At 36.6% G+C, this 72,089-nt stretch overlaps 1 protein-coding gene and 1 non-coding gene across 8 annotated transcripts; both read right to left on the bottom strand.

Moving 5' to 3' along the window:
• Window positions 1–4,839: 4,839 nt before the first annotated feature.
• Window positions 4,840–4,963, bottom strand: LOC129011085 (U6atac minor spliceosomal RNA). Its single transcript, XR_008493211.1, has one exon. It is a non-coding gene; the product is annotated as a U6atac minor spliceosomal RNA (small nuclear RNA).
• Window positions 4,964–25,383: 20,420 nt separating this feature from the next.
• LOC129010447 (dol-P-Glc:Glc(2)Man(9)GlcNAc(2)-PP-Dol alpha-1,2-glucosyltransferase-like) lies at window positions 25,384–60,278 on the bottom strand. 7 transcript variants are annotated; one of them, XM_063672624.1, is made up of 3 exons: window positions 59,870–60,155; window positions 58,462–58,659; window positions 25,384–28,532 (listed from the first exon to the last, which is right to left on the bottom strand). In XM_063672624.1, the coding sequence occupies exons 1-3, from the start codon at window positions 60,038–60,040 to the stop codon at window positions 28,521–28,523; spliced, it is 381 nt and encodes a 126-aa protein (XP_063528694.1). In that variant the 5' UTR covers window positions 60,041–60,155; the 3' UTR covers window positions 25,384–28,520. The 7 variants fall into 7 exon arrangements, with proteins under 7 accessions (XP_063528694.1, XP_054300637.1, XP_063528692.1 ...); XM_054444662.2 differs by lacking the exons at window positions 25,384–28,532; window positions 59,870–60,155 and adding exons at window positions 54,333–56,755; window positions 60,165–60,278; XM_063672622.1 differs by lacking the exons at window positions 25,384–28,532; window positions 59,870–60,155 and adding exons at window positions 54,333–56,755; window positions 60,165–60,278 and having other exon boundaries at window positions 58,515–58,659.
• Window positions 60,279–72,089: the final 11,811 nt, after the last annotated feature.

Genomic DNA, 72,089 nt, shown 5'->3' with positions numbered 1-72,089 from the left:
ATACAATTGTATTCTCACCTTGTACAAACTTTTTTTTAAGTTTCATTGTTTTCTTCAACATTGAAAGTCATGATAAATTTCCTTGAAATTTCATTTTCTGAAAGAATGTAGAGGGAACACATTTTATTTTATTTATTTATTTATTTATTTTAACTTGCCAAACATTTATTATGGGAAGTGACAATGTTTCAAATTTTTTCTGCACTTTGTTTTATATTTTTTAATTCCGCGTGATTTTGTTTTCCTGTTCTACTTTTTCTACCTTCATTGGAATAATTTTTTACTTATTGTGCTTTTCTCTCTATTTTTTTTTAATTATTATACTTTAAGTTCTAGGGTACATGTGCACAATATGCAGGTTTGTTACATATGTATACATGTGCCATGTTGGTGTGCTGCACCCACTAACTCGTCATTTACATTAGGTATATCTCCTAATGCTATCCCTCCCTGCTTCCCCCACCCCACAACAAGCCCCGGTGTGTGATGTTCCCTTTCCTGTGTCCAAGTGTTCTCACAGTTCAATTCCCACCTATGAGTGAGAACATGCGGTGTTCGGTTTTGTCTTTGCGATAGTTTGCTGAGAATGATGGTTTCCAGCTTCATCCACGTCCCTACAAAGGACATGAACTCATCCTTTTGTATGACTGCATAGTATTCCATGGTGTATATGTGCCACATTTTCTTTATCCAGTCTATCATTGATGGACATTTGGGTTGGTTCCAAGTCTTTGCTATTGTGAATAGTGCCTCAATAAACATACGTGTGCATATGTCTTTATAGCAGCATGATTTATAATCCTTTGAGTATATACCCAGTAATGGGATGGCTGGGTCAAATGGTATTTCTGGTTCTAGATCCTTGAGGAATTGCCACACTGTCTTCCACAATGGTTGAACTAGTTTACAGTACCACCAACAGTGTACAAGTGGAGAGGAACACATTTTATATATGGCAGAATACACAGTTAAATTCAATCATTTGGTCAGAGATAATCACAAGGTTGTTAAGCATAAAGTAGCAGATACTATAATTATAAGGTATCAGGAGAACTTAATTTAAAAGTTTAAAGCAGCAAACAGTTTTTAGGTTATTCTGATTCCATGAAGCTTTAAAATGTTTACTGATCATTCATGATGTGCAAAATTGATTAAGTAAAGCAAGTGGTGAAAAAAACAGTTAAACAAAATTTCTCGCATTGAAGGTTAGAATCAGAAAAGAGAGGATAAGATAAAATAAATAGTACATTGTACTTATGGGAGAAGATAATGCAATCCGTAAAAAGGAGGCAGGCAATAACTGTAAAGCAACTCTTAAAAAAGGGAGAGACCATACTCTGAAACAGGGTGGGAGACAGTGGCCCAGGACAGTCTGATGGAGACTGGGACATTTGAATTGGGACTGGAAGGAAGTACAATTTCAACAGAGTGGTAGAAACTCTTCAAAGAAGAGTAGCGTAAGACTAGAAGTAGACAAAGTCATGTTTAGACTAATAATGAACTGTACTTTTGTTCAGTTTAGGGCAAGATTGGGTGAGAACATTTCTTGGAAGTAAAGTATGGAGGCCTCTAAAGCCATATTAAAAATTTTAACTTAATTTCATGACCAATAAGGAGTTTCATGATTGAGGCTCTGCTTATGAAAATGAATCTGTCAATTGCAATTAGAAGTAATTGTCTTTATAGCAGCATGATTTATAGTCCTTTGGGTATATACCCAGTAATGGGGTGGCTGGGTCAAATGGTATTTCTAGTTCTAGATCCCTGAGGAATCGCCACATTGACTTCTGCAATGGTTGAACTAGTTTACAGTCCCACCAACAGTGTAAAAGTGTTCCTATTTCTCCACATCCTCTCCAGCACCTGTTGTTTCCTGACTTTTTAATGATTGTCATTCTAACTGGTGTGAGATAGTATCTCACTGAGGTTTTGATTTGCATTTCTCTGATGGCCAGTGATGATGAGCATTTTTTGATGTGTCTGTTGGCTGCATAAATGTCTTCTTTTGAGAACTGTCTGTTCATATCCTTTGCCCACTTTTTGATGGGGTTGTTTGTTTTTTTCTTGTAAATTTGTTTGAGTTCATTGTAGATTCTGGATATTAGCCCTTTGTCAGATGAGTAGGTTGTGAAAATTTTCTCCCATTTTGTACGTTGCCTGTTCACTCTGATGGTAGTTTCTTTTGCTGTGCAGAAGCTCTTTAGGTTAATTAGATCCCATTTGTCAATTTTGGCTTTTGTTGCCATTGCTTTTGGTGTTTTAGACATGAAGTCCTTGCCCATGCCTATGTCCTGAATGGTATTGCCTAGGTTTTCTTCTAGGGTTTTTATGGTTTTAGGTCTAACATGTAAGTCTTTAATCCATCTTGAATTAATTTTTGTATAAGGTGTAAGGAAGGGATCCAGTTTCAGCTTTCTCCATATGGCTAGCCAGTTTTCCCAGCACCATTTATTAAATAGGGAATCCTTTCTGCATTGCTTGTTTTTCTCAGGATTTTCAAAGATCAGATAGTTGTAGATATGCAGCGTTATTTCTGAGGGCTCTGTTCTGTTCCATTGATCTATATCTCTGTTTTGGTACCAGTACCATGCTGTTTTGGTTACTGTAGCCTTGCAGTATAGTTTGAAGTCAGGTAGCCTGATGCCTCCAGCTTTGTTCTTTTGGCTTAGGATTGACGTGGTGATGCGGGCTCTTTTTTGGTTCCATATGAACTTTAAGTTAGCTTTTTCCAATTCTGTGAAGAAAGTCATTGGTAGCTTGTTGGGGATGGCATTGAATTTATAAATTACCTTGGGCAGTATGGCCATTTTCTTGATATTGATTCTTCTTACCCATGAGCATGGAATGTTCTTCCATTTGTTTGTATCCTCTGTTATTTCCTTGAGCAGTGGTTTGTAGTTCTCCTTGAAGAGGTCCTTCATGTCCCTTGTAAGTTGGATTCCTAAGTATTTTATTCTCTTTGAAGCAATTGTGAATGGGAGTTCACTCATGATTTGGCTCTCTGTTTGTCTTTTATTGGTGTATAAGAATGCTTGTGATTTTTGTACATTGATTTTGTATCCTGAGACTTTGCTGAAGTTGCTTATCAGCTTAAGGAGATTTTGGGCTGAGACAATGGGGTTTTCTAGGTATACAATCATGTCATCTGCAAACAGGGACAATTTGACTTCCTCTTTTCCTAATTGAATACCCTTTATTTCCTTCTCCTGCCTAATTGCCCTGGCCAGAACTTCCAACACTGTTGAATAGGAGTGGTGAGAGAGGGCATCCCTGAAGACACATGCACACGTATGTTTATTGCGGCACTATTCACAATAGCAAAGACTTGGAACCAACCCAAATGTCCAACAATGATAGACTGGATTAAGAAAATGTGGCATATATACACCATGGAATACTATGCAGCCATAAAAATGATGTGTTCATGTCCTTTGTAGGGACATGGATGAAATTGGAAATCATCATTCTCAGTAAACTATCACAAGGACAAAAAACCAAACACTGCATGTTCTCACTCATAGATGGGAATTGAACAATGAGAATACATGGACACAGGAAGGGGAACATCACACTCTGGGGACTGTTGTGGGGAGGGGGGAGGGATAGCATTAGGAGATATACCTAATGCTAAATGATGAGTTAATGGGCGCAGCACACCAGCATGGCACATGTATACATATGTAACTAACCTGCACATTGTGCACATGTACCCTAAAACTTAAAGTATAATAATAATAAAAATAAAAAAAGAAGTAATTGAAAGGGAGAAAAGTGTGGAAAATTAACAATTGTTTAGCTTAACATAATAAGGGTCTGAGATAAACGTGTACACTGGAGTGTTAAGGAGGTAACAAAGATGAGAACTGTTGAAGAGGCAAAATTTACAGAACTTTCAATAATTCTGAAGTATAATATGCATGCCCCTAAGAGCCCATATCTTAAGTTTATTCTGAAGTATACATAAACTCACTTAATTTTCAAAAACTAATACCCAGATCAAGGAAACGAATATTATTAGTAGCCCCACAAGACTCCTGCTTCTATTACTGCTTCCACCGATTATACTGACTTTTAACAGCATAGACTATTTTCAATTGCTTTGATACCTTATATAAATAAAATTATCCATTACATTCATTTTGTCTGTCTTCTTTCACTCATTATCATCCTTGTGAATATTTATGCACATTTTTGTGTGTTGGCAGTCTTATTGCTATACAGTATTATACTATGTAGGCAAACAATAGTTAATTAACCCATTCCACTGTTTGTGGGCATTAGAATAGTTTCCAGTTTGCAGTAATAACATACAATGCTGCTATGAGGTTTTGTGTTCATGCATTTTGGTGAATATATCTAAAATTTCTGTTGGATATATACCTCAGGATGGAATCAATGGATCATGTACATATGCAGCTTTAGTAAATAATGACAGTTTTCTAAAGTAGTTGTACCAATTAACAATCACATTAGACAAAAATGAGAGTTTCTATTGCTTTGTATCCTCACAAATATTTTGTATTTTCTATTTTTAACATTTTAGTCTTTCTGGCATGTGTATCATAGTTTGTCTGGATGGGTTTCATTTGCACGTCTTTTGAATAATTTGTAAAATTACCATCTTTTTTTTTTTCCTTTTTTCCATTTGTATATCCTCTTTTGAGAAGTTGTAAGAGCTTCTCAAATATTCTGGTTATAATTCCTTTGTCAGATACATATGTGGCAAATAACTTCTTTCACTCTCCAAATTGCCATTTCACTCTTTTTTGTCTTTTGATGAAAACAGGTTTTTAATTTTAATATGGTTTAATGTATCAATTTTATCTTCTCTAATTCATGCAAAGGACATGGTTAGATGCCATAAAGTAAGTACCAACACCTTAACTATGAATCTTTTGTTCAGGTGACTAGAATCTTCTTAACCTTGTTAAGGAGAATGCTAACTTCTTCTTTTATAGGACACACATTTATAGGATTTTACAAGTAAAGGAGAAGATACAAAGGATTACTCTAAATTGCCTATTGTGGGTGAACCGGAGTTACTATTGGCAAAATCAGATAAGTCAGTGAAATTCCTGTTTAGGGGCAATTATGGCTTGGATTTTAGACACACTGAATTTGAGGTATTTATGAAACATCTAAGCAGAAATATCTAGTAGGCCTCAGATTTTAGTAGGAGGGTGATGGTCGGAACTGTGGAATTGTTTGGAATTACTGAGGGGAAGACTGCAGACACAAGAATGTGACTGAGAACAGAACCTTAATATATGCCTCTAGCTAGTGGTTGGATATTACAAATCCATATTTCAAATTGTCTGTTAGCAGTTTTAACTAGAAGCATCCTTGCCTCATACTAAAGGCATGTAAAACAAAACTCATTATCCTTTATCCCCTGCTGCTCCCACTGTTGTTCACATTTTCACTCCCACTGCACTTCACATTTCTGGTATCAGCCCTGATTCTTCCAGCCATTCAGATGCCAAACTTGGGAGCTAACAGTGACTCTTTGTTCGTTTTCATCCCTTTAGTTTGTCATAAATGTCTGTGAGTTCTTCCACTCATTTCTTAATTTTATTCTCATTGTCATTCCCTTGATTATTTTAATGATCTCTGAAATGGGTATTTCAAATTCTGGGCTCTTCTCCACTTGAATCCTTTTGTTGCAAAGCATTTTTATTTTTTTTAGCTTCTGTTTACTGAGCCAGGCACTGCACAAAGTGGTTACATAAATATGTCCCTTAATTTTCATAAAATCCTGTTAAGAAATTGGGACTTAAGAGTTTAACTTTCTGTTGGTCAACACAGAGTCAGGATTCCAACCTAGATATATGGGAGTCTGAAGTCATGTGACTACTGTGCTCTCTTCCTTCACACAATCACCACATCTATTGTCCTAAAACCTTTTCACATGTTGCCTCTTCCACACCGCTTTTTCCCATGCAATAAAGTATGAAAGGCCTCTGGCCTGTATGCAAAGCCCTCCATAATATGATTTCCATCCATTTCCTCAAACTGTTATCAGTCATCTGGCAAAACTGGTATAATCGCTGTCTCCTTAATATAATACACACTCTAGAGTCTCCATGACTTATCTCACATCATAGCCTTGGTTGTTACTCCATCTTATTCCTTGCAGCTTAAAATAAATGTAGTGTACCTCTATAATGTAAACTGTAGTTACCTGAAACATTTATGTGTTTGTGTCTGTATGCATGCTTTTTGAAAGTCTGTCACCCAAATTTTATTTTCTCCCTAAAGAATGAAATTATTTTCATGGCACATCCCATTAGTATTCTCTGCACGCACAATACTAAAAATTTTCAAAATCCCCTTAATACATTTTCATTCTGTAGTGATGATTGTTAAGGCATGCTAACTCTTCAGTGGTATCATTTTCACAATTTTGTATCATTAATGAAGACTGTTAAGGCCTTTGTCCCAGCCTAAATGCCTTTCTAAGTTAGATATATATATAATCTTTGGATATAAACATTTTCCAACTGACTTCAAGTCACTTGACAGTAATTTTATTCACAAGAGAACTTCAATTCTAATTTTGTTTAAAAAATGTTAAATAAACTAATGTCTTATATCTGGTGTCTCTCTTTAGTCACTTACTTTCCAACTCATTGAATACGTTTGTCAAAATATAACTGGCTACACATTTTCTTGGTAAAACATTAGTTTATTGTTCGTGATTTAATAACCTAAATATCGATGGACCTGGTCTCCTAACAGTTGTTCCTTTATTTAAATTACATTACAAAATTTGACACACATTGTTAGAAAACTACATTTTCATTACCTTATTTTTCTTTTCTACTTAATCATTAAACTTCCTAGAACCTGTAAGTTTTTTAAAAACCTTAAAAATCTGGTATTATTTCTTTAGAATTGTGTTTATTTTTTCCACTATCATAAAATCATAGAGTGGAAGGTCCTTTAGTCATCATCTGTTCCAATCTTTCAGCTCATAAATGAGAAAATGAAGACCTATGGTAGTGCTGTGCTTAACTTGTTAGTATAAGCACTGAGGATTTCTAAATTTCTGTCTAATGCTTCTCCATTAAACACACTACTCTATCTTTTTTTGTTTATATTTAATAGGTTTTCTTAGAAATATATAGTTTAAACAGTCAACAACTGCTTTAATACTGAGCCTTGATCCTCAGAAGCAACTGACTTAACTACTCAAACTCTTTCTTCTGCTGTTTATATCTCTAGCTCCAAACAAATATATTACTTTTTCATATTTTTCAATTCAACTGCATTGTTTGTAGAATTTTTCCTCATGCTACATGCTCATTCCTCAACTCCCTATCCTCCCAATATTTTTACATCACAAATTTTGGTAATAATATTTCCTGTCTATATATAATGACTATTTTTTGAAAGCTGGAATTTATAATTGCCTCATTTTAATTTGCTTAATTTAGTACATATCTATTACTAATTCTTCCCCTAGACTACTTTTGGTAGTCAAACAAATCAGGTAAATTCCCCCATGTACCTGTGTGATTCTGGGGTACATAATTTTTAAATAAACTTTTTAGAATAGTTTTATAGAAAAATTATGAAAGTAGTATAAAGAGTTCCCATACACCCATATTCATTTTTTTCCTATTATTAATGTGCTACATTTGTCACAATTAATGGATCAATATTGATCAATTTTTTATTAAGTTCTTACTTCTTTCAGATTTCCTTTTTACATAATATCCTTTTTATTTTCCAGAATCTCACCCAGAATACAAATTACATTTAGTTGTTATAACTCCTTAAACTACTCTTGGATGTGACAGTTTCACAGATATTTCTTGTTTTTGGTGAACTTGATAATTCTGAGAACTGTTGGGGAAATAATTTTAGAATGCCCCTGCTATGGTCTGATGTTTCTCCTCCCGAAATTCAAATGTTGAGACCAAATCCTTAGTGCAATAATATTAAGGGGTGGAGTCTCCTGGGGGTAATTAGGTCATGAGGGCTCCACCCCATAAATGGGATTAGTGTCCTTGTAAAAGTGGCCTGAGGAAGCATGCTTGTGCCTTTGCCATGTGAAGATGAAGCAAGAAGGCTCCATCTGTGAAGCAGAGCAAGCCCACACCAGACACCAGATCTACTGCTGCCTTGGTCTTGGACTTCTTAGCCTCCAACATTGTTTGAAATAAATTTCTATTACATATAAACCACCAAATCTAAGGTATTTTGTGATATCAGTCTGAATGGACTAAAACAGCCCCTCATTTGGGATTTGATACTTTTCTTATGATTAGATTGGGGTTATGGATTTGGGGGAGAAAGACAACAGAACAAAATCCTCATTACAGTGAATCAAGAATACATACCATCAACATGACGAATCACTGTTGCTGATTGCCTCGATCACTTAGCTGAGCTAGTGTTTGTCAAGTTTCTCCACTCAAAGTTTATTCCATTTTCCCCCCTTTCTATACTGTCTCTTTTTAGAAGGGAGCTAATATTGTTCAGCCCACACTTAAGAGGCTGAAAGTTACCTTTCACTTCCCTGAGGGTAGATACCTACATAAATTATTTGGAATTCTTCTGAACAGGAGATTTATCTATTCTTCTCCATTTATGTGTATATTCAGTCATTTATGTCATTATGGATTAATGGATATTTAATTTACATTTTTGTTTGTACTTTAATGTTACTTTATTTTGTTGTTCTAATGATTCTAGCTTTGGTCACTGGGAACTCTTTCTGTTGGCCCCTGTGACTCTTTTACATGGAGACACAATGTCCATCATTGTGAGATTTTTTTCATTTACCATTTTCTTACTTTGTGGCATTAGCATATGCTCCAAGGACATTTTGTATATTTTCCATCCTGGTCTAAAGACCAGCCATTTCTGTAAGCAGTCTTTGTTCCGTTATTGGAGAATGGCATTAGAAATCAAGATTTGGGCATGGGGCATGACTGTTGCTTCTGCAGCATCATTGCTTCCAGGCTTTCTCAGCTGATGGGCAAGGAAATATGTGCATCCTAATCTATTTATGCAAGTTACATTTTATATGTCACATGCGGGTTACATTAAGCTAAACATGAGTTCACATTTGATATCTTCAGTATATTTCCAAGTATAATCCTTTATGACATGTATTATTCTAGCCTCCTTTCTTTGATTATTTCTAACCTTCCATACCAAGAGTGAGAAACATTGCTCCCAATTAAGTAAATACATCCCCTGTGTATTTACTTAATTTCTCAATTCCAGTATACATATTTAGTGGTTTCAGAATTGTTAACCTATAGCTCTGTAAGAAACAACCTTATCTACTAGAGTATAATGCTTATGTTTTGTCTTTTTTCCTAGATCATATTCATATTCAAATTCAGGACCATTTTCCCACACTGTGGTAATACAGTTAGATTCTTTTGTTGTGTTCTGAGTTCCATTCTAAGATTCCTTGACCTCCTAAATGACTTTTAAATATTTTCATACAATAAAGTATTTGTACTGTAAAATTCTATGTGTTTTGACAAATGCATAGTGTCAAGCAGTCACCATTATAGTATCATACAAAATCTTTTTCAACAACGTAAAAGCAATCCCTACATTTCACTATTCAATTCTCCTTCTTCCAAACCCTTGGCAAAGACTGATTGGTTTTCCAAGTCCAAATTTTGCATTTTTCAAAATGTAACATAATTGGCATCCTATAGCACACAGCCTTTTCAGACTGGCTTTTTTCATTTGGCAGCATGCATTTAAGATGCATCTGTATTTGTTTATACTTTGATAGCTCATTCCTGTTTTAGTGCTGAATAGCATTACATTATATGAATGTACTTGAATTTGTCTATTTACCTATGTAAAGACATCTTGGTTGTTTTCAGTTTGAGGCCATTGAATAAAGCTGCTACAAACATTTGTATATAGGTTTTGTATGAACATAAGTTTTCAAAGCACTTGGGCAGATATCTAAGAGTGCAGTTGCTAGATTATATGGCAAGACTATGTTTAGCTTTGCAAGAAACCACCAGTCTTCCAAAATGGCTCCACCATTTTTTATTCCCACCAGAAATTAATGAGAGTTTGAGTTGTTCTGCATACTTGCCATCATTTGGTATTGTCAGCTTTTTTTGTATGCTAAACAGTCTAATAGGTGTATAGTGGTATCTCATTGTTGCTTTAATTTGCATTTTCCTACTGACACACGATGTTAAATGTCTATTTGTATGCTTACTTCCTGTCTGCATATCATCTTTGATGACATGTTTGTTCAGAACTTTTTCTCACTTTTTATTGGGCTTTTTTTTTTGTTGCTGAGTATTAAAAGTTTTTCTGGTATATTTTGGATATAAGTCCTTTATCATATATTTGTGTTGTACATATTTTCTACCAGTCTATGAATTGTGTTATTGTTTTAAGAGTGTCTTTTGCAGAGCAGAAATTTTTAATTTTAATAAGGTTTTTTAGATTTTTATTTCATGAATCATGCTTTGGTGCTGTATCTAAAAACTCATGAACAAACCCAAGGTCAATTAGATTTTCTCCCCTGTTTCATCCTCCAGAAAATTTATTGTTTTGCATTTTAAATTTAGGTCTCTGTCTTAGTCCATCTGCGCTGCTATAACAAAATACTTGAGGCAGGGTAATTTAGAAAGAAGACAAATTTATTTGTCACAGTTCTGGAGGAGAAGTCCAGGATCAAGGCATCAGAAGGTTTGATGTCTTGTAAGGGCTCCATCTTGGCTTCTAAGAAGTTGCCTTACTGCTGCATCCTCTGGAGGGGTGAAATGCTGTGTCCTCAACAGGTGGCATGAATGGCAGGGCTAGAAAGGAGCAAACTCCTTCTGTCAAGCCCTTTTATAAGGGCTCCTTATCCCATTTATGAGGGCAGGGACTTCATGATTCAGTTACCTCTTAAAGGCCACACTTCTTACTACTGTTGCATTAGGAATTAAGTTTCAACATAAATTTTGACAAAAGCATTCAAACTACAGCAGACTCTGATCCATTTTACATTAATTTTTGTGAAAGGCCTGTACATATCTGTCATAGGAGTGTTTGTTTGTGTGGCTGGCTCATGTGGCAGCATTGAATCCTTCTCAATCTCTTTAAGCAGTGAAAAAGCTCAGATGTAGAGTTCTACTTTCTGTAATTTACTATAATTTAAACTTTAGCACAAAAACATTTTCTTCAGTATAACTCTAGATTTTTTTCAGTGCACATGTCTACACTAAAATTTAGAGACACTGGACATTTAAAAAATTTCTCTATAACTTTACAGAAAGTTTCTGGCTTTCCCAAACTAAGACTAGATACCTTGCAGAAAATGAAACAGAAAATTTGAAATATTCTATATCTTAGTTAGAAATTTTCATTTTCCTTGAGCCATGTAAAATTATAAACCAATGTTTATAATTATTTGGGGTTTAATAAAAAAAGTTCATTGATCACATTTATAGTTAGTATTCCCAATGATAAAGTGAGATCTTTCTAGATTTAAGATTCTATTTTCATTTTTTTTAAGCATTTCCAATTCCGGTTAACTTACACAATTTTTTAAGAAGAAAAAAGTTTTACTGAATACAGTTAAGATAGTTGGAAGCTGGGGTCCTAATTTCCTCCCCAATTTAGAAAATGAAAGAGATATTGGGGATACATTTAAGAGTGAGCCAGGAAAAAAACTCAGACTCTCACTTCTACCATAGCATTTTCAAGTAAGAAATCATACAGAAAACTACTATAATATTGGCAACATGGAGTGAGATTATCAGTGAGGAAGGAAAACAGTATTTTATTTATCAATCAAGAGGAAGTCCCACATGTTCACAAGTAACACTTTTCATCATACTCCTTTTAATAACCAGAGGATGTACCTTTTAGTGCTGTGGTACCAACTCAGCTGTTAGTAAGTGTGGAGCCTACGAATGTCAAGTAAAGAAAGCTGTCAAAATGGAATCAGAATCCTTTGAAAATATTCACCTTTGCAGTGATGTCATTCTAACTGTGCAATGCTTTTAACTTTTTAATGTGTTTCTAAATATTAAGCATGCCAAGCTCTGAATTCTAAGATACAATACCTCAATAGATTCAAATCTTAGTGGATTGGACCTTGACCTGGATATAAGGCTTTCCCTTTTACTAAAACTGAATTTAGACATAAAAGCTTTTTTTTTCTCTTTCACTCTGGAATAGGAAACTTGACTTACTTAGTGTCTAGCATCAACTACGACTTTAAGAAACATTTTCTTGCCAGGATTTTGATACCCTTTATTAGTGTCAGCTGACTGGTAGAGAATATATATGAGAGAGAAATGCTCAGAAGATTCTAGCTTGTGGCAAATCTGATAGGAAACAGGTCAAATATAAACCATAGCATTGACAAGGAAGACAACTCTAATTAGCATTTCTATTTATGCTTAATTTTTCAGCACATTAAGAAAAGGAACATGAAGATGAAACTGTAACTGCTTGGTGGCAAAAAAAATCTGTTTTCTGGCAATGTTTGAAAGCATCAACTAAAATAAGAAATTATTAAATATAGATATAAGTTATTTTAGATCATACTTATGTAAGTATCAAATTTTGATTAAGGTCACCTTTAATCCATAAAAGAAAAAAAACTAATATGAATAGGTCAAGAAGAATAATAAAATGATAGGGGAGACTCAGGAAAACAAAGGATGTTATTATATAATAGTAAGAGAAATCACTGAGTTAGGATTCAGGAGGACTGAATGTTTGTTTTAGCTCTGCTGCTACATGGCTATTTGATTTTAGGAAAAGTGGTCACTTCATTTCTTGGATTCAGTTTCTCCGTCTGTTACATGGTGGTCACAGCATCTGAGATCTTTTCCATCTTTCAGTTTCTCTGAATACATAAGAAGAAATAACACAGGTGAAAACATTTTGAAAAATATAAAACTCTACACAAGAGCAAGGTGTTACTGTCATTGGTGAAACTTCTTACCTAAAGACAACAGGTGCAGATTTCACAGCTGTTACTGACAAGTGGGCAGATTCTACAGGTGGGTCATGTAGACATGCTGCTTCAGGCTGAGTCTTGCAGGAGTGAGGAACTTCACACCCAAATAACTGCTAAGAGGAACAGTGCCAGTGATGGCCTCCAGGCCTGAGAGTCTTTACAGCAATGTACACAGGACTAGGAGGGCAATGTTGCAAAACTTCATAATCTTGTAGCCCCTTCTTGAAAGCAGAAATATAATAGGACAATTTCCATAGCAGAATTTTACTTCTTTTAGCCTCCAAAAAGATCAAGGAATTACCAGGCATCTCTACAGATTGGCCTTCTTCAACTGGCCTTTCTAGCCCTTTAAGAATAAGCATTCTCATGAACATAGGCTTCTTTATTCCTTAAGAAAAAAAGATGAACAAAATGTCATTGGTTATTATTTACTAATGTTTACACGCATACACTTGATCTGAGAAGTCTCAGCTCCAAATGCAGTTGATGAGGGCTAGAAAAGTGACAAAATGAACACTTGTTTCACTTCAAGTTTCCCTAGGCCCTTCTTCCCTACTGTCTCCACCCCCTTGCCCCCACAGCTCTTTAAAAGATGTCATTTTTATTTATTTATGTACTCATTAAATAGGTAATAATTTACATGATCATCAAAATGATATAAAAAATCTATTAAAAAGTTTGCCCCATTGGATGTCCTCTCTCACCACTCCTATTCAACATAATGTTGGAAGTTCTGGCCAGGGGAATCAGGCAGGAGAAGGAAATAAAGGATATTCAGTTAAGAAAAGAGGAAGTCAAATTGTCCCTTTTTGCAGATGACTTGATTGTATATTTAGAAAACCCCATCATCTCAGCCCAAAATCTCCTTAAGCTGATAAGCAACTTCAGCAAAGTCTCAGGATACAAATTCAATGTACAAAAATCACAAGCATTCTTATACACCAATAACAGACAAACAGCCAAATCATGAGTGAACTCTCATTCACAATTGCTTCAAAGAGAATAAAATACCAAGGAATCCAACTTACAAGGGATGTGAAGGACCTCTTCAAGGAGAACTACAAACCACTGCACAACGAAATAAAAGAGGACACAAACAAATGGAAGAACATTCCATGCTCATGGATAGGAAGAATCAATATCGTGAAAATGGCCATACTGCCCAAGGTAATTTATAGATTCAATGCCATCCCTATCAAGCTAGCAATGACGTTCTTCATAGAATTGGAAAAACTACTTTAAAGTTCATATAAAACCAAAAAAGAGCCCACATTGCCAAGACAATCCTAAGCAAAAAGGACAAAGCTGGAGGCATCACGCTACCTGATTTCAAACTATACTACAAAGCTACAGTAACCAAAACAGCATGGTACTGGTACCAAAACAGAGATATAGATCAATGGAACAGAACAGAGCCCTCAGAAATAACACCACACATCTACAACCATCTGATCTTTGACAAATCTGGCAAAAACAAGCAATGGGGAAAGGATTCCCTATTTAATAAATGGTGCTGGGAAAACTGGCTGGCCATATGGAGAAAGCTGAAACTGGATCCTTTCCTTACACCTTATACAAAAATTAATTCAAGATGGATTAAAAACTTAAATGTTAGACCTAAAACCATAAAAACCCTAGAAGAAAACCTAGGCAATACCATTCAGGACATAGGCATGGGCAAGGACTTCATGTCTAAAACAGCAAAAGCAATGGCAACAAAAGCCAAAGTTGACAAATGGGATCTAATTAAACTAAAGAGCTTCTGCACAGCAAAAGAAACTACCATCAGAGTGAACAGGCAACCTACAGAATTGGAGACAATTTTTGCAATCTACTCATCTGACAAAGGGCTAATATCCAGAATCTACAAAGAACTCAAACAAATTTACAAGAAAAAAACAACCTCATCACAAAGTGGGTGAAGGACATGAACAGACACTTCTCAAAAGAAGACATTTATGCAGCCAACAGACACATCAAAAAATGCTCATCATCACTGGCCATCAGAGAAATGCAAATCAAAACCACAATGAGATACCATCTCACACCAGTTAGAATGGCGATCACTAAAAAGTTAGGAAACAACAGGTGCTGGAGAGCATGTGGCAAAATAGGAACAATTTTACACTGTTGGTGGGACTGTAAACTAGTTCAACCATTGTGGAAGACAGTGTGGTGATTCCTCAAGGATCTAGAACTAGAAATACCATTTGACCCAGTCATCCCATTAATGGGTATATACCCAAAGGATTATAAATCATGCTGATATAAAGGCACATGCACACATATGTTTATTGAGGCATTATTCACAATAGCAAAGACTTGGAACCAACCCAAATGTCCAACAATGATAGACTGGATTAAGAAAATGTGACACATATACACCATGGAATACTATACAGCCATAAAAAAGGGATGAGTTCTTGTCCTTTGTAGGGACGTGAATGAAGCTGGAAACCATCATTCTCAGCAAACTATCCCAAGAACAAAAAACCAAACATCACACGTTCTCACTCATAGGTGGGAATTGAACAATGAGAACACTTAGACATAGGAAGGGGAACATCACACACTAGGGCCTGTCATGGGGTTGGGGGAGTGGGGAGGGAAAGCATTAGGAGATATACCTAATGTAAATGATGAGTTAATGGGTGCAGCACACCAACATGGCACATGTGTACAAATGTAACAAACCTGCATGTTGTGCACATATACCCTAGAACTTAAAGTATTAAAAAAAATTGAAAAAAATAAAGTTTGCCCTGTCTATCCAATTTATCTCCTGAGCCTTGCAATCAACCTTTTTAGTTGCTTCTATATCTATTCAGTGTTTCTTTATGTATATCAATAAAACTGTTTGCACATCTTCTTATTTCTCTTCTTTATCACACAAAAAAGTTGTGTGCCAAAAACATTCTTGTGCTCCTTGTCCCCAAACTTTTCTAATATAGCCTGCCATTTACGCACTTTGCAATGTAATGGTCACATAAGCAGAAAAAGCCGAGTCTGATTCATTGCAAGGTTATTGCCCTTCTGAGGAGGAAATTAAAACTATGTAGCAATTTTAATTTTAAAGTAAATTGTGGTGCTGTGGCATAGCTGTGACCCCAAGCAACAATCTCATCTAACAGTCTTAGAACATTCTGTTGGCATTTGATGTCCTTAATAGCCCAAAGAAACCACATAAAAGTGCTTTAAAAAAAGACTTGTTGAATTCAATTAAATTTAGAAGAAACTTGGCTGTTTAGCTTTTGTTTCACTTTTGCTTTAGTTTAAAAACTGTGAGGATGAGGAAAGTAGTTTAGATGTTAAAACTTAAGTAATAAACAGATGGAGAGAAGACATAAGTGTGAAAAACTGTCAGTCTATCCATCCATTCATGCATGCAGTGAGAATTACTGAGCTCCTGCTATACTCCAGAAATGATTCCACACCCTGGGGATACAGTGGTAAAAATGCCAAGCTCATAACAGCTTGATGCCTGTATTCTAGGCTCTAGCATATTCTATTACCCTATACAAAGGCACTATGATCTGCCACCAAAATTACTGCTCTGCCTCCTATCTCATTTCCTCATTTCTATCCATCCAGCCTTTGGTCTACACTCATAACAGCAGCCAGACTTGTTCTGTTAAAAAACAAAGGCCAGATGATGGCATCCCTACTCAAAATCCCCTGATAGTTTCTCATCCCCTTTGAGTAAAAGCCAACGTTCTTATAAGGCCTACACGATCTAGCTCTCTTACTGATCAGTGAAACTACATAATGATACATTTAGATACAAAACATTATAAAGACTATGAAAAATGTAGAGTAATATATAACAGCATTTCTCTTTCCACTGAGCAATATTAAGTACTTAGTGTGTACAGATTACTGATGCTACCTTTTTAGATTCCAGGTATGAGAACGGTTATGACTGAGCACTAAGTGCAGGCATTGGCTTAAGTAACCATAGATTTCCTTTCATAAAAGCCTTGACATATTTAATGGAAGTGGTAGATAAACATTTATTATTTCTGCTGTACCATTGTCCTATCTATCCATTAAGAAAATGTGCAAGAAAGCACAGCAGAAAAAAAAATTGGTTGAAAATAGTAGATTTAGTTGAGGCTGAATTGAAGATCTTTAATTCTTTCCCTTGGAATTTCTCAGAGTTCAGAGACAGGCTCAATAATAAAACAATTCGATGCCTTAAATCAAATATAAATCAATGCCTTAAAAAATACTGTTTTATTTTGCAAATGAATGAAAAGATCCCAAATTTATATTTCCCAAAACACCGAAAAGAGGATTAAAAAGGTGGTTGGCTATATTTCTTTCCAAACAGAGTCAGATATTAAATGTTACAGATAATTTTCAGCCAACTGACAGGAAGACTTTTAAACTATAATAGTTTTATATACTTTCGTGTAACTTTTGGTAAAGTGGATTATACGGCTAGGATTTCCAGACAATATACTAAAAAAAAACCACTCCCAATTCCTTGAAAGAAAATAGTTCATACTATTTACCATGGCTGCATTCTGAACTTTAAATGCAAATAGTATGGTTATGCAATAGACACTCAAAAAATCTATTGAATGAATTAATAAACAAATAGATCCAAATAAGTCTTTCTTGCATATTTATTAGTAGAAAGAAAACAAAGAACCAGGACCATCTAGGAGATTTACCTATGTTTGGGATAGGAACCTCTCTTCCTCTGGAATTCCTTGCAGGGACATGCATTTAAGTTGTGCTTTAGATCCCATGAAGCAGCATGGGGGTGCAGAAAGAGAAGGCTGGTGGTGGTCAAAGACTCCTGAGCTCATATCATGGCATCCTGTTTGCTAGCTGACAAAGTGATCTTATGTGTGTTAGTTCTGTGGTTCCATTTTGCTATTTATAAAATTTGCCTAACACTACCTCCCTTACAGAAACATAGTGAGGATAAAGGAGGTAACATCTGTACAGATCTCATGGTCTTTGCATTTAAGTTCTCTCTCACTGAAATACTCTTTTCTCAACACATTGCTTAGCTGTTTCCTTCTTTTTATATTTTTTCCATAGGTTATTGGGATACAGGTGATATTTGGTTACATGAGCATGTTCTTTAGTGGTGACTTGTGAGATTTTAGTGCACCCATCATCTAAACAGTATACATTGCACCCTATTTGTAGCCTTTTATCCCTCACCACTCTATCACTCTTCCCCCCAAGTCCCCAAAGTCCATTGTATCATTCTTATGCCTTTGCATCCTCATAGCTTAGCTCCCACGCATCAGTGAGAACATACAACGTTTGGTTTTCCATTCCTGAGTCACTTCACTTAGAATAATAATCTCCAGTCTCACCCAGGTTGCTGCAAATGCTGTTAATTCATTCTTCTTTTTCTCTGGGTAGATACCTAGTAGTGGGATTGCTGGATCAAATGGTTGTTCTAATTTTAGTTCTTTAAGGAATCTCCCCACTCTTTTCCATAGTGGCTGTACTAGTTTACATTCCCACCAGCAGTGTAGAAGTGTTCCCTGATCACCCCATCCACACCAACAGCTACTGTTTTTTTGATTTTTCGATTATGTCCATTCTTGCAGGAGTAAGGAGGTATTGCATTGTGGTTTTGATTTGCATTCCCCTGATAATTCGTGATGCGGAGGAGTTTTTCATGTTTTTTGGCCATTTGTATATCTCCTTTGAGAATTGTCTATTCAGGTCCTTAGCCCACTTTTTGATGAGATTGTTTGTTTTTTTCTTACTGACTTGTTTGAGTTCATTGTAGATTCTGGATATTAGTCCTTTGTCAGATGTATAAATTGTGAAGATTTTCTCCCACTTTGTGGATTGCCTGTTTACTCTGCTGACTGTTCCTTTTGCTGTGCAAAAGGCTCTTTAGTTTAATTAAATCCCAGCTATTTATCTTTGTTTTTATTGCATTTGCTTTTGGGTTCTTGCTCATGAAATCCTTGCCTAAGCCAATGTCTAAAAGGGTTTTTCCAATGTTATCTTCTAGAATTTTTAGAGTTTCAGGTCTTAGATTTAAGCCCTTAATCCATCTTGAGTTGCTTTTTGTATAAGGTGAGAGGTGAGGATCCAGTTTCATTCTCCTACTTGTAGCTAGCCAATTATCCCGGTACCATTTGTTGAAAAGGGTGTCCTTTCCCCACTTACTGTTTTGGTTTGGTTTGTTGAAGATCAGCTGGCTGTAAGTATTTGGGTTTATTTCTTGGTTCACTATTCTATTCCATTGGTCTATGTGCCTATTTTTGTACCAGTACCATGCTGTTTTGGTGACTATGGCCTTGTAGTATAGTTTAAAATCAGGTAGTGTGATGCAGCCAGATTTGTTCTTTTTGCTTAGTCTTGCTTTGGCTATGTGGGCTCCTTTTGGTTCCATGTGAATTTTAGAGTTGTTTTTTCTAACTCTGTGAAGAATGATGGTGGTATTTTGATGGGGATAGCATTGAATTTGTAGATTGCTTTTGACAGTATGGTCATTTTCACAATATTGATTCTACCCATCCATGATTATGGGGTGTGTTTTCATTTGTTTGTGTCATCTATGATTTCTTTCAGCAGTGTTTTGTAATTTTCCTTGTAGAGGCCTTTCACCTCCTTTGTTAGGTATATTTCTAAGTATTTTTATTTTTATTTTTGCAGCTATTTTAAAAGGAGTTTTGTTCTTGATTTGATTCCTACTTGGTCACTGATGGTATATAGAAGAGCTACTGATTTGTGTACAATAATCTTGTATCCAGAAACTTTGCTGAATCTTTCATCAGTTCTAGGAGCTTTCTGGAGGAGTCTTTAGGGTTTTCAAGGTAAACAATCATATCATCAGCAAACAGTGACAGTTTGACTTCCTCTTTACTGATTTTGATGCCCCTTATTTCTTTCTCTTTTCTGATTGCTGTGGTTAGGATTTCTAGTACTATGCTGATGAGGAGTGGTCTGAAAGTAGGCATCCTTGTCTTGTTTCATTTCTCAGAGGGAATGTTTTCAACTTTTTTCCATTCAGTATTATGTTAGCTGTTGGTTTCTCATAGATGGCTTTAATTACATTGAGGTATGTCCCTCGTATGCCGATGTTGCTGTGATTTTTAATCATAAAGCAATGCTGCATTTTGTCAAATGCTTTTTCTGCATCTATTGAGATGATCATATGATTTTTGTTTTAAATTCTGTTTATGTGGTGTATCACATTTATTGACTTCAGTATGTTAAACCATCCCTGCATCCCTGCTATGAAATCCACTTGATCATGGTGGATTCTCTTTTTGATATGCTGCTGGATTTGGTTAGCTAGTATTTTGTTAAGGATTTTAGCATCTATCTTCATCAGGGATATTGGTCTGTAGTTTTCTTTTTTGGTTACATCATTTCCTGGTTTTGGTATTAGGGTGATGTTGGCTTCATAGAATGAATTAGGGAAGATTCCCTCTTTATCTTGTGGAATAATGTCAAAAGGATTTTTGCCACTTATTCTTTCAATGTCTGGTAGAATTCTGCTGTGAATCCATCTGGTCCTGGACTTTTTTTTGTTGCTAATTTTTAAATTACCATTTCAATCTCACTGCTTGTTATTGGTCTGTTCAGGGTACCTAATTCTTCCTGACTTAAGCTGGAAGGGTTGTTTTTCCAGGAATTTATCCGTCTTCTAGTTTTTCTAGTTTATGTGCATAAAAGTGTTCATAGCAGCCTTGAATGATCTTTTTTATTCCTGTGGTGTCAGTTGTAATAGTTGTTTCCCTTCCTAATGAGGTTATTTGGATTTTCCCTCTTCTTTTCTTGGTTAATCTTGCTAATGATCTATCAATTTTATTTACCTTTTCAAGGAACCAGCTTTTTGTTTCATTTATCTTTTTATTTTTTTTATGTTTCAATTTCTTCTAGTTCTGCTCTGATCTTTGTTATTCATTGTGCTATTTGTTGCCTGTGTATCTTGGGTGTTTTGTCTTTTGTTTTTGCTTTTTAACTTGTATTTTTGTTTTATAGGTCCTATGTGATTTATGCTTTAAAGAGTTCTCTTTTGATGTGTTTCCAGGATTTGTTTCAAGATTTAGAGCTTCTTGTAGCAGTTCTTGTAGTGGCGGCTTGGTAGTGGCGAATTCTCTCAGCATTTGTTTGTCTGAAAAAGACTGTAACTTTCCTTCATGTGATGCTTAGTTTTGCTGGATGCAAAATTCCTGACTGATAATTGTTTTGTTTGACAAGGCTGAAGATAGGGCCCCAATCCCTTCTAGCTTGTAGTGTTTCTGCTGAAAAATCTGCTGCTAATCTGAAATGTTTTCCTTTATAGGTTACCTGGTGCTTCTGTCTCACAGCTCTTAAGATTCTTTCCCTCATCTTAACTTTGGGTAACCTGATGGCAATGTGCCTCATTGAAGAACTTTTTGTGATGAATTTCCCAGGTGTTCTTTGTGCTTCTTGTATTTGCATGTCTAGGTCTCTAGTAAGGCTGGGGAAGTTTTCCTCAATTATTCCCCCAAATATGTTTTCCAAACTTTTAGATTTCTCTTCTTCCTCAGGAATACTGATTATTTTTAGGTTTGGTCATTTAGCATAATCCCAGACTTCTTGGAGGCTTTGTTCATATTTTCTTATTCTTTTTTTTTGTCTTTTTTGGATGGGTTAATTTGAAGACTTTGTGTTTGAGCTCTGAATTTCTTTCTTCTACTTCTTCACTTCTATTGCTGAGACTTTTCAGAGAGCATTTTGCATTTCTATAAGTGTGTCTGTTTCCTGAAGTTTTGATTTTTTTTCTTTATGCTATTTCCTTGAATATGTCTCCCTTCAACTCTTGTATTGGTATTGGATTTCTTTGTATTGGGCTTCACCTTTCTCTGGTGCCTCCTTGGTTAGCTTCATAACTAACCTCCTGAATTCTTTTTCAGGTATTTCAGGGATTTCTTCTTGGTTTGATCCATTGCTGGTGAGCTAGTGTGATTTTTTGGGGATGTTAAAGAACCTTGTTTTGTCAAATTACCAGAGCTCATTTTCTGGTTCCTTCTCATTTGGGTATGCTCTGTCAGAGGGAAGTTCTAGAGCTGAAGCCTGTTCAGATTATTTTGTCCCACAGAGTTTTTCCTTGATGTAGTACTCTCCCCCTTTTCCAATGGATGTGGCTTCCTGAGAGCCAAGCTACAGTGATTGTTATCTCTCTTCTGGATGTAGCCACCCAGCAAGTCTACCAGGCTCTGGGCTAGTACTAAGGGTTGTCTGCACAGAGCCCTGTGACATGAACCATCTATGGGTCTCTCAGCCATTAATACCAGCACCTGTTCCAGTGGAGGTGGCAGGGGGGTGAAATGGACTCTATGAGGAGTTCTTAGCTTTGGTGGATTAATGATTTATTTTTGTGTTGGTTGGCCTCATGCCAGGAGGTGGCACTTTCCAGAATGCATTAGCTGTGGTAGTATGGAGAGGAACCAGTGGTGGGCAGGGCCCTAGAACTCCCAAGAGTATATGCTTGTTGTCTTTAGCTACCAGGGACGGAAGGGAAGGCCCATCAGGTGGGGGCAGGACTAGGCATATCTGAGCTCAGACTCTCCATGGGTGGGTCTTGCTATGGCTGCTGTAGGGGATGGGGGTGAGGTTCCCAGGTCAAAGCAGTTGTGTATCTAGGATTATGGTTGCCTCTGCTGAGTCATGCAGGTTTTCAGGGAAGTGGGGAGAAGCTGGCAGTCACAGGCCTCACGCAGCTCCCATGCAATCTGAAGGGCTGGTCTCACTCCCACTGTGCCTCCACTTAAGAGCACTGAGTCTGTTTCCATGCAGTGAGCAAGCAGGGCTTGAGAACTTGCCCCAGGCTACCCACCTACTACCTGTGAAAGAAAGGGCTTTGGGTCTTCCCCTGCCTGTGGAGTCTGTATGTCAGATTCATGCTCTCCCCTGTTGTGGTGATCAGACCCAACACCAGGCCGTGGGGGCTACGAAGTCTGGCAGAGTCAAAGGAATGAGACAAGACAAGTTACAAGTACATAGGGTGGGTCCAGGGAGCTAACGATAGTATGGAGGCTGCAAAGCCCCCGAGTTCTGGGAGCCCACACTATTTATTGGTAATCAAACAAAGAAGCAGGTGGTGAGGATGTACAGACATAGAGGTAGGCAGGTGAGGTTATGAGGATGTGGGGGTAGAAAGGTAGTGATACATCAAGTGTAGCTGTGATGGTTTAGCATATGCTCTGCTACTTGAGATAATGGAGAGCAGGTTCTTTTAACTCAAGATACAATTGATCCTGGGAGAGCAAGGAGCAAGGAGCCAGTGAGTCTGGACCCATTCCAGAGGCCATGAGGGGTTTTATGCCTTGAGCCCTGGATTCTCTCCAATCCACCAGGGGTATTATGCCCTGGGCTTAGGTTGTGGTGCAGCAGGGCAGCCTTCCACCCTTTGGCACAGAGTTTGGTGTTCCATAGGCCATGAAGGGTTTTAGAGCCTGGACCAAGGACATGTTCCAAGACTCTTTTACATTATGTCAGACAAGCAAGCCCTGCCTCAGCCCTTCTACCAACATCCCCCAAATTCTGGCCAGAAGGCTTCTCACCTGGTTCAAATTGTTACAAAGTTCAGCTGGAGACTTCCCTGTGGCATTTTCCCTGCACCTCTGGCTGCCCTCCTGAAGGATACCTGTGGTTCCAGGAAGGAATGGCCTGCTTGGGGACCCAGTGAGCTCCCAGGTCCTTTCCTGCTGCTTCCTCTACCCCTATATTTTGCTTAGCTCTCTAAATTGACTCAGCTCCAAGTAAGGTCAGAAACTTCTCCTGCAAACTAGACCTTCAGTTTTCCCATCGGGGTGTATATTTGGGAGTGGAGGATCTCCCTTTCCCACTTCTGCAGTTTGGGCACTCACAGAATTTGGGGTCTCTCCCAGGTTCTGCAGGAACAGTCCTCTTCCTTCAGAGGGTCTGTGGGTCCTCTTGGGATTCCTGCAGTCATTTGTTCTTGCAGTCATTCTGGAGCTAAAATTCCATAAGAGCCTCCACATGCTGCTCCGTCTGAGTCAGAGCTGCAATCTAGTCCTGCCTCCTGCTTGCCATGATGAACTTTGGTCAAGCAGCTCTTTCCTTCAGGTTTTGACACAAATATTTCCTTCTAAGAGATACCTTCACCAGTCTCTCAGGGTCCCCCTCTTGACTTATCTCTATTATATCACCCTTTTAATATTTTCTTCATAGCACTTACTAGTATCTGAAATTACAGTCAGGTGCCACATAATGATGTCGGGGTCATCAATGGGCTTCATGTGTGACAGTGGTCCCATAAGATTATAATACAGTATTTTTACTGTACATTTTCTATGTTTAAATACATAAATACTTACCATTGTGTTACAGTTGCCTACAATATTTGGTACAGTAACATGCTGTAAAGGTTTATAGCCTAGGAGCCATAGGCTATACCATATAGCATAGATGTGTAGTAGGATACACCCTCTAGGTTTGTGTAAGTACACTATGATGTTCACAAACAGATGAAATCACCTAACAAAGTATTTCTCAAAATGTATCCCCATTGTTAAGTGACACATGACTGAATGCTGTTTCCTTGATTATGATCTGTCTCTTTTACTAGAATGTAATCTCTTTGAAACCAGGAACCTTGTCTACCTAGTTCACTGCTTCATTCCCAGCCTTGAAAATAAATGTGCTGTATGAATGAATAACAATTTCTAGCTCACAGGTGTTATTCAATACATGTCAATTTACCCTATTTTCCTACGGCATGACCAATATTTAAAATAGTTCAGAACATACCGCAAGTGATCAATATTTATTGATATTGATCATTGATTATTGAAACTTATTGATAATGAAAAAACATAGGAAAAAATTTTATACTGCAAGAACTTCTAGATTCAGTTCTGAAAACATGTCCTTTAGTATATTTACTTTGATTTTCACAAACCTATACATGTGGCTATTTTTGCTTGCAAAATATGTTTTCATCTGAATGTGAACCCACATGGCACTTCCAACCACCAACTCTATATAAAATTAGATAACAAAGTCTCTGGAAGTTTAGCATAAGTAACATCTTCAGCCAAAAATTCACTTCAGAATGGTTAGTTTTCTTCTTTGTCTTTGTTTATCACATCTTATGAGTGATGACTAGTTTCAAAAAGCCTTTTATTTTACTTTTTGGAACAGGCAGTAGTCAGAAAAAAAGGAATTGATCTTGGACTTGAAGAAACAGCCCCAGAGGTGAGAGAGATAGTCGTTAACCTGCACAGCCTCTTTCCAGCCTCTTCACAGATAACAAGAGCTTTCAGAACAAGAAACTTGTATATTCTGTGCAGCTCAAATAAAATTAAGAAGCTGAACATCAGTTGACAAAGAGTAAAAACTAATTGGGAGTTGACAGGAAAATAAACTCTCATTTATGAAAATGTAGCTTATTCCACAACACCAGATTTCAAAAGATACAGAATCCTGTTGCTCCACAATTCAATTTGTCCTACAGTAAGAAACTTTAATTTATAAATTACTATAAGTCATTTCAATGCATATAAGTGTTTTATTTACATCCAATAGTACAAAGTATTTGTGGTACTTCTTTTAAAAATTACAGTAACATATTCTTTATAAAGTAGATAACTAATGCCCACATAAAGAACAAGAAATAATGCAAACTTCAAACATGGCTAATCATAATGAAGGTGGAATGAATCCAATATAAAATTTTTTGGACAGGTCTTTGGTTTACGTGATCATTTACTCTCCAGCCAAAATTACATTTCGTCCTTTAATTTTTCCAGCTATCCAAATAAACCTGAGGTTGTTTTCCAACTCTGAGTCCTGAATTGCACACTGTCAAAAGTGTACCTATGAATGTATTTCAAATTTACTCTTTTCAAAGAGGATTAGGTTTTAGTTTTTAAAAACTGTTTTAGAACATGAATTGCCACTTCCTGGGAGGGGCCTATGTAGAAACTTAGGAAACCTCCAAACCATGGCAGGTTCACAAGTGCATTGTCCCTGGCGTAGATTTCCTTATACTGAATCCTGGCTCTGCCATTTACTAGCTGTGTGACTGGAAAAGTTATTTCATTATTTAGTTCTTCAATATCTTCATCGGTAAAATGGGTATAATATGGAATTATACCTACTTTATATGATTATCTGTAATAGTTCCTGTGAGGATTAAATTAACTTAATCATGGAAACCTCACAGAACAACATCTGCCATGTAGTAAAATTCAATAGTATTTCACTTGTATTTAATGATGACAAAGGCTTTTTTGGCTCTGCAACCAGAGTAATCAAAGGTAATGAAAGAAAGAAACTCAGTCCTAATCCTTCTTTCCTTAATGACTGCTAAGATGATATGAGCATAGGGATCCTGTTGGTCATTATTTCTGACTGAATGGAAGAATCTGCCTGTAGTAGGAGAGGAAAAGCCAACAGGCAGAGAAATAAAGACAAGGAAAAACATTCTGAGGGCCAGTTCTAGCCCTGAGGTGCTAGGAAGGGCTTAGAACTTTGCAGCTGTTTCTCTGATTCCCCAGTAAATTCCTTTTCATTTTATTTTGTTTGTACTTATGTTGGGGTTATTTTTCTGTTACTTAGAAGTAACAGGTCATCACTGGAACATGGGACTAAGTTACTGACACCTGGATGAAACAGGCAGAAAGATCACACACTTACTTAAGGTTTGTCAGGCTGTTGGACCTCAGTCTAACTCCAGAGTCCATTTCACCAGGCCCTTTCCTCAGGACCTTTGACACGGGGAGGGACAGAAAGATGGCAGAGGATGAACTCAGGAAAGTGAAGTAGGAAGGGAAGAAATCATAGAAAAAGCAACAGGTTGTCTGTGGCTCTGGGATGAATAACTTTTTCCCCAAAGTGGGACTTCAGAATTCTAACAATAATTCCATATAGGAGACTCCACAATATTCAGAACACAGAAAAATCATTTAAATAAAGGTAGACCCACACAGGGACTATTTTGGATTCTTACTTATACATAAAACCAACTATTTACTATGAAGTTCGGCATGTTAATCATTTAAAATGACCTAAGAGGAAAATTTAAGTTTCTGGTGACCGTTGCAATCTACTCTTTTATAACAAAGTTCAAGACTTATGGCTGAGATTATTCTTTTATTCTTGCAGGACTTTGAATCACATAATTTAATGATACATAGCACATCTGAGGCCAATGCCTAAAAGTATCAGAGTTCTCAACTGATGAACCAAAAAAATAGTACATGAACTAATAAGGAAAAGTTGAGAATGAGTAAATTCACATATTATAAAGTATATAACATCATGAAGGTGAACTAAATGTCCAGTTCTCACAATGCGGCAGCATAAGAGAGCAGAAATGCCTGCTGTCTAAGCTACCAACTGCTGTCTAATGTCAATTCTAATTACAATAAATGAATAGTTTTAAAAAAACAGCAAAGTAGGAATCCGTGAATCAGTTTCCCCAAAGTCCATCTGTGGCTGACTTAAAAAGCAGCTACAGATTCTTCCCTCTTCATCCAAGCCCTTTGGTGGTACCCTTCCATGGTGACTGGACTTGGCTATGTGATTTACTTTGTCCAACAAAAGAGTGGCAAACATAAAACAAGCAGCAACTTGAAAACTACTTGTATATTGTGGTTTGCCCTTTCTTGATCCTCTTGGGACCCCTGACAAGGCCACCATGTTAAAATTTCCAGGCTAGCAAGGTGGACACATATAGTCCAGGCTTCCCAACAACCCCAGTCGATAGGTGGTCACACTCTTTTGTTTTGACATGCAAAATGGTTTAGCTGAGCTTGTAGGTGTAACTGAGACCAGTAGAAAATCATGCAGTTCAGCCCAGTCCAAATTTCTGACCAACAGGGCTATGAGCTAAATAAATAGTTGTTGTTTTATTTATTTATACAATATAATATTTGTATAAAAATTGTACTAGTTGTAAATAGTTGTTTAAACTATAATGATTATTGCTATTCGGTTTGTAATTATAAATTTGTTGATATTCACTTTATGTTGTGTTATATAAGAGCAAAAACAAGGTACTGATTTTGAATGTAAAATTCTATAGAATTGCTTAGTAAGGATAAGCAAATGATTTGCTATACCAAATCATATATGAGTAAATCAGTGCAAATTAAGTCATGTTTTTGAGAAGCACAAGAACTATTTCATTATGTATAAGATTTCTCTATTTTTAATTGGCAAGGTAGATAACATAAATGAACACTGTCAGCCACAGATAAGTGAGTTGACTGTATTTGTTTTCAGGGTCAGACAGTACTGTGGGTAGATGGCATCCAATAATGGTCTTGCTTATTTATGTGGATAAAAAAGCATTCCTTCCTTGATATCAGCCAAAAAAAAAAAAAACAGCAAAAAATCACAATCACACCAAGCAATATAATTAATGAAAACAAATGAGAACAAAATAAATGCTAGCTTTTTAATATTACTTGATATGCTAGATTTGGAGAGATCTAGGTAAAAATTTAGGTATGATGGTCCACAATTTAAAAAGCATCAGTATGACATCAAACATTAAATTCAAGCTAAACTTCAGTGACTCAGAGCTCCAACATCTTCAGAGAGCAACTTTGGAACTGACTGCCCGAAGAATTTATCGATATAACTGAAAGACAAAGGATATTGTTTTGAACAGTGTAAATGGCAAAAGAGAAACGAGCCGCAACTACAACTGCTGATGTTGCAAAGAGTAATGCCTTTTTATCTTTAGCCTTGATTTCTTTTAATGTCTTTATTTTTCTATACATATTAATATGTGACAATATTTTAATTTTAAATAGCATCAGACAGACATTCACTGGTGATGTTTGTCAAATGTTTTATATCAAAGCAAATCACCACCACTATAATTCTAATTATCAAAAATACAAAGTAGAGAATTTTCTTTTTACAGCTGGCATAAACACACACATGTACACACATGGGCATGCGCATACAAATATATTTCTAAGAAATGTTTATTTAGAACATTACGTTGTTTATTTAGGACATTACTTATTTTTAAGTGTTAAATGTTTCTAAATAATAAATATATATAAATTTCTAAATAAATATTCTGACATATTTATGTAAAAGGAATATATAATATATTACATATTAAAATCAATAATACAAATATTAATATGTATATTAATAATACAAATAAATAATTGCAAAAAGCATTAATAATACAAAGTATTAATAATACAAATATTGCAAAAATTGAATAAATTGATATGGTTTGGTCATGTTAGTGACTATAGAAAGTCTACACATTGGTGAGCCAAGATTGCACCACAGCACTCCAGCCTGGGAGAGAGAGCGAGACTCCGTCTCAAAAAAAGAAAAAAAAGAAAAGAAAAGAAAGTCATACATTGATTGGTTGATCTAAATCCTGACTCTCTTCTAATCCATAGCCTCCCCGATATTTTTCTTTTAGGAAGGCATTCTAGTGGAAAATATATTGGCCTTTGAGCATTAAGGTAGTTGCATCTTAGATAAAAGAATAGAAAATAAGTACTCCATAGAGTGTTGCTAGATTAAAATTTAGTAGACTTAAATTTAACCAGCGTTTTGTATTTAAATAATATAAAATTATTCTAGTTTGCTCTCCTTGGGCATCTAGTTATTCATATTCATTAAGTCAGTCAAAAGCTCTTTCCTGAACATTTGCTATGTTTATTTGCTGGCTATTTGTGAATGTGACAGACACAGTCTTTGGATTCATGAAGCTTATAGTCTAGTAAGAAATACAGATAAGTTAGCAACTTGAATGGTGTGATGATGGCTATAAGTACAGAAAAACATATTCAGTTATCAGGAGGAGAGCAATGTCATGAAAAGCTTTATATCTTATCTTTTCATTGCATATTGTTATGCATACTGCTACAGCAAACTGCAAATGAAGAGCTTCAGGTACTTGGCAAATAACCATTGACTGGTCCAGTTATTATATTTTTATGGGAGCCATAAGAAAAAAAAAGGGAAAATAAAACCACACATATATACTTGTATTTACTACATTAAAATGTTTCTGGTTGTTATAAAAATGGCATATTGCTATATTGGCTGTATTAATGGATATTGTTCTTGTTCATACCTCCTTATCATGAGAGCAGCTAGAATTGTTTCTAAATAAAGCTGAAACAACATGAGAATTACATTTTTAATGTAACCTATTCTGCTATGCTGGCCATAACTAAGGACCATCAATTGGCATCTGAGTCAAAGGAAAATATTCATGGGTTATATTGAGTGAGTCCTAGTATGGCTCAGATGGAAGCTTATTGTGTGTGTTGTGAGTGGGAACTGGAGTAGACCAATTAGAATCTCTGTGGGTTTCAGTGTGGGGAAGGAGACAGAAGATGAAAAAGAAGGTAGATATTTTGAACTCAAGTTTTATCCCAAGTCTCACTTCTTGATGAGGCTTTGCTATACATTCCAGTGCTAAAAGTTCTGGGGCTCATCAGGGAGAGATTATGTAGATGGAAGCAAAATATCCTTTCCTAACTCATGTTTCTCTACTCTCAACGACTTTCCTTATTTCTTCCTTGCATTAGTAAAATGCCCAACTAATGTAATTCTAAATAATGTACCAAATGTAACATTTATTTTAGAACATCAAACGGAACATTTAGAACATTTTAGAACATCAATGTTTTGGGAAGACAAGGTCATTAAATGTAATAATTAGCAAGTATACAAAAAAGTGACCAAAATCTGTGTCTTTTCAAGTTAGAGAAGGAACTGACATTTTAAATGATGTAAAAAGCCATTTTAAAACATTCCTGAAGATAGCAACAATGAATGATTCAATTATCTAACACTATTTAACATCATACAAAAATTATGATAAAAGTTAATAAAACTATTTGGTGTATTGCCTCAGTCATATTAAATAAATCATGCATAACCCTTACACTGTGTGCAATTAACAGCCATTTAATAATTTTTGTATGTATTTTCCTTTTTCATTTGATCTAATAGGTTCACCTTCCTAGGTTCACACAGCATGTTAATGGCAGAGCCAGGACTTGAATCCAGGTATTCTGACTCTAGCTCAAGTGTTCTGTATTTATAGCTGCCTTACTATTTTAGACAAAGATAGTCTACCAAAATTTAGTGTGTAGCAGAAAGTTGGTTGGATTTTATTTTGTTCAATGTATATCTCCTTTATTTATTAGAGAAAAGTTATTTCAATAATTACAAAATAGTTATCAATTCGAATATTTTAAAAGTTTTGATCTTGTTTAATTTACCCTTATCAAATATTAAGCCTAAATTACAAAACCCTTAAAAAATATGAACGCCAAATTCAATTAGAATTTTTTTCTTAGATGCCTGCTAATTATTTCTCATAATAAGCAGTTTTCTTCCAAAAACTACACCGTTATTTCAGTTTGATGAAAATTTGTTCCTGATGGAGGAAAACTGGATTTGGAAGATAGAAAAATTAAGTTACTCCTCTGACATTGTAATGATAAACATTTAATTCAGAACTTACTGAAAAAAAAAAATTAGAGTATATCTAGAGATTCAGATTACATGCAAACAAATTTACAGTCTTCCAAATTGCATTATTTGTCTTTCGAGACTGAGAAAATCTCATTGGATGATCAATAGTTCACAGAATTTTTCATATGTTAATAAAGAGAAAAAATTAACACAAGGAAAGTTCCAGTATAATACCAAACATTATAAAACAGAAAAGATCCATAGTCTATCAACTTTCTAGCTACACAGAATTCAAACATCAAGCTAGGTGTCAGGTTGCATTATATGTAACTCAAAACCATTTGGAGATTTGGAGAAACTTCCAAATTGCATTCCTTTCAGAAAGCTAAAATCCATGACTATTTAAAACAACTTACCTTCCATGTCACTCACATTACATAACAAATAGAATCACTTTGCTTTCATTCTTTATCAAGTAACCTGCTCTATAGCACAGCTATCAGAGAATGGCAGGCTGCTTTTCTAATGGCCTGATTAAGCGAAACAAGAATTTCCCATACAGAAGCTTTTGGAAGCCTTTTATTACTATATATACATTACTATATTTTTATTACTCTCTATAAATTACTATATATAAAAAACAAATTCCACATTTATTAAAACTATTTATAAATTCCAGGTTTGACTGATATTCCAGTTGGAAAGAAAGAGAAAATATCAAGGTTTCTACACATTCTTTTTTTTTTTTCGAGACGGCGTCTCGCTCTGTCGCCCAGGCTGGAGTGCAGTGGCGCGATCTCCGCTCACTGCAAGCTCCGCCTCCCAGGTTCAAGCCATTCTCCTGCCTCAGTCTCCCTAGTAGCTGGGACTACAGGCGCCCGTCACCACCCCCGGCTAATTTTTTGTATTTTTAGTAGAGACGAGGTTTCACAGTGTTAGCCAGGATGGTCTCGATCTCCTGACCTCGTGATCCGTCGCCTAGGCCTCCCAAAGTGCTGGGATTACAGGCATGAGCCACCGCGCCTGGCCTACATATTCTCTCTTTTTTTTTTTTAAGATGGAGTCTTGCTCTGTTGCCCAGGCTGGAGGGCAATGGCACGATCTCAGCTCACCTCAACCTCCGCCTCCCAGGTTCCAGCGATTCTCTTGTCTCAGGCTCCAGTGTAGCTGGGATTACAGGCATGCACCACCACACCTGGCTAATTTTATATTTTTAGTAGAGACAGGGTTTCTCCATGTTGATCAGGCTGATCTCGAACTCCTGATCTCAGGTGATCCACCCGCCTCAGCCTCCCAAAGTGCTGGGATTACAGGCGTGAGCCACTGCACCAGGCCTTACATATTCGTAATCATGGGGAATAGAATGCAGCTATGATTATCTGCTTCAAGCTTCTAACCATGTTTTCAAAATACTCAAGGACAAAAATAAGCAAATATATTTGTTTAAAGCTAAAAATGTTCAAAGAATGCATTTAAAAAAATGAAAAAATCACTAGCATCTGTGACATTATGAAGATAAGTAAAATTGTACCAAGTTCCTGTCAGACTAATAACTGGAAAAGATGTCCAGGAGTGCCACCTTGAGAGAAAATTTAAGACAATGCATTTTGGAAACAAAATTGGCATAAAGGGTTTCAACGTTGCTCATCACAGTTACCCCAACTAAAGAACATCACTGTAAATATTTATAGTACAAGTGAAGAGATAAGCATGGTCTTTCAACTCCGATCCTATTATATTCTTCTGTCTTTTCATATCAGTACTCCACATGTATTTCATTCCAATGTGCCCCCTGGATACTATTTTAATGGAGAAAGGTATTTAGAGTCATTGTTATGTGAAAAAAGGATTCCTGTCTTTTCTTCTACCCTTTCTGGTGGTTCCTTTCTCTGTCTTCAGTCTTCCTACTTACTCTCTTCCTTCTTTTCCTAGCAATACCCCTAAAGTTCTCATGCTCATGATCCCCAGAAATACTTGGGCTTACATGTGGGCAGGCAGTGTGTGGGTATGTGTGGGGGATATGGTTGGAGAGCTGGAGGGAATAGAATAAGACATTCTCATATGCTTTTATAATATTAAAAACCAATTAGCTTTAATGTGTTACTTTTCCTTGCATTTCCTGCATTTTATGATACATTTCCCTGCATTTCAAAGAACAAAATTTATGACCAAGACAGATTTCTAGATGTGGCTAAATAAAAACTACTGACTTAGATCAAGATCATCCCCTCCCACGGTTCTCCACAGCCCAGGGCCTGTTCATACCTCTGAAACCTTACAATGTATTTGGCCCAAAGATCCAATGTATACATTACACACACACACACACACACACACACACACACACACACAGAGTGAAGATTCTAGGTCAAGCTAGGTTTCTTCATCTAAATTTGATTTCTTCACTAAACATTTAGAGAGTGATAGGGTTGCAAGGAAAATATAAAAATTACAAAGAACAATACTTACTGAGAAAGACTGATAGGGTACCTGTTACAGCTCATGAAACGTTTCTCCTAAGACTGCATCTCTCCTGGCTTCAAACCCTTTCAGGCCAAATATTTTAGGGAGGTCTCCAAAACTTCTCATGTTTCTGATGGAGAGCAACCTTCTCTCTGGCTTCTGCATCACTTACAACATGATCTACAGGAGAGTGGAGGGCCTGTCTCACAGAGCCATTCTTCTGGTGCTAACTGAAACCTGGCTATCGAATCTAAATAACTATTTTTCTCTCCACACCCATTTATCTGTGGGTCTGTGTGTGGGACATATGCTTTCCTTGCTCCTCACTGTATACAGCAGAGCACTGTTCTTACTTTCTTCCTAAAAATAACGTCAGTTCTTTGGATGCACAGGCCATCAGATGATGCAAGTTTAGCAGGAATCAGTATAGCGCCCTGGTTAAGAGGGCATGATCTGGAGCCGCATTTCCTGTTTGTAAACTGTTTCAATTCCCTATGACTTATTTTCCTTGTCAGTAAAAATGGGGATCATAATAGCATTTGCCTTAGGGAATCTCTATGAGGCTTAAATAAATTCATGTTCAATATTTAGACTGGTGCCTGTAACATAGCACTTCATAAGTGTTGGCCACTGTCACCACCTGCTTCTCAGCCATATGGTTTGCATCACATTATTCTGCCTGAAATGCTTTCTGCAGTGTCTCCACAGGTTTCCATACCAATAATCTCCAATGTGAATTTCTCCATGAAGTACGTCTTTGTCCCTTCAGTCAGATGTGATTTCTATTCTCATGTAAACACCTTAGCTCTTATATTCCTCCTCAGTGATAATCATATTGGACTTTGCATTAGTTAGCCCCCATTAGGTGAGTTCATCTTGTCTGGAGTAGGTCACTTTTGTGTTTCTTGATACCGTTTTTTTCACACAAGGTACCCTCAAGTTGTCATTGCATTTAATAACAAATACTATGACAAACTTTGTTAGAGGACCATATTAGAAGTTGATATGGTTTGGCTGTGTCCTCAACCAAATCTCATCTTGAATTTTAGCTCCCATAATTCCCAGGTGTTATGGCAGGGACCCAGTGGGAGGTAACTAAATCATGGGGGTGGGTCTTTCCCATACTGTTCACCTAGTAGTGAGTAAGTCTCACGAGAGCCGATTGTTTTATAAATGGGAGTTGTCCTGCATAAGCATTCTCTTTGCCTGCCACCATGTAAAATGTGACTTTGCTCCTCCTCCAACTTCCGCCATGATTGTGAGGCTTCCCCAGCCATGTGGAACTATGAGTTGATTAAACCTCTTTCCTTTATAAATTACCCAGTCTCGGGTATGTCTTTATTGGCAGCATGAGAATGGGCTAATACAGAAGTCCATATTCCAAAAACTTACTCTTGCCACCTAAACTATTTTCAGGAATTCTCCCTTTCAGTTTCACAAAACCAAAAATAACACCCACAACTTCCTTATCTAATAAATAGAAAGGCTACACAAAACACATGTTAACTACAATCAAGACAAGTTTCCTAGGCAGGTCATGGTAGAGGAGCTTTTATTATATTAGCTTTCCAGTAGATTGACTCACTTAAAAAGGGAAAAAAATCTTTTTAGAAACACTGAAGAGTAAACAAAAGAAGGCAGGAAATGGATGCACTCAGTTGAAAGATCTCACTGGGTGAGATCCATGTTTATATGGCTTTTCCCCCATAGGGCACACCCTAGTTAGAAAGGTGCAATATGATTGGTTTGAGGTGTGAAAGGATGGAACTCAGGACTGCTAGAGTAGCTGTAATTAGGAGAAATCTCAGAAAAGAGGGAGTCACAGAAGAATGGAATCCCAAAATCTGTGTGTAAGTCCTGGGCTGACCTCTGAGCTGCATATGATGGGAGAAACTCGAAGACACCCAATGGAAAGTAAGAGTTGGAAGTCTTGCAAACACAGAGTAGGGACCACTTTCTTTTTTTCACCACAAGACCCAAAGACTGGGGCTTGAACCCTGCCAAGTTAGATGTGTTTGGTAAATACTCTGAGCTTCCTACAGACCTAGCCTAAAAAAGAAACCCAAGCCCCAACAAGTTCAAGGTGATCAGCCAGTAATTTAACTGCTTTATATTATTATGAGAATAAAAGGAAGATTATAGAGACACCCAGGCTAGTTATGAGCACACATTACAGGTATTTAAAAAGATTTGGTTCTATTTTGAAATGACTTAAATTTTAAATGACTTAAAATGGCTTAGCATTAGGTAGGTGGTAGACAGGGGAAAATGGCTAACAGGACAGTGTGAGGGAAATACAAAGCTTCTAATATTTGGTTTAGGATAAGAAAATGTGTTAAATAGACACAATACATTATAAAATATTATCAAACATGAATTTGTTTAGAAACGAAATAAAAACATGCTATTTGAACAAACTTTTTTATAAAGAATAAGTTGACTGAAAAGCAGTTTTAAATAACATCAACTCACAAATGACTTTTAGAAGCCAAATAAACATTTCAATTTTAGACAATAGTATGTAATACGTAACTTAAAAGCATATAGAACACATATTCCTACATTCTTAAAAATAAGAGATTGTGATTCCACAGAGAATTTTTCAAAAATCTAAAGTATGTCCTGCTTAACCAACAATTTGCTTCCAAACAGGAGTCTCTTTTGAGAAGCTAAATATTAATTTTCAAACAACTATTTCTCCATTTGGTAACTGGAATCATTCATATTAAAACAAAGGTCTTTATGTCAATGTATGTTAATATGGCTGAAGGCTCCAGCCCTGAGTTATTTTGTTTTTTACTTCCTTAAATTCATATTTACAACATATATCAATTTGAGGTATGATGACAAAAACAGAAACAAAAGACACAATGGTAGATGAGAATCTGTCTCCCTGTGGAAGAGGCAAAATTAGTGTGGACCTCATTTTTCTGACCTATAAAACTAGGAAGTATAATCACAGTATTTGTGACAATTTTTCCTTCTAAAATGCCATGAATTTGAAGGTAGACGTCATGCCTTTCTCCATCATATCAACAGAGTTAAGAATATTGATTTTGGAGTCAGGCTGCCTGGTTATGAATCCCAGCTCAGATAGTTATTTTGTAATCTTGGAAAAAATACTTCACCTCTCTATGCTAAGTTTCCCCATGTGTACAGTACTGATCTCATAGAGTTGTTATGAGACTAACATAGGTAAATCACTTTATAACAGTGGCTGATACAATGTTACACGAGTTTTCAAATGAGATATCATCACTCATTGTTTGTGGGAAAAGATTCTAACTATGTCATATGAATGAAGTATGCCATATGAAAAGATCATATCACATGGGAAGATATATTAGGTTAAATCATCTAATGATTACAAAACACAAAGTGAGTTTTGTTTGTTTTTTTTTTTCATTTATATTAGCTTCATACAACTCAGGAAACATTTGAATAACATTATGATAAATAGATATAAATGATTATAAATCTTTGTGGTTAAAAACAATAAAACACTATAAAAGAGTTGAATTCAGACTAATAAAAGTTTAACTACAACACTTGGAAATGTAGCACAATATCTCCACCTAGTGGACACCACCTTAAAAATTTTTACAGATAGTGCTCAGCCTTTTTTTATCACTGGCGGAAAACTTTTCAAATAGAAGTAATTTCACGAATATAGAGGGATAGAAAATAAGTCAAACACTGTATTACCAGTGCTCCAAAACATCATCGCTAAAATACCTTTTAGTAAGTTGTATAACTCAAATGTTTTTCTAAAACAGGGTGTAATAGAGTCAAATAGTAGTTTTGGTTTAGAAACTTAAAATATACCAAAGACAGCATGTAAGTCATCAGAAATACTTGACTATGACTTAGCAATTAATTTAAAACAATTAGCTGTAACAAAATTAAGAATTTAAAAATCACAGAGCTTTAAAGACGTCAGATACCTTTAAAAGACATTTTACCTACTTGCTATCTAACTCTTGTGTAGTATCTTTGATAAATAGAAATCTTATCTCCAATGAATGAGAATCTTACTTTTTCTCTGGGCTTGTTTCCCTAAAAAGACTAAACAATTAGAAGTTATGCTTTTCATGATTTGCAATCTAATTGTTAACCTCTGATTTACACTTCAGGCAATACAGAATTAAGTCCAATCTTTCAAATAATTATTCTTCAAGAGAGCTTATCAAGTGACAGAATTTCCACTTATCCAAATTAAACATCCCACATAATTTTAGTCATTTATCTTACAACAAAATTATAAGGAGTTATCATGTTGTTCATGCTCTTTTGAACAGTTTGTAGCATTTGAAAAAATGACTATATCCAGTACAAAAATAACATGCCATGAATGGTCTGGAAACTGGAGAGAGCAAACATGGATTTTCACCTCTCTCTCCATATACTACTTCTTTTGATTAAAAAATAATTGAAAAAAAACTTTTCATAGTGAGGCAGAATATGATGGTCAAAAACTCACAGGCTTGGGAGTCATACCAATCTATGTTCATTTAGTGACAGTATGGACTTTGGGCAAATCACCTGACCTGCCTGACCTTCAGTTTCTTCAGCAGTCAAAGAGAAATCAACATCTACCTCACACAAATATAAATGTAGCATCAAATGAGACAATATTTGTAAATCAGCTAGTATAATGCCTAAAACATTATAGGTGTTCAATGAATGATGGCAACCATCATTATTATTGTTACTTTTTCTCCCTTTCTTTTTCATCTTGTATATGCCATACACACACATATATGGTTCAACTAAACTGAATTAAGTTTCACTGTGAAAAACCAATACATTTAATATTTTTCTTGTTGGATGCTGGCACAGTGGCTCATTGTAAATCCCAGCACTTTGGGAGGCCAAGCTGGGAGGATCACTTGAGGCAGGTGTTTTGAGACCAGCCCACACAACATAGTGACATCCTGTCTCAATTCTTACCAAAAAAAGAGAAATTATATGTATACAAATGCACACATTACATATATACAAATTTGTATATATAAATATATATTTATTTGCATATATAAATATATATTTGTATATATAAATACATATATATTTGTATATATAAATACATATATATTTGTATTTTCTGTTCCTTGTTAGAAAAATACTGTATTGTCTTTTGGTCTGATGGTGATAGGCTGAGATAAAATTTAATTAACATTAAATTCATCAAAAATTTATCTCTTAAAAAAGCACAATATACAGATATTATATTGTGACAAAATTTTTTACCCTAGAAATAATTTTTCAAATCTCTAATATTAAATTTTAGTGTTGACTCATGGATATATGTTAAAAACATGTCCTCAATCTCTATTTTTATTATAATTTTCTCAGTTATACAAGTTTTTATATATTGGAAATGTCAGTTGTCAACATTAAATACATAAAAATGCCCTATTAAAAAATAATTAACAGCTATTCCTAGAGTGGTAAAACGTAGCCCAACTAAAAAAAAACAAAGTATTTGTAATTAGTTGAAATGTCTTTTACCTTTAAATTCTTTAACCTGTTATTTGTTGAAGGTTACTGATTTTTCTTATTTTAAATAAAAAGTAATTATTTTGAAATTATACCCTATTAAAGAAACTTTCCCGAGGAGCCAAGATGGCCAAATAGGAAAAGCTCCGGTCTATAGCTCCCAGAGTGAGTGACACAGAAGACGGGTGATTTCTGCATTTCCATCTGAGGTACCGGGTACATCTCACTAGGGAGTGCCAGACAGTGGGCACAGGTCAGTGGGTGCACGCACCGTGCGCGAGCTGAAGAAGGGCGAGGCATTGCCTCACTCGGGAAGCACAAGGGGTCAGGGAGTTCCGTTTCCTAGTCAAAGAAAGGGGTTACAGATGGCACCTGGAAAATCGGGTCACTCCCACCCGAATAGTGCGTTTTTCTGAGGGCCGTAAAAAACGGCGCACCAGGAGATTGTATCCTGCACCTGGCTCAGAGGGGCCTACACCCACGGAGTCTCACTGATTGCCAGCACAGCAGTCTGAGATCAAACTGCAAGGCAGCAGTGAGGCTGTGGGAGGGGCGCCCACCATTGCCCAGGCTTGCTTAGGTAAACAAAGCAGCCTGGGAGCTGGAACTGGGTGGAGCCCACCACAGCTCAAGGAGGCCTGCCTGCCTCTGTAGGCTCCACCTCTGGGGGCACGGCACAGAAAAACAAAAAGACAGCGGTAACCTCTGCAGACTTAAATGTCCCAGTCTGACAGCATTGAAGAGAGCAGTGGTTCTCCCAGCACGCAGCTGGACATCTGAAAATGGGCAGACTTCCTCCTCAAGTGGGTCCCTGACCCCTGACCCCCGAGGAGCCTAACTGGGAGGCACCCCCCAGCAGGGGCAGACTGACACCTCACACAGACCTGCAGCTGAGGGTCCTGTCTGTTAGAAGGAAAACTAACAAACAGAAAGGACATCCACATCAAAAACCCATCTGTACATCACCATCATCAAAGACCAAAAGTAGATAAAACCACAAAGATGGGGAAAAAAGAGAGCAGAAAAACTGGAAACTCTAAAAAGCAGAGCGCCTCTCCTCCTCCAAAGGAACACAGTTCCTCACCAGCAATGGAACAAAGCTGGATGGAGAATGACTTTGACAAGCTGAGAGAAGAAGGCTTCAGACGATCAAATTACTCTGAGCTATGGGAGGATATTCAAACCAAAGGCAAAGAAGTTGAAAACTTTTAAAAAATTTAGAAGAATGTATAACTAGAATATCCAATACAGAGAAGTGCTTAAAGGAGTTGATGGAGCTGAAAACCAAGGCTCGAGAACTACGTGAAGAATGCAGACGCCTCAGAAGCCGACGCGATCAAATGGAAGAAAGGGTATCAGCGATGGAAGATGAAATGAATGAAATGAAGCGAGAAGGCAAGTTTAGAGAAAAAAGAATAAGAAGAAACGAGCAAAGCCTCCAAGAAATATGGGACTATGTGAAAAGACCAAATCTACGTCTGATTGGTGTACCTGAAAGTGACGGGGAGAATGGAACCAAGTGGGAAAACACTCTGCAGGATATTATCCAGGAGAACTTCCCCAATCTAGCAAGGCAGGCCAACATTCAGATTCAAGAAATACAGAGAACGCCACAAAGATACTCCTTGAGAAGAGCAACTCCAAGACACATAATTGTCAGATTCACCAAAGTTCAAATGAAGGAAAAAATGTTAAGGGCAGCCAGAGAGAAAGGTCGGGTTACACTCAAAGGGAAGCCCATCAGACTAACAGCGGATATCTTGGCAGTAACTCTACAAGCCACAAAAGAGTGAGGGCCAATACTCAACATTCTGAGTTTTCAACCCAGAATTTCATATCCAGCCAAACTAAGCTTCATAAGTGAAGGAGAAATAAAATACTTTACAGACAAGCAAATGCTGAGAGATTTTGTCACCACCAGGCCTGCCCTAAAAGAGCTCCTGCAGGAAGCACTAAACATGGAAAGGCACAATCGGTACCAGCTGCTGCAAAATCATGCCAAAATGTAAAGACCATCAAGACTAGGAAGAAACCGCATCAACTAACGAGCAAAATCACCAGCTAACATCATAATGACAGGATCAAATTCACACATAACAATATTAACTTTAAATGTAAATGGACTAAGTGCTCCAATTAAAAGACACAGACTGACAAATTGGATAAAGAGTCAAGAGCCATCAGTGTGCTGTATTCAGGAAACCCATCTCACGTGCAGAGACACACATAGGCTCAAGATAAAAGGATGGAGGAAGATCTACCAAGCAAATGGAAAACAAAAAAAGGCAGGGGTTGCAATCCTAGTCTCTGATAAAATAGACTTTAAACCAACAAAGATCAAAAGAGACAAAGAAGGCCATTACATAATGGTAAAGGGATCAATTCAACAAGAAGAGCTAACTATCCTAAATATATATGCACCCAATACAGGAGCACCCAGATTCATAAGGCAAGTCCTGAGTGACCTACAAAGAGACTTAGACTCCCACACATTAATAATGGGAGACTTTAACACCCCACTGTCAACATTAGACAGATCAGCGAGACAGAAAGTCAACAAGGATACCCAGGAATTGAACTCAGCTCTGCACCAAGCGGACCTAATAGACATCTACAGAACTCTCCACCCCAAATCAACAGAATATACATTTTTTTCAGCACCACACCACACCTATTCCAAAATTGACCACATACTTGGAAGTAAAGCTCTCCTCAGTAAATGTAAAAGAACAGAAATTACAACAAACTATCTCTCAGATCACAGTGCAATCAAGCTAGAACTCAGGATTAAGAATCTCACTCAAAACCACTCAACTACATGGAAACTGCACAACCTGCTCCTGAATGACTACTGAGTACATAACGAAATGAAGGCAGAAATAAAGATGTTCTTTGAAACCAACGACAACAAAGACACAACATACCAGAATCTCTGGGATGCATTCAAAGCAGTGTATAGAGGGAAATTTCTAGCACTAAATGCCCACAAGAGAAAGCAGAAAAGATCCAAAATGGACACCCTAACATCACAATTAAAAGAACTAGAAAAGCAAGGGTAAACACATTCAAAAGCCAGCAGAGGGCAAGAAATAACTAAAATCAGAGCAGAACTGAAGGAAGTAGAGACACAAAAAACCCTTCAAAAAATTAATGAATCCAGGAGCTGGTTTTTTGAAAGGATCAACAAAATTGATGGACCGCTAGCAAGATTAATAAAGAAAAAAAGAGAGAAGAATCAAATAGATGCAATAAAAAATCATAAAGGGGATATCACCACTGATCCCACAGAAATACAAACTACCATCAGAGAATACTGCAAACACCTCTACACAAATAAACTAGAAAATCTAGAAGAGATGGATAAATTCCTCGACACATAGACTCTCCCAAGACTAAACCAGGAAGAAGTTGAATCTCTGAATAGACCAATAACAGGAGCTGAAATTGTGGCAATAATCAATAGCTTACCAACCAAAAAAAGTCCAGGACCAGATGGATTCACTGCCGAATTCTACCAGAGGTACAAGGAGGAGCTGGTACCATTCCTTCTGAAACTATTCCAATCAATAGAAAAAGAGGGAATCCTCCCTAACTCATTTTATGAGGCCAGCATCATCCTGATACCAAAGCCGGTCAAAGACACAACCAAAAAAGAGAATTTTAGACCAATATCCTTGATGAACATTGATGCAAAAATCCTCAATAAAATTCTGGCAAACCGAATCCAGCAGCACATCAAAAAGCTTATCCACCATGATCAAGTGGGCTTCATCCCTGGGATGCAAGGCTGGTTCAATATACACAAATCAATAAATGTAATCCAGCATATAAACAGAACCAAAGACAAAAACCACATGATTATCTCAATAGATGCCAAAAAGGCCTTTGACAAAATTCAACAACCCTTCATGCTAAAAACTCTCAATAAATTAGGTATTGATGGGACATATCTCAAAATAGTAAGAGCTATCTATGACAAACCCACAGCCAATATCATACTGAATGGGCAAAAACTGGAAGCATTCCCTTTGAAAACTGGCACAAGACAGGGATGCCCTCTCTCACCACTCCTATTCAACATAGTGTTGGAAGTTCTGGCCAGGGCAATTAGGCAGGAGAAGGAAACAAAGGGTATTCAACTAGGAAAATAGGAAGTCAAATTGTCCCTGTTTGCAGATGACATGATTGTATATCTAGAAAACCCCATCATCTCAGCCCAAAATCTCCTTAAGCTGATAAGCAACTTCAGCAAAGTCTCAGGATACAAAATCAATGTGCAAAAATCACAAGCATTCTTATACACCAATAACAGATAAACAGAGAGCCAAATCATGAGTGAACTCCCATTCACAATTGCTACAAAGAAAATAAAATACCTAGGAATCCAACTTACAAGGGATGTGAAGGACCTCTTCAAGGAGAACTACAAACCATTGCTCAAGGAAATAAAAGAGGATACAAACAAATGGAAGAACATTCCATGCTCATGGGTAGGAAGAATCAATATTGTGAAAATGGCCATACTGCCCAAGGTAATTTACAGATTCAATGCCATCCCCAACAAGCTAAGAATGACTTTCTTCACAGAATTGGAAAAAACTACTTCAAAGTTCATATGGAACCAAAAAAGAGCCCGCATTGCCACGTCAATCCTAAGCCAAAAGAACAAAGCTGGAGGCATCAGGCTACCTGACTTCAAACTATACTACAAGGCTACAGTAACCAAAACAGCATGGTACTGGTACCAAAACAGAGATATAGATCAATGGAACAGAACAGAGCCCTCAGAAATAACGCCGCATATCTACAACTATCTGATCTTAGACAAACCTGAGAAAAACAAGCAATGGGGAAAGGATTCCCTATTTAATAAATGGTGCTGGGAAAACTGGCTAGCCATATGGAGAAAGCTGAAACTGGATCCCTTCCTTACACCTTATACAAAAATCAATTCAAGATGGATTAAAGACTTAAACGTTAGACCTAAAACCATAAAAACCCTAGAAGAAAACCTAGGCATTACCATTCAGGACATAGGCATGGGCAAGGACTTCATGTTTAAAACACCAAAAGCAATGGCAACAAAAGCCAAAATTGACAAATGGGATCTAATTAAACTAAAGAGCTTCTGCACAGCAAAAGAAACTACCATCACAGTGAACACGCAACCTACAGAATGGGAGAAAATTTTCACAACCTACTCATCTGACAAAGGGCTAATATCCAGAATCTACAATGAACTCCAACAAATTTACAAGAAAAAAACAAACAACCCCATCAAAAAGTGGGCGAAGGACATGAACAGACACTTCTCAAAAGAAGACATTTATGCAGCCAAAAAACACATGAATAAATGCTCACCATCACTGGCCATCAGAGAAATGCAAATCAAAACCATAATGAGATACCATCTCACACCAGTTAGAATGGCAATCATTAAAAAGTCAGGAAACAGGGCATAAAAGTACAGTACTCTTTTTTTTTTTTTAAATAAACTTCTGGCTCTCCCTCTCCCTCTTCCTCTCCCTCTCCCTCTCCCTCTCCCCTTTCCTCAGTCTCCCTCTCCTTCTTTTTTCAGTCTCCCTCTGTTGCCGAAGCTGGACTGTACTGCCATGATCTTGGCTGGCTGCAACCTCCCTGCCTCGGGCTCCTGTGACTCTCCTGCCTCGGCCTGCTGAGTGCCTGGGATTGCAGGCGCGCTGCCACACCTGAATGGTTTTTGTATTTTTGGTGGAGATGGGGTTTCGCCATGTTGACCAGGCTGGTCTCCAGCTCCTGGCCTTGAGTGATCTGCCTGCCTCGGCCTCCCAAGGTGCTGGGATTGCAGACGGAGTCTCGCTCACTCAATGCTCAATGGTGCTCAGGCTGGAGTGCACTGGTGTGATCTCAGCTCGCTACAACCTCCACCTACCAGCCTCCTGCCTTGGCCTCTTAAAGTGCTAAGATTACAGCCTCTGCCCCGCCACCACCCCGTCTAGGAAGTGAGGAGCGTCTCTGCCTGGCCGCCCATCGTCTGGGATGTGAGGAGCCCCTCTGCCCGGCCGCCCCATCTGGGATGTGAGGAGCGCCTCTGCCCAGCCGCCATCCCATATAGGAAGTGAGGAACGTCTGCCCGGCCGCCCATCATCTGGGATGTGAGGAGTGCCTCTGCCCAGCTGCCCCATCTGGGTAGTGAGGAGCGCCTCTACCCAGTTGCCCAACGTCTGGGAAGTGAGGAGCGCCTCTGCCCAGCCACCCCGTCTGGGAGGTGAGGAGCGCCTCTGCCTGGCTGCCCCATCTGGGAAGTGAGGAGTGCCTCTGCCCGGCTGCCACCCCGTATGGGAAGTGAGGAACGCCTCTGCCTGGCCACCCCGTCTGGGAGGTGAGGAGCGCCTCTGCCCGGCCGCCCCATCTGGGAGGTGAGGAGTGCCTCTGCCCAGCCACCACCCTGTCTGGGAGGAAGTGAGGAGCACCTCTGCCCAGCCACCCTGTCTGGGAAGTGAGGAGCGCCTCTGCCCGGCCACCCTGTCTGGGAAGTGAGGAGTGCCTCTGCCTGGCTGCCACCCCATCTGGGAGGAAGTGAGGAGCACCTCTGCCTGGCTGCCCCATCTGGGAAGTGAGGAGCGCCTCTGCCCAGCCACCACACCATCTGGGAAGTGAGGAGCGCCTCTGCCCGGCTGCCCCGTCTGGGAGGTGAGGAGTGCCTCTGCCCGGCTGCCCAGTCTGTGAAATGAGGAGCATCTCTGCCTGGCCGCCACCCCGTCTGGGAGGAAGTGAGGAACGTCTCTGCCCGGCCGCCCCGTCTGGGAAGTGAGGAGCGCCTCTGCCCGGCCGCCCGGTCTGGGAAGTGAGGAGCTCCTCTGCCCAGCCACCCCCTCTGGGAAGTGAGGAGCACCTCCGCCTGGCCACCCCGTCTGGGAGGTGAGGAGCACCTCTGCCTGACTGCCACCCCATCTGGGAGGAAGTGAGGAGCGCCTCTGCCCAGCCACCCCATCTGGGAGGTGAGGAGTGCCTCTGCCCGGCCGCCCTGTCTGGGAGGTGAGGAGCGCCTCTGCCCGCCCGCCCTGTCTGGGAGGTGTACCCAACAGCTCCGAAGAGACAGCGACTATCGGGAGCAGGCCATGAGGACGATGGCGGTTTTGTTGAAAAGAAGGGGGGGAAGTGTGGGGGAAAGGAAGGAGAGATCAGATTGTTGCTGTGTCTGTGTAGAAAGAGGTGGGCATGGGAGACTCCATTTTGTTCTGACTAGGAGAAGTTCTTCTGCCTTGGGATGCTGTTGATCTATGGCCTTTCCCCCAGCCCTGTGCTCTCTGAAACATGTGCTGTGTCAACTCAGGGTTAAATGGATTAAGGGCAGTGCAAGATGTGCTTTGTTAAACAGATGCTTGAAGGCAGCATGTTCTTTAAGGGTCATCACCACTCCCTAATCTCAAGTACCCAGGGGCACAAACCCTGCAGAGGGCCGCAGGGTCCTCTGCCTAGGAAAACCAGAGACCTTTGTTCATGTGTTCATCTCCTGACCTTCTCTCCACTATTATCCTATGACCCTGCCATATCCCCCTCTCCGAGAAACACCCAAGAATGATCAATAAATACTTCATAAAAAAAAAAAAGTCAGGAAACAACAGGTGCTGGGGAGGATGTGGAGAAATAGGAACACTTTTACACTGTTGGTGGGACTGTAAACTAGTTCAACCCTTGTGGAAGTCAGTGTGGCGATTCCTCAGGGATCTAGAACTAGAAATTCCATTCGACCCAGCCATCCCATTACTAGGTATATACCCAAAGGATTATTAATCATGTTGCTGTGAAGACACATGCACACGTATGTTTATTGTGGCATTATTCACAATAGCAAAGACTTGGAACCAACCCAAATGTCCAACAATGATAGACTGGATTAAGAAAATGTGGCACATATACACCATGGAATACTATGCAGCCATAAAAAATGATGAGTTCATGTCCTTTGTAGGGACATGGATGAAATTGGAAATCATCATTCTCAGTAAACTATTGCAAGAACAAAAAACCAAACACCGCATATCCTCACTCATAGGTGGGAATTGAACAATGAGAACACATGGACACAGGAAGGGGATCATCACACTCTGGGGACTGTTGTGGTGTGGGGGGAGGGGGGCGGGATAGCAATGGGAGATATATCTAATGCTAGATGACGAGTTAGTGGGTGCAGCGCACCAGCATGGCACATGTATACATATTTAACTAACCTGCACATCGCACACATGTACCCTAAAACCTAAAGTATAATAATAATAAATAAATTAATTAAAAAAAAAGAGGGGTGGGGCCAAAAAAAAATCAGTTGGCTGTAAATACATGGATTATTTCCTGAATGTTTATCTATTCAAGTGGTCAGTGTATCTGTTTTTACACCAATTCCATGCAGTTTTGGTTACTATAGCCTTGTACTATATTTTGAAATCAGGTAGTGTGATGCCTTCAGCTTTGAATAGCTCCAGCTCAGGATTGCTTTGGCTGTTTGGGTTCTTTATTTTTTTTTCTCCTTTTTTTGTGGTTCCATACAAATTTTAGGACTTTTTCTCTAATTCTGTTAAAAATGACATTGATATTTTGATAGGGATTGCACTGAATTTGTATATTTCTTTGGGTAGTACTGTCATTTTAACAATGTTAGTTTTTTGATTCATGAGCATGTTATGTTTCTCCATTTGTTTATGTCTTCTATTTCTTTCATCAGTGTTTTGTAGTTTTCTAGAGGTCTTTCACCTCCTTGGTTAAATTTGTTCCTAGGTATTTTATTGTTTTTGTAACTATCATAAGTGGGATTCCTTTCTTTATTTTTATCAGCCATTTCATTATTGGTATATTGAATTGGTACTGATTTTTGTATGTTGATTTTTGTATCCTGCAATTGTATTGAATTTATTAAATCTAACAATTTTTTGGTGGAGTCCTTATTATATCATCTGCAAAGAGGGACAATTTGATGTTCTCTTTTTCCAATTTGGATGCCTTTTATTTCTTTCTGTTGCCTGATACCTTTGGCTAAGACTTCCAGTACAGTATGTTGAATAGGAGTGGTGAAAGTAAGCATCCTTGTTTTGTTACAGTTTGTAGAGGAAAGTGTTCAGTGTTTTCTCATGCAGTATGAGGTTACATGTGGATTTGTCACACATGGTCTTTATTATATTGAGGTATGTTCCTTCTATGTCTTCTTTGTTGAGCGTTTTCATCATGAACAGATGTTGAATTTTATCACATGCTTTTTTGTGTCAATTGAGGTGCTCATGTGTTTTTTCTCTTTCATTTTGTTGATTTGATGTATTACATTTATTGATTTGTATATATTGAACTATCCTTGGATTCTTGGGATAAATCTCATTTGATCATGGTGTATTATGCTGTTGGATTTGATGTATTTTGTTGACGATTTTTGCATTTATGTTCATTAGGGACATTAGTCTATCAGTTTATTTTCTTGTTTCCTTGTCTGGTTTTGGTATTAGAGTAACACTGGCCTCCTAGAATGAAGTGGTTGGGATTTCTGTTAGTGACCACAGCCATAAGCAGGAGGTTCTCAGGCTTTGGGTAGCATGCACGTTAGCCCTTAGTGACAGTGGCAGTGGAGTGAACAGGCAACCTACAAAATTGGAGATAATTTTTGCAACCTACTCATGTGACAAAGGGCTAATATCCAGAATCTACAATGAACTCAAACAAATTTACAAGAAAAAAGCAAACAACCCCATCAAAAAGTGGGCAAAGGATATGAACAGACACTTCTCAAAAGAAGACATTTATGCAGCCAAAAAACACATGAAAAAATGCTCACCATCACTGGCCATCAGAGAAATGCAAATCAAAACCACAATGAAATATCATCTCACACCAGTTAGAATGGCAATCATTAAAAAGTCAGGAAACAACAGGTGCTGGAGAGGATGTGGAGAAATAGGAACACTTTTACACTGTTGGTGGGACTGTAAACTAGTTCAACCCTTGTGGAAGTCAGTGTGGCGATTCCTCAGGAATCTAGAACTAGAAATTCCATTTGACCCAGCCATCCCATTACTGGGTATATACCCAAAGGATTATAAATCATGCTGCTATGAAGACACATGCACATGTATGTTTACTGTGGCATTATTCACAATAGCAAAGACTTGGAACCAACTCAAATGTCCAACAATGATAGACTGGATTCAGAAAATGTGGCACATATACACCATGGAATACTATGCAGCCATAAAAAATGATGAGTTCATGTCCTTTGTAGGGACATGAATGAAATTGGAAATCATCATTCTCAGTAAACTATCACAAGAACAAAAAACCAAACACTGCATATTCTCACTCATAGGTGGGAATTGAACAATGAGAACACAAGGACACAGGAAGGGGAACGTCACATTCTGGGGAATGTTGTGGGGTGGGGGCAGTGGGGAGGGATAGCAGTGGGAGATATACCTAATGCTAGATGAGGAGTTAGTGGGTGCAGCGCACCAGCATGGCACATGTATACATATGTAACTAACCTGCACATTGCGCACACGTACCCTAAAACCTAAAGTATAATAATAATAAATAAAGAAAGAAAATTATAATGTATTTTACTAAACTACTCAATTCATACTTATTGATATTAAAATAAAAGATACCCTAATTAATAGTATATATAAAAATTAATTATTTTTTATTTACAAACTAAAATTGTATATATTTATGGTATACAACATGATGTTTTGTTATATGTACACATTGTGAATAGCTAAATCAAGAAAATTAACACGTACATTTTCTCACATACTTATCATTTCTTGTGGTGAGAACCCTGAAAATCTACTCTCATAGCCATTTTCTAGTATACAAGATATTGCTGTTAACTATGGTCACTATGATGTACAATATAGCTTTTGAACTTATCCCTTCTATCTAAATAAAATTTTGTATTTTTTGACCAATCTTTCTACTCCCCAGACTCTGGTAACTACTATTCTACACTCTGCTTCTGAGTTGAACGTTTTTACGTTCTATTCATAGGTGACATGATGCTGTATTTGTGTTTGTGTGCCTTACTTGTGTTACCTCACATAGTGTTCTCTAAGTTGTCATAAAGAAAGGATTTTTTTCCTAAGGCTGAATAGTGAAAAAAAAAAAAAAGAAACTTTCCCTTTAAAGTGTTATGACCTCTTAATGGTTGAAAGTTATTTGTTTTTCTTATTTTAAATAAACAGTAATTATGTTGAAATCATATCCTATCGAAGAAACAACATGTTTACAAGTAAATACATGTATAAGCATTAAATGCAAGCATGGGTCTCTAATCTTTTGGCTTCCCTGGGCCACATTGGAAGAACCATCTTGGGCCACACATAAAATACACGAACACTAATGATAGCTGATGAGCTAAAAAATAAAATAAAAAATAAATAAAATAAAATAAAATAAAATAAAATCACAAAAAATCTCATCATGTTTTAAGAAAACTCCAAATTTGTGTTGGGGCTGTATTCAAAGCCATCCTGGGCTGCATGTGGCCTGTGGGTTGAACAAGATTGCACTAAAGCAAATAAAAATTGTGAACACTGGGTCAGAAAATTACGCAGAAAAATGTTTAGGATGACTCTTATTATGAAACACGATTTACTTCCTAAAATTAGCCACGGTTATATAGGATATTTTTTCTATTCACTTCACTCTATACTAAAAACTTCATTCAGTATATATTTACTCAATATTTATCATATGACATACTTATAAATATTATGAGTATATGGCAGGAATGAATCCTTTTTAAAATAAGGTTATACACATACCAAACAGACACTGACTAGAGTTAGGACAAATACTATTCTCATCTGAAATGAGGACTAAAGACTAAACCACTTGCCTTATTGATCCCAGAGCCACAAGCAAATATAAAAATCTTGACTCTCATGTTAAATGTTTTTTTTCTACAAGCCCATGGTTCCTAAGTCATGTTTCAATTTCCATTTAAAAATTTTCAAATTTATGTCACAATTCTTACTTCCTTCACTTTTTAATGAAATTCTAATTACTTCAAAGATAATAAACGCTTGCTAACCTAATAAACACAAAATTTATTTCTTCATGTGAATAAATATTTTATTTAAAAGTGTGTCCAAAATAAAAGTCCACTATTTAGGTGATATAAATAAAAATTGTAGATCCCTTCCTCTCTCCTCTCTTCCATCAATTCTAAGGAAAATAATATCAAGCCAAGTGGCAATTAAGTTCAAAATAGAAATACATTTCATTAAGCTATGTATTTATTAGAAATAAATTACATTAGGCTATTTATACAAGTTATTTTATGACTGGCTATGCACATTTCAGAAATAACTCTAACAAGACAAAGAAAAGGCCAGACAGCTAAAATAATTTATCTTGCCAAAATGAGATGCTATGTTTAAACTGAGAGATACTATCTTTCCAAATCATTTAAATACATAGTCAGATGCAGTTCAAAAGATTCCTGACTATCCATTAATGGAAAAAATAAACGTAACAAAATTCACAGCATACCTGAATCTTACTCATGCTACCTAAAGATAACATATCTCTAGAATTTCACAGAAGATAGAATCAGTTTAAAATAATGTATTACAGAACCTATAATGATTTATGGACTAGATATTTTTATGACACTTTTCAAAATAGACATACTCATAGAGTTTAGTAATGGTAACTGTAGGGCTCCACATGCCCTCGAGCAGGGCAATTTTTTTTTCATAATCACCTTATTTTAATCAATTCAGCTAAGTCTAATGTTTAAAAATTCATGAAAAAAATCTACTCAATAACTTTTGAAAACACAAATATAACTAAGAATATTTCTAAAAGCAAGGATCTAAACACCTAAGAATGGTCTTCTCAGTTGTTTCAAGTGAATGACTTTGAGTTTAGTATCATTTCTTGAACAACTAAAGGCAAAATGATCTGTTGTGCCAAGTTCTTACATAATCATTTTATCTGTTATCTATTTTGGAAAATTCACCAGCAAATGGCCATCTTTGAATTGCCTAGAAAATTTAACCAAGACATTTATCTTAAATTCAAAAGTATTGATAAGCATTCCTGGTTTAAAATAATAAATACTTGAAAATAGCACCTTTTAATACATGGCATTCTTTTCTTAAAATGCCAAGTACTATATTTTATGTATTTTATAAAAAATGTGGAAGATTAATCTGTTTCTCTCTGAATGTAGATTTTCACCAAAACATCTCTTAAAACAGCAGGGACTCAACACTTAAAAATGAACTAGAACAGCTGGGCACAGTGGCTCACGCCTGTAATCCCAGCACTTTGGGAAGCCGAGGCAGGTGGATTACCTGAGGTCAGGAGTTCGAGACCAGCCTGGCCAACATGGTGAAACCCCGTCTCTACTAAAAATAGAAAAAATTAGCCAGGCGTGGTGGCGGGCACCTATAATCTCAGCTACTCGGGAGGCTGAGGCAGGAGAACTGCTTGAACCTGGGAGGTGGAGGTTTCAGTGAGCCAAGATCGCGCCATTGCATTCTAGCCTGGAGGACAAGAGCGAGACTTCTCCGCAAAAAAAAAAAAAAAAAAAAAAAAGATACACAACAGTGATCCCTCCAAAGAGCAGTCTTCTTTAATTACAGGGTAGAATATTTTCCCCAGTTTTGCCAGACTAGATCAGAATGGAAGCTTCTCCTCTCAGAAGTATTCCTAAATATAAAATCCTTGCATTAATATTATCAGACAAAAAGTTATTTTCCTTAAATTACACATTCTTTTTTCAATTTTGACTTCCCGGATTTAGTTCTCCATTATAGTAAATTAATGACAAAAGTATAATTTCTTTGAGTGTCCTCTCTCATCTAATTTTTAAGAAGTCTGGGTAAAACACGTTTTTCTACAATCACTGTTATAACTAATGCCAATCTATTTTCTGAGCACTAGAGTACAACCAAAAAATGGTCTGCATTTATTACTCAAATTATACTTGTAATTTTTACCTGCACACAATTTTATATTTGTAAATGTAGACTCATCACTTAAAACTCATAGAAGCAAAATTTGACATTGAGGGGAAAGTAATTTGTTCACTTATAGCTACTTTCAAAGTTTAGAAACATAAAATTACGTTAAAAGATGAGTTCTATTCACAATTCTAAGTTTACATGTCAAAGTTAACATGCCCAAATAATACTTTCCTGTAATGGAATGACAACCCAAAAAATACACTCAAAATAATAAACACAAAATTCAAAAAGTAACACAAAACAATCCTACCCCAGCAGTTGTTCCCTAATCTACAAAATAAAGTCAGACCAAATGATTTCTCAACTTTCTTTCAATTCTGACTTTTTTTTTTATAGATAATGGAATCAAACACTAGTCACCTTTAGCTTTATATTACCTAAGAAGTCACTTATTTTTTAACCTCTCAGAAAAGATACTGAGAGTTATTTAAAAGGTATCAGCTAAGATATTATCTCCTGATCCAACAATCCCACTTCTGGGCATTTATCCAGAAGATTTGAAATCCGTATGTCAAAGAGAAGTCTGCACTCTATGTTCATTGCAGACAAGTCACAATAACCAAGTGATTCGATCAACTTAAGTGTCCATCAATGGATGAATGGATAAAGAAAATGTGGCATATATACACAATAAAATACTATTCAGCCTTTAAAAATGTAGAAATTGTGTCATTTGCAACAATATGGATGAACCTGGAGGACATTATGGTAAGTGAAATAAGCCAAGCACAGAAAGACAAATACCACATGATCTCACTTATTTGTGTAATCTAAAACAATTAAACTCAGAGAAGTAGAGAGAAGAATGATAGTTGCTAGAGGCTGGGGATGTGGGAATGGGGAGATGATAATCAAAAGATACAAAGCCTCAATTAGATAGAAGGAATATCTTTGAATTTTTTTAGATCTATTACACAACATGGTGAATACTGCTAATAATTAAGCACTGTATGTACATTTCAATACTGTTGAGAGTAAATTTCAAATATTTTCATCACAAAATATGTCAAATATTTGAGGTGATGGATAGATTAGCTTTATTTAATCATCCCACATTATATTCAAAAATCATAACGCCACTTTGTACCTCATAAGTATATACAACTATAATTTGATATATAATAAAAAAAATTTTAAAGGTAGTCTCCTAACAATCGTATGAGGATTATCCTAAAATGTCCTTTAGTAACTGTCATGGACTGAAAAGTATCCCACGAAGAGACAATGTCTACTCAGAACATGTGAATACAGACTTACTTGGAACATGGGTCTTTGTAAACATAATTAAGGGTCTCCAGACACAATCACCCTAGATCAGGGTGGGCCCTACATTCAAAAACACTGTCCTTAAAAGGTAATGAAGAGAAGACAGAGGGAAAGGCCGTGTGAACGCAGAGGCAGAGACTGGAATGAAGATTGCTGTCTGCAATACTTGGACAAGATTTGTCCATAAGCCAAAGAACTCCAAGAATTGCAGACAGCCACAAGATATTAGGACACGGACATAGAATGGATTCTTCCTTAGAGCCTCCAGAAGGAAACAACTCTGCTGACACTTTGATTTTAGACTTCTGACCTTCAGACTGCGAGGAAAATTGTTGTAAGCACCCAAGTTTGTGGTCATTTGTCATGGCAGCCCTGGGAAGCTAATACAATATGTATTTTAGAAAGGAAATCCCCCTTTTAAAGGATTATAATCAACACAATTTGTCTTTGGCCATCATACATTTCATATTAGGAATTAGTGAAAGAGCTTCATCATTTCTGGATTGTAAAAAATAACCAACAATTTGATGCCTAGACAGACATATATGAGTCTCTATCATTTACTATCTGTGCATTTCTATTTTGACTTAGAATTAAAATTATATTTACTGAAATGTTAAGCAACTTTTCAGTCAAGAATATCACCTGACCATTTGTAAATATTTGCTAATACATTGTTATTAGGTTGGTAGAAAAGTAATTGTGATTTTGCAATTACTTTCAATGGCAAAAACCACAATTACTTTTGCACTAACCTAATACTTCTCTCTGAAGAGAATAAATTAGTTCCAATAATATGAAGCATACCCAGTTTTAATAAACTTATACATACAAAACATTCCCAAGCTTTTTGAGGGGCCAACATTATGAGAGCGATATATCTGAAAACAATTTTATTTTCCCATTATTCAGGCTTTTGAAGCAGGTCTTAAGCTTTCTCAGTTGTTTGCCACTTAATTTCTTACATATGTTTAAAATATATATTAAAAAAACTAATGTAATTTGAGGACCACCACTACACCTAAAAGAAATTCCATGTTTTCCACCTATTCAGTTGTTCTTTGTAGAAATCGTCCAATTATTAGGTCCATTTTTACAGTTCAAAATATCACTGATACTACCACATAAACCTTTGAATGTCCTGACTATCTGGCCACTGAAAAGTCTTGTTCAGAAAGATGTAAAAAGTTATGAAATTAACAATTGCATAGCAACTCAGTTCACAAACAAGTCTGGATGTGGGAGGCAGAGTTATGTTAAGCCTATAAATGACATAAGGTAAAATGAAGTAACGAAATTCCAGCAGTTTCTGAGGAACTATAACAATGAACAAGCATATGAAAAACATTAAATTCCAAAAAATTGACTTTGACTTCAATGAGTCAGCTATACTCCAACCAGCAAATATATAGGCTGGAACTAACAAATATTTCACAAATTCATATCTTTGAAAAACTCTTTTCCACACATAGAAAGTATAATGTCTATTGTCTGCTAGCAAGTATTTATGAGCATAAGTGAATTTCCAAACTAAAAACACAGAGACTAAGGTAACCACAAAAAACAGAATTCTACGTTTCCAAACTAAGGAAAGAAAAGTCCTAATTTTGCTAGGAGACAGGAGATGAGGAAAGGAAAAAAAGAGAGTAAATGAAAAAAAGTAGAATAGTTGAGGAAAATGAAGACAGGCTTCGTGACTACTCCGATCGCCAATAACAATTCCACCATTAACTACTACAAAAGCACAAAACAGAAATCCCAGAAGGATGTAGGGCCAAGTCAAACGGAAAAGCATACTCAAGTTTTTAAAGGACATGGAATAAGCCAAAAGAAACTGAAGAATTTTTCTGAATTCTGCAAATGGTCCTTTAATAGGTGGAAGTCTGTCTTCCTTCTTTTGTAGCTCAGTTTTCCAAGCCTCAGTTAACTTTTGTGCAATGACATTTCCTGCACAGAAGACAGCCCAGATGATATTTGTTTGCCGAAACATGAAGCCACAAAATCCAAGGAAGGCTGAAGTTTTATGATTTCCATAAAGACACATCAAATATGCAAAAAGAGTAAAAAACATAGATCCTGCTTCTGTATAATAAAGGAAGTTAAAAAAATAAAGTGTTGGAAATATTGCTAGTGTTAATGTTGACAAGACTCTCTGGATACTTGAGGCAGCCTTGGAGGAAGAAAAAATACAGATAAAATTATTTTCATGATAAAAAAATGCTATTTCTGCTTACCTAATGAAGAGATTTATTTAAAAACTACTCAACTACTCAAACCTTATTTAAATAAAATTAATCAATATTAATCTTATCTCTGGCTTTGCAAAAACACAATATACATTTATAAGAACACTTCCTGGTACTTTTTATTTATACCTACCAGTTTGGAGACCATGTGTATGCCAAAGCTTCTATAGCTTAACACAATTTGAATCAGGCTATGATTAGTTAAGGAGTTATTGAGTGCAAGATACCGACTAAGTTCTGTGGGGACTATGGAGATAAATATGACACAATGCTGGCTCCACTTCCCTGAGCTTATGTTTTAGTGCCTTCAATAAGGATTCACTTAGCCATAATCACCACTTTCCTTTAAGGAAATCCTTCATAACACTACACAAGGGAGAACGTAAACATGCATATGGTATTTATGTTACCATATCCAGACTTCCTTTTTCAAGATGAAATTTTCATGGTGAAATAATGGTATTTTTCTGAAAAGTGAGCTAGTCTAAACTTATATATCTTCTTTTGGCCTTTCTGACATGCTATTTCAGAATTTTAAAGTGTTCTTATGTTCTTGAATTGTATACACCACTTAATCTAAATCACTAAATCAGACCATGTCATTTCCTTGATTAAAATTAAGGTCTCCCCATTACATGCTAAAGTTCAAAGTCCTCTCTGTGACATATGAGGGCATTCATGACCTACTTCTCTAGCCTGACATCCTTCTACTTTCTAATCCTGTAATTCCAAGACCAATTCCCTGCACCTCTTGTTCAATGCCTTTCTTCCTTTGCTTACGCTGTTTGTCTCCCCAGGATTAATTCCTCACCCTACACAGCTCTATCCGTTCATCAGGACTCAGCTCTGGTACCATATTCTCTGGGAGGACTTACTTGAATGCCACATACTCCCCTCCCTCCCAGAAAAGCAGTGAGTGTTCCCCTGCTCCTTCTCTGTATCCTCATAGCATCTTATGTCTACCACTCTATCATAATTGACACTACTGAAATCATCTCTTAAGGTTAAAAATAATTATTAGAGTTAATATTTACTGAGCCCTTACTACATATCTGGCACTATTCGAAGCATCTTCCATTTATTAAGTTTCCTTATTCCTTTATAACAGTTCTATAAAGCAGATTCTATTGTTATTCTTATTTAATAGATGAAGACATGGAGCCACTAAGGGTTAACCTGCCCACGGTAACAAAACTGGTTAAGTGGCAGGGAGAGAATTCTAACCCAGGCAATCGACCTCCGGGGCCTGCACTGTTATCACATCAGAAGTCCTCAGGTAAATTCTGTTTTCCCTAACTAATATATACGTTTTACAAGAAAAAGACTGCCTCATTTATCTCTGTAGTCCCAGTCCCTAGCACATGGAATAAGCTCAGTAAGTATTTATTGAACTGGTTTAACTCACTTAACAAATATTTACTTTAGATTTTACAAATAAGTTATTCAAGTATTTAAATACAAATTTATTCTAAAATGGAGATGGAGGATTTAAATTTACCTTTACATAATATACAAAAATACAAAGTTACAAAGTGTTAAAGACATTTTTCACCAAATCTCATAAAACTAATTCATTGTAATTGTGGACCTGACTACACATAAACTTGTAATTAAGTATTCTGAAACATACCTTGTTTCTGGGTTGTACCTTGCGGAAAAGCAAATATAGTAAATAGAAGTTACCAACACTGAAGAGAAGATTAACAAATCTGAGCATCCCCATGGAGCAGACAACATGTTCAGACCATCCAAAGATCCAAATGGCAGGTTTGACCACTCCAACTGACACCAGGTACAAGCCAGGTAATGTAGTAATCATGGGATCCCACTTTAAAAAGAAAGAAAATGAAGTAAAAGCAAGAGGTAATATGAACAAGACAGACACAAATATGTCAAGCCCAAGTCTCATCTCCAGCAACAATCAGAAATTTTGAGAAGTTATTCTATGACAAGGTTAAGTAAGTCCTTGGCAGAACAGGATTAGTTTTTCTTATTTTTTGCCCCCGGACCAGCTTAGTGATGGTTCAGGTAGCAGCAACCAATAAACAACAACAACTTAAAAATTATTTCTATTTTCCAAGAAGTGTTCTTTAAAAGCCTTTATTTTGATAAAAAAAGAAAAAAAAAACTACAAATGCTCCAGTTTTGAAAAGCGTGGAAACATTGTTTGGGACTCTAAGTTTAGGAAAACATGTGGACCACAGGCTCCATGATGACAGCTAACATAAACTGAGACAGAAATTGTGCCAAACCCTCTGTATTGTAACGTTACAATATGCCCTATAGTAAAGATTATTGTCATTTTGCAGATGAGTAACCTGGATTTCTGAAACTCAGAACATCTCCAAGATCACAAAACTAGTAAATCACAGCACCAAGATTTAAGATCAGATCTTTCTCTAAAACAGACTTTATATTTATAGCCAGTACCCTATATTGTGTCACCAGAAAAGAAGGGGATGTTTATTTTGATATTTATATGTACATACTTGCACAGTCAAATATATATTCAAAAATGATGTGACTTGACTCGTTGCCAGTTTATCCAGTTAACAGATAGTTCACTAAAAATACCCAGGGAAGGAATTTGTGATTATAAATTGTCACTTTTTGGTAGCTGAAGATCCCTCCAGTCCACCCTATCCCACCCCTAAAATGCACAGTGAAGTGCTTGACAGGTGAGCTAAAGGGAAGTTTTCTGGTATTTCCAAGGAGCACCCGAATGTCTTTAATCCTGAGACAAGGAAAGACAAAGTGGGATCGATATTGTCAGCTGCCAAGAGGAGCGCTCAGTTCCCCATTAAGTATTCTCCCAGATCACTCCTTCCTGGGGGACAGATCTGCTGTTTATTCATTCATTTAATAAATATTTCACAGATCTCAGAGACAGGAACAAAAGACTATACCCAGTTTCTTTCATGTTCTGAGGCTGGGGTGGGGTGGAACGGGACGAGTAAAGTCTAAGGATGGGAGAAGGAGCTGGGGACGCTGGGACCTTTCAGGCCTCTCCTGGGGTGGGGACAGGTTGGGCACCCCACCTGGGAAAGGGAGAAATGGCCCTCACAGTAGCGCTGCGCCTGAGGCAGGTGGAAGATCTCGTCCATGTAGGGCTCTCGCAGCGCCCGGCTGAAGGCGGAGAAGAGGAGGCAGGACACTAAAAAGGTACAGCTCAAGGCGGCCGAGAAATAGTAACCCTCTAGCTGCGCCATTCCTGCTCCGACAGCCACTGCCCAAGAACCCACTCCTGGAAAATTCTGAGCCCGGAAACCCGAGCTGGAAACTTGGGCTCGAAATGGGCGCGCTACACGGGACTAGCCAGACTGGGCCACATACCGGAAGGCAAAGGATGCTGGGAGAGCGCGGATCCGGAAAGATCGGGTCGCTGTTTCCCGGAGTGATGGGTTTAGATAACGGACCGGATGATTACCTTTTCCATCACATTACCCGGGGCGCACAGTGTCAAAACTTCCGGAAAGGGCGGGTCTCGGATTTCGCCAGCGCGGGAGGTGAGTGGCTTGCTGCTTTGAAAAAAAAAAGCCGCTTCTTAGCTTGGATCTTTTTTCCTGCTCATTTCCATCACTTACCAGAAGGTGGCGACGTTTCCCCACGTTTCCAATTCCAAGCCCTAAAATTAACACATTTCTTCCCCCGTTATTTCTGTTCTTTCTCTCCAGTGATCCGAATTAATTAAACCCTCAATTCCAAGACATTTCATTCCATCGACCTTGGGAGTGTAGGAAGGGGGCGTTGGTTGTGATAGCAAAGACTGAGACTTTCAGATGAAAACTTGAAGAACCAGAGACCCGTCAATGCCGAATAAACTTCAGTGAGAGGAGTGTTTTTGTTCGTTTGTTTGTTTGTTTAGGTTAAAAGAGAACTCTTTCAAAATGTGGATGCTCTCAGAGGATTTAGTAAAATTGACACTCCTAGTGCACTCTCGTAGCCATATTACCCTATAGGATTTGGAAAAAATATATATATTTTAGAATTTGGTATGTTTTAGGTGTGCCTGTAAATTTGGTTGTTAATATCTATAAGGCAGCCTTCTGTTTTTCCTACTAAATCATAAGCGTGAACATCTTAGTGGGTGGCATTATGCATCCTTTAGGTTTGTAGTCCCCCAAATGGCTGTCACACAGTAGGCACTTAAATTTGTGGACTTTTATAGGCTATGTAGACATCATCAAATTCCTGTATTCTGGGATTAGGTGTTGGGGGCAGGAGATGCGGTAAATAATTTGAGGAATGCCGAAGATAAATTATGTGTTGTAATTTTGTCTTGAGCATGGTTGGCCATGTTTTGTAGAAAAACTATCTCTCAGGTAACCTCAGTCAGGTTGCCTTTGGCAGGCATGTATCAGAATTGAGTCGGGATTTAAGGTTGCAAACCTCGGAGTTCTCAATTGAGCTCTTTTTCTGGATTAAAACTAATTCAGTATTTCTGAACTTAAGATTAAGTTTCTTAAATCAAGCTGACTGCCTTTCCATTCTGTCTCTGCCTGTTTCCTCAATAAGAGAAGGTAGTGGTGAATGAGGGCTGGGATGGGAACATTTACATTACTGGAATAATATCATGTCAGGATCCTACTCTGATGTGATGCTTAGCTTTGTTTTTACCATTATCTCCCATTTTATTATTGAGTCCGTGCTGTACTTATCTGTTTAAGTCACTTGTAACACATCTCCAGATGATTCAGTCTTCAAGAAGTTGATGTGATCTAGAGTAATTAGCGCCTGACCTATTGACCTGCTAAATCGCGTTATATATACTGTGCAGCTTACTGACCCACCCTAGAAATAGTGGGTCATTTTTAAAGGGAGTAGAACAAGACTAGACATTTATGCTATCCATTTTCCTTCATAACAATTGCCACCAATAGTTTATGTTAAACATTTGACTCCTATATATGCTGCACACATCCCTTTACATAAAATGGAAAGTTTCAAGGAAATATGGGGTTTTAGAATGGCTAGGGATCTTTATTAATAATCTACCTGACTTTATTTTATAAAAGAAGCTGGTTTTAAAAAATGAATAATTTACTTAAAATTACATAAAAAATTAGTGTCAGAACCAAGTGTACGAATTAGAACATCAGACCAAGAGTAATAAAATAACTTCATAGCTTTATAGCTTAAAATAATCTACAATGTATACTGAATTGAATGCTTCACTAGTCCCAATAACTTTACATTTACATTTCACTCTCCTCCGTTTCCATACACCAATTTGAAATACAAGTTTCATCTTTTAAAAAAATATTCGTCTTGCAGACTAATTACATCAAAATCTGCTGGGGGTTCATTGTGAAAAACTAGATTCTAGAGAGCCATCTGAAATCACTGAATAATAATCTTCATATTCGGAAAAGATTGATGTAAATCATATTAACTAAGAATGCTAAGAAGCTCCATGGGCCCAGTAGAGTTCTTCATAGAGTTCTTCACTTATTTGTTAGTGAGTTACTTTTAGTATCTGCAGATCAATGAAGCTGTTGTCACTTTTCTACTCTTAGATTACAACATCTTTGATAATCTTGAAATGCTTTCCAAAGCTCTGCTCCTAAATCAAGACCTATTAAAATAGCTACCTCTGGGGTTTTAATGAAATAGATTACATTTTATTAGACCTATCATTTAAAACTAGATCAGCATTAATTTCAACTTATATTTTCCATTCAGAATTCCAACTGCCATTTTCCATAGATGTTTGTGAAAAAGAGTCATTAGGATGAGCATTCCCATTATCATTGCACATCAACTATTTATTTGTGCTACTTGAATTATGATAAATAAATTATGGCAGAAAAATGGGCAATTTCTGTTGGGGTTCTAAGGATAGGTTGTTTCAGCAAGAAATAAATATTTTTTGGTTTATAAGCCATTGAGATTTTGACTTTATTTCTCCTGTATAACCTAGCTGACTTTGATCAATTAAGACATTCCTAATTTGATGAACTCAGATAACATTGCATATACTTAACTGTTTGAAACAGCCATATCTGAACAGTGAATTTCCCCAAAGGCTGTAACTGTAATAACTTTGAAGTATTAGTTGAAGAAATATTCTGCCTCTTATTGCACCCCTTTTCACTTGTTGCTGAATGAAAACATTGGCCACTTGCTAATCATAGTGATGGTTTACTCATTTCTAGGTGACAATTCGTTCTAGCTACCGCAGAGTACTGCACCCTGGGCCAAAAATCACAGATGATAACCTCTAAAATGCAACTCTACCCTTGAGGTCAATCTTAACATATCAATTTAAAATCTAAATTTTAAAATTAATGAATCAATTAAAAAAAACACACAACATTTTAGTACAAAAGCATTAGCAAGTATTTTAGCTCTACTGAAAATGTCTTGAAGACATTGTGTAGGGGACTGGTTAAGCCTAAGTAACACACACACGGAGAGACTCTTCTAAAAAACAATAGTATTTATTTGGGATTGAGCATTACAGTGAGAATACAATGAACATAGGGAGGTAAAAGAAGACAAGGGATTTTAAAAGAAAAATGAAGAGGGTTACATAAATTGCTTTGAGACAATCATCCTTGGTTATAAGGACTGGTAAAAAGGGTGGCACCAGTTTGAGGTTGGACAGGCAGTTGCTGGGCAAATGTCCTCGCAGAAGTAATTTTTTGTGAGATTGTGGTGGCCTTTGTGCAAAGTTGTGGTTTGTGCAGTCTTTTGTCATAGTTCCTGTTGTCAGGCATACATGTATATAAACCCTCCCTTTCTGTTCTTCCTTAGCTCTATTTTTCAGGAGTTTTATGCAAGTGGCCCCATTTTGATTCTGATAACTTTCATAGAACAAATCTTTCTGGTTTGTGGCAGACTTTCCAGTTTTAGTCTTGAAAGTCTCAGGCCAGGTAAATTCTGTAGTCTCAGACAAAGAGAGATGGTTGGTGATATGGTTTGGCTGTGTCCCCACCCAAAATCTCACCTTGAATTATAATCCCCATAATCTCCATGATTCCCATGTGTTAACGGAGAGACCAGGTGGAGATAATTGAATCTTTGGGGCAGTTTCCCCTATGCTGTTCTCATGATAATGAGTGAGTTCTCATCTGATGGTGTTATAAGTGTTTGATAGTTCCTCCTGCATTCATTCTCCTTCCTACCATCTTGTAAAGAAGATGCCTTGTTTCCCCTTCGCCTTCCACCATGACTGTAAGTTTCCTAGGCTTCTGCAGCCATGCTGAACTGTGAGTCAGTTAAACCTCTTTCCTTTATAAATTATCCAGTCTTCAGCAGTTCTTTATAGCAGTGTGAAAAAGGACTAATACACTTGGTCATTTAGAAAGATATACCATACAACCCAAAGCAAAACTTCCTAAATGTTTTTTTATAACAGTGGTTCTTAAAGTGTGGTCCCTGTACCACAGCATTAGTATCACCTGGGAACCTGTTAGAAGTGCAAATAATTAAGTCTTGCCTTAGACCCACCGGAAAACAAATTCTGATAGCAGAGGGAGCCAAGTAATATGTGTTTTAACATTCATTTTGTGATCAATTGTGATTCTCTTAGATTCCCAGGTGGACCTGATGGACATGAAAGTTTGAGAATACTGCTGTACTCTACATTCCCCTTGCTTTTCTGATCACTCATGCTGCTTTGTTCCCCTGGCTTCTCCGATTCTTCATCTCCAGGCTTCACCCTACCAAGAAACAAAGTTCATTGCCAATGAACATATAGACGATCTTCCTCCTCAGCAGCTGAAGAAGAGGAACTTAAATACTTACAATTTAATGGCTTTTAGTTACATATATTTATACTCAGACAGATGTCTTTTCTTTCCAAAAACTATGTGAAGGGGAACTGTGCTTTTTGCTAAAATAAGTAGCTGAAACACCATAGTCCTACAGCTATTGCTGCCAGTTAGATAAGAAACATTCCAGGAAAAGAAACTTCATGAATTCCTTTCCTTTAAACTGCATAAAATTTAAGAGAATCATAAATTGATTATTAAATGAATTGCACTATTATACTGATGAAATTACAGTACTATTAAATTAACCAAAGTAAAAAGTTAGAAGAGAAGACATTGAATTAATTTCAATTCTTAAATAATTTTACAGTTTAAGAGACACAGTAATATGATCTTACTAATTTTAAAATTTCAGATGTTAGAGTGAGAGTTATGATACAATTGTTATTACTGAAAAGAGAGGTTTTCTGAAATATTGAGGAGGGTTTCTGGTTAATTCCTTTTTGGCTTTAGAAGCAGAGTAAAACAAGTGGGCACCCTTAGGCTGAGCATTAGGTACCCTGCACTGGCTAAAAGTTTGGCATACATTCAAAATATTACTCTTTAAACATGTGCATGTTCTAATTTAGTGAGAATGGAGATCACCTGACTTTTCATTAATTAAATTTAAATACAGAAACCCTCATAGAGATTTTATTTTCACCAGACAAAGCAGAAACATTGAATCAGTAGTTTCTGATCTCCTGTGATTCCTGTTCTTTCTAGATTTCCTTTTGTTCTTGCTTCATTTTGGGTTGGTTTTCTGAATGAGGCAACAAACTGTATTAAATGATTTACATTTATTTACTATAATAAAATGAAACACTACACTGTTTTTTACTGCCTCCAAATGTTAGTTTCTGTAACTGCCAAATTTCAATGACTGCAAAAATGTGTGAGAAAGGTCTCTGCATTTAAAAATGTGCTTTTTAAAAACACGTATTTCCACTAGAGGGTGCTGACAACTTCAACAGAATCAGGACCAATTTGTTACTTTTGCCACCAGTTAGGTTTTAGTTTGTTTACTGATTCCAGTTATGTTTTAGTTTATGTCTATTGATTGTAGTATTGTTTACTGATCAGCACTCAAATATCTGCCCAGTGCGACTGCCACTCAGGATGGCTATGTTTGTAATTTTTTAAAGTTCATTATTTACAATATTAATAATTCATTACTATTATTTTTGGTAGTGAAAATGTCTTACAATAGTGATGTCATCATGCAAAAAAATATTGGAAGCAGGTGAGAAACCAGACTCTGATAGAGATACAGGCACACATAGAGTGATTGGCTGCCTCTGGGGAATGAACAACACACTGCACACTTATCTGGGCCCTTCAATCATGTGAAGAAAAAGCCTTAGTTCTCTGAGGAAGGTGAGATACTTCCACCCCAGGAAGCAGCCAAAGATCCTGGAGGAGGGAGAGAAATAAAAATCTTTTGCCCTTAATGGAGTGGCAGGAAGGTCTTTAGGCCTCCATCCTTCAGTAATTCAAAGCAGAGGTATGGTGCTCCTACTGGAGAGGCCGTGAACACTCCCTGGCTCTAAAACTGCCACAGCTGCAAGGCACAGTTTGGCTACCATAGTGAGGAGGAACAGGAAAAACTTGAAAGTCCTCCATTCCCCCACTCAGGTAGGGTCTCAAGCAGGATGGGCCACTGAAGAGGGGCCAGGAGCACTGAATCTACCTCTTCACCTCCCGCTATGAACCTGGCTGGCCCTGAGTGACAAGAAGTCAACTGCTCTGTTGGGGAATGGGACAAAGCATGGGGAGAAAAATCCCTCTGAGGTTCAGGCTTGCAAAGAGTGCTGAAAGTTGAGGATGGAGGAGGAATACTGAGAGGAAGACTTTTGACATTCAGGGCTCAGCACTTAGCACAAGATAAAAACAGATCTCCACTAGAATTTGAAGAGTGTGTGTGTGTGTGTGTGTGTGTGTGTGTCTTGATTATATTACCTAAGCACACATTTTGTAGAATATATACCTAGGATTGTAATGAGTGTCTCATAAATTGGTGCATTTTCTAGGTTAAATGTTAACAGTGGGTCTTCCAAAGTGGTTGTACCAATTTATACTTCAAGCAGTATATGAGCGTTTTTATTCTTTCATATCTTTATCACCACCTAGTATTGTTAGTTTTTTGTTACCCATTCTGGTGCATATGTTATGGCATCTCATTGTAGTTTTAATTTGTATTTACCTAATGATGAATGAAAATAAGATTTTTTCATATTTTATTGGTCATTTGAATATTCTCATTTATAAAAGTTTAATTCAAGTCAATTGTCCAGTTTTTCGTCAAGAAGTCCGTCACAACCAATCCCCATGACATGTGATTACCTATGTAAAAAACCTTCACATGTACTCCCAAACCTAAAATAAAAGTTAAAATAATAATAAATAAAAATAAGAAAAAGTCAAGAAATGGCAACATAGGCTTGTTATTTCAGTTTACCAAGGTAACTGTCAAACTATTAAAAACATTTAAATCTTGGAAAAACAAATCAAAGTTTGGCAAAGATAGTGACCCTTATTTAGAACAATTATAAGCTTATTGCACTTATTTTACCTTTGGAAGAAACACAGATGTTCATTTAAAAGTGTGTTTTGTGGACTGGTGCCTGTTCAGATCCCTGTATTACTATTTTTGAACATGTAAGTACAGAAATTAAGAATAAGCTTTTAGAAATTTTTATAGCAGTATGGCAGAGTAATTTTATTTTTGTATAATTAATACTAAAAATGAGCTTATATTTTATATGTCTGTTTTTTCTTTCACTTTTCTAACAATTCATTTTAGTTATATTTCATAGAATTATTAATCCATGATAGGTTGGAAATTTAGAATAAAACTAGTTATTTGCCTTGTGTAGTTTGAGAAATGTTCTATTACCTTGTAACAAATGAAAATTTAACTTAAAAAATAAAATAAAATAATCAACTTTTTACTATGTCCAGAAGATATGTAAGGTGATATTTTTGACCTGGTAACTTAAAAATTTAATATAATAAATATTTAACATAGTGTTTTTGTCTGGCCAACATCATTTAGTAGAATGCTGAACACTCAACCTAAACTTAGCCCTTTCTTTTATTTTTGAGAATTCAGTGCTGAGTGTCAAGAAGGTTATTTATCAAGCAAGCATAAACTAATTTGGCTTTTTGTTATGTGCCAGAACTTTAATTTTTTTCATGATTATAGGTATTCTTCATTGGCAGAGCACTCTACTTTTCCACCTCTGCAAACACGTTATCAGATAGCTCATTGCAGTGAAAGCAAATCTTAGCCAAATTCCTCAGAAAAATGGACAGGTATTAATTATAATGAGGCAGAAGCAGCCAATAAATCAGTTTGTAGGTTGGAGTTCCTTCTCTCTGCTCTCTGGTATCCTGGCCAACACTTTTATGTATGTTTCATTTCTAAGCAGATGTGATGATAGTCTTACACTACAAATGGCAAACCTTGTAATCAGCTCTTGAACTGAGACTTTTTTATTTCTCTGTCTCTCTCTCTCTCTCTTTTTTTTTTTTGAAGTTGAGAGAAATTAAATCAATACTTTTGGCTTTCTACTGCCATGAATCCTGTTATAGCATTCCCAACTATTTCCTTAACTTAAACAACAGTAATACCAGCAATCAAAAACTTGTTTAATAAAATGTATATTATTTACTACAACTTAAAATGTCTATACAGATATTTTTTGAAAATTATTTTTATTGAGATATAATTTATGCACAGTAAAATTCACACATTTTAAGTGTACGGTTCTATGCATAATCCCTCATGGGTATAAGTGAAAGTCTTGCAGATAGATTTTCTTTAAATCCTAACTAGCCAGATACAAATAGTGGAATCAAATTAATTAATGTGTTAAATGGCTGATCAAAATATTTTTATTCAACTTACCTATTCATAAACCTCTTATTTCTCAATGTAATATAAAATATAACAGCTTTACTGAAAATATTACATGCTTTCATTAATGAAAAATAAGTAATTATCACAAATGCATTTGTGTCAAATGCTTATGCACTTTGTAATCACCTTATGCTCAATGCCACCGACCTAGGTGAAAAGCTGCAAATATAAGAATTTCTGTGGAAGGCTATTCATTTTTTAACTTGATTATTCATAACACCACTATTAATTATCTTTCACTATATAATAATATATAATTAATTATATTAATATATTTCAAATAATATATTTTAATACACAATAAATAATATTCTTTATGAAACATTACTACCTCAAACAGTAGAAATCAACCGTGTATTACATTCAAGCAGAAATGTAAAAAGCCACTAAACAATTAACTCCTGCACTTTTTCTCTGCCATAAGAATGTCAGGTACTAAATAGGGACTGTATCTTTAGCCTTTGTTCTGAGATGGAAATTCACAGAGTCATAGCAGCCAATCCACAGGTGCCTACAGTACTATGAATGAGAAATATATGTTTGATGTTGTTGCTACTGTAAAGCCACTTAATATAGTGCATTTATTCTGTTGCTAACATTATTTGCCACATAGACACTTGATAGCAAGTAATATACTCGGTGCTTAACACAGTATCAAACGTTCAGTAGTCCTTAATAACTACTGAACTATTCATTACTCATTGATAACACTTGAATAAATAAAAGAACTGAAACCTATCCCAGGATATAATGTCACATAAGTTTGGGAAGAAGAAAAGTAGTTAAAGTCATTGAGGGCTACTTGAGGAGATGGGAATAGATTGGGTCTTAGGAAACTAGGAACATTGTGAAGCCATTAGCGCAAATCTGCATTGTCGTATGCCTAAGAATCTGTCATTAATTTAGTCTAGAGTTTGGTGGAGCTTGAGTAACGAGTCTTTTGCTTGACATGCTCCTAGTAAATATGTAATAAATATCCGTTGGTCATAATGCCATTTAAAATAACATTTCATTAAAAAAATATCCTGACTTGTTAAAATAAAGAAATAAATCAGAACCTAGGGATACTTCATCAAAGATTACAACGTTTCTTTGATTAGCAAGTGAGTAATGTAAAAATTCCATGTTATTAAATAAAGGTCACAGCAACACAAATTTACTTGGTTCATTTATTTAAAGAATACATTTTAGCTTTATTTATGATGGTTCCAAGTATGCTCACAAATGTATTGCCTTATTTGGAAAATTTAATTAAATCTCTGCTTTGGGAGATCTTTGTATTATTAATGTGTAAAGATAAATCTGAAACAGACTCATGAAAATGACAGCATTAATAGCATAGGTATTAATACCTCTGCTTTTCTCTTTTAGCAACTTCAATTCACCAGGTATTTGAATTAATACAGAAGTTTATATCCAGAGGAGTTAAAGTTGTTATAAAATCCGTCTCCTTGGAACTGCTACCATTTATCTTTTTCAATATTGCAGGCAGGTACTATTTCAATTATTTGACACATGGAATTTTGGAAGAATAGTAAACTGTAGCACATCTTTTATTTGTGTCTTAGAAAATTTTTCTGCATTCTACAATTGTTCCAAGGCCAAATAACTTGTCAGTCCCAACTGTACCAATTACTATTAGTGTAAGAAGACTCTGTGACTACATTTTGGTCCTTTATATGATCTCCTGAATTTTATATTGACCTGCTAGTGAAGAATATTCTGATACATTGCAATATTGACTTACTAATAAATTACTACAAATATAAAAGAGAGACCAAACTTTGTTTACTTTATTGCTATAGGAAATCAATTTATAGCATTTCATTAAAGAAGAAAACGCCATGTGAATCTTTGTTATTGACACAGTCATTCAATAAAATAGGTGATTCATATATTAACTATAGAAGATTTAAACATTTACAATTTAAAAATTTGACAAATTTCTGAGAAAGTTGATATACCTGAAAAAATACTCATAAACCAGATGCTTTATCCCTAGTGTTAGAGAAAGCTTCACAAAGATGCTCAGGTTTAAAATTTAAAATAATATAATTTAGTTAGATGTCAGAAAAAAGGAGATGTGGGTAGGAGGAGGGAGCATTCCATTTAGAGATATCAGCACAAGAAAAAGTAAAGAGGTATGAAAATGTGAAAGATTTGAAGAAGTGCATTCAAATTTATTTTCAGAAGAAAATTAAAAAGTAGAGAAATAGACAATTTTAAAACCATAGGTTATTTAAATCCCCATAGCAGCCAGTCATCTGTTCTAAATATATCACTTTATTCAAGGACATCAATATTACTGCAGGTTCCAAGATGAGTGAAAAACATACTAACTCTTTAAGAGTTACTGTTTTTCAAGAATATTTATCTATTACATATATTATGGTCCACAGTCATGCCCGTTAAGCCCCTCTTTCAAGGGAATTCACAATAAACTAGGTAGCCAAAATGAATGTGGTTAGGTGAAATATTTTTTTTATTATACTTTAAGTTTTAGGGTACATGTGTACAACGTGCAGGTTTGTTACATATGTATACATGTGCCATGTTGCTGTGCTGCACCCAGTAACTCGTCACTTAACATTAGGTATATCTCCAAATGCTATCCCTCCCCCCTCCCCCAACAGGTGAAATATTTTTATACACTCTTTTACAAGTACTTGTAGCCTGAATAAGAAAAACTGAATCTTTCCAAAGATGAGGACTGAGACTGCTTCTAAATCAACACTTTATTCTGGTTTTGAAAATAAAACTGTGCTAATGGAAAGCATTGTTTTCCAGCATGAATTAAATTATTGTGGTCTATATTTCCTGATGGAGAGAGTAGGTTCCTGGCAAAATTATGTTACATTTGCATTTTGATAGCATACAGTTTTAGGCTGTTCCCTTCAAATTCAGATAAATAAAAATATATTATATTAGAGTATTCTCAAGAGAAATATAAGTAGTCCATTATATTTTACCAGGCACATTCATGGGAATTCCAATACAATCTATAATTTTTGTAAATCAAACAGCCAAGTAATGAAATATGTTATTTTCCAGAAAGTAGTATACATACATCTATTTCATCATTGATAAGCTTATTTCATTTCTCTAGCATATAAATCATTAATCTCTTTGAGTTGTGTTTATTACAAGAGGATTTTTTAATACCAATATGTGAAGCTTATATAAGATGAAGGTAAAATATTTAGATTGTTGTCAATATAGTCTCAAGAGTAAAAGCTTTAATAAACAAACATGGATTTACAACACAAACAGCATGGGGATAATTTTTCAAATTACATAATGTTTTCATTGTTTGAAAACAAAACAAGAACTACAACACCAAAAAGAGTAAGGGTTCCTTTCCACAGCAAATGTCCTAGTTTAGTAAAAGAAAGATTTGATTGTTAAAATTAGAATTTGTATATAAATTTGCAGAAACATATTTATTCTCCACAGTGAAGTTAGTAGATATGTAAAGACATTAATTAGTACCAATAACAACATGTATGTTGTACCTTTGATGTTGTCTTAGTTTCCATAAAATCTGTTATTTTGACAGTGTTCATTTAGCATGATTAGTAAATC

Source organism: Pongo pygmaeus, chromosome 10 (assembly GCF_028885625.2).
Source record: "Pongo pygmaeus isolate AG05252 chromosome 10, NHGRI_mPonPyg2-v2.0_pri, whole genome shotgun sequence".
Taxonomy (NCBI): domain Eukaryota; kingdom Metazoa; phylum Chordata; class Mammalia; order Primates; family Hominidae; genus Pongo; species Pongo pygmaeus.
This window is presented reverse-complemented; position numbering and strand designations above follow the sequence as displayed.

Coding starts and splice junctions, on each gene's coding strand:
- LOC129010447 (XM_054444659.2), bottom strand. CDS start 60,040: ATGGCGCAGCTAGAGGGTTACTATTTCTCGGCCGCCTTGAGCTGTACC. Junction 58,660..59,869: donor GCCATTTCTCCCTTTCCCAG/GTGGGGTGCCCA, acceptor TTCTTTTTAAAG/TGGGATCCCATGATTACTAC. Junction 56,756..58,461: donor AGGTACAACCCAGAAACAAG/GTATGTTTCAGA, acceptor TCTTCCTCCAAG/GCTGCCTCAAGTATCCAGAG.